Genomic DNA, 51,987 nt, shown 5'->3' with positions numbered 1-51,987 from the left:
TAATGTAGGTGGGTCTGATTCAATCAGTTGAAAGGCCTTAAAAGCAGAATGGGGGTTTCCCGGGAAAAGAAAGAGTTTCGTTTCAGCTGCTGCTGGAGTTTCCAGCCTGCCTCTCCCGCCTGCCTGCCCTACAGACTTCTGACCTGCTGTCTTACTCGGTGTGGACTGCTGCGACAAAATGCCACAGACTGGGTGGTTTATAAATACAAGAAATTCATTTCTCACAGTTTGGGGAGTTGGGAAGTCCAAGATCCAGGCACTGGCATGTCCTGTGTCTGGTGAGGGCCGGCATCCTGGTTCATAGACAGTGCTTTATGCTATGTCCTCACACGGTAGAAGAGGAAATGTCTGACCTCTTAGGCCTTTTTGTTGTTGTTGTTTTGTTTTTGAGGTAGGGTTTGGCTGTGTTGCCCAGGTTGGAGTGCAGTGGTGCAGCCTCCACCCCCCAGGCTCAAGTGATCCTCCCACCTCGTCCTCCGAGTAGCTGGGACCACAGGCGTGTGCCACTATGTCTGGCTAATTTTTGTAGTTTTAGTAGAGATGGGGTTTCACCATATTGCCCACGTTGGTCTCAAACTCCTGAGCTAAAGTGATCCTCCTGCCTCAGCCTCCCAAAGTGCTGGGATGACAGGCATGAGCCACCGTGCCCAGCCATCTTAGGCCTCTTATAAGGGCATGAATCCCATTCATGAAGGTTCCACCTACATAACCTAATCACATCCCAAAAAGGCCTTAAGAGCAGAATGGAGGTTTCCCAGAAGAAATAAGAAGTCTTAGACTTCCCAGCTCCCCAAACTGTGAGAATTGAATTTCTTGTGTTTATAAGCTATGGTGTTTTGTTGTGGTAGTCCACACCGAGGCCTCCAGATCCCATCACAGTGGGGGTGAAGTTTCAACATAAAAATGTTGGGAAGACACAGACATCCAGTCCATAGCACCTGCCTAACCAGCTCTCAGAATCACATAACCCGCTTCCATGCAATAAGCCTTTGTATAAGGATCGGCTACTCATTCTGTTTCCCTGATGGATACAAACAAGAGGACCCATGTAATGTGCTTAGAACATGGCCTGGCACAGACACAGGCTGCCATCACCGTGCCCTTAACCCCGAGCTGGTTACCAAATAAACATTAACTCATCTGTGCCTCACAGTGGTCCACGGTCTGTTATACCCCCATTTTGCAGAGGAAAGCTGGGGTTAGGGAACATGGGAGTGGCCCACACTCAGGGCCAGAGCTGGGATCTAAACACAGGTGGCTCAGCTCCATTGTCCAGGGGGCCACCACAGGAGTTCATGATCCCATGGCCCCCATCCTCTGCAGTGTCCCGCAGTTGGGGTGATCCCCACCTGGGAGAGGAAGGGATGGTGGCAGCCCTATCTACAGCCATTCTCCAAACCTAGCAGGGTACAGGGCACCCAGAGAGTTAACCATCTGTGCATGGAATTGAGAGAGAGGGAGAAACAGAGACAGAGAGACTAGACTTTGAGGGTCAATGGGAGGGAGAGCCTAGACCTGCTCCTTGAGCCAGCAAAGCCTGGAGTGGCTGCATGGCCCCAGACGGTTCCCTTCCACAGTCTGCACTCTGGAATGGGGAGAAGAGAGTCTGATGTGATCCCGATGGGCCTTGCTCCTAAGAGCAGGCAGGAGAGGGTAGGAGCACCTCAGATCTGGCTTTGTCCCCAGGTTGTGAGATTCTGGAAGGACCCTCCCCTTTCTGAACTTCAACTTCTTTGTGGGTAAGGGCAGGGGGTAGCATCTGCCTCAGAAGGTAGGAATGTAACCTTAGGGAGGCTTCTCAGCCTCTCTGGGCCTCAGTTTCCTCCTCTGTAAAATGGGCATGGTAATGGGACCAATTCCACAGGGTCTTTGGCTTAGGTGAATGAAGGCCTGTGAGGGCTTGGGCCACCCTCAGTCCTCAGTCCACCCTCAGGGGAAAGAGTTCAGCCCAATATCCACTTCTTGGGAGATGATTCCACTTTCCAATCTCACCTTTATCTGTGGAGCGGCTGGGTCCCTGCTGCGCTCACCCCTCAGCCCACCCAGAGGGATGCTGCAATTTTCCTGGTCAGCCTCCTAGTCCCCACGACCCTTCAATTGGTGGGGCATCAGGACTGAAGTCACACTCAGGGACATTGTCACCACTGTGCGTGTCCTTCAGAGAGGAGGGGAAGTTGACCCCCATCAGTATCAGCTCCTCCCTCACTTCTGAGGGTGAGCAGGGCAACGTTTGAGGCTTGTTTGCAAGGAGCTTCACCCAGGCCCAGCCTGTGGTCCCTTGCCTGGCTCCGTTCGCACTGTCGTCCGCCTCCTGCCCTAGAAATGCTGCTTGCTCTGCCCTTGCTGGAGTGCTCTGACCCCCAGCGCCATGCCTCCTGCCTTCAATCTTGCAGCTTTCTGTGCCTGGCGGTGCCATCACCTCTCCCTGCATGCCTGCTGGGCTCCGGAAGCAACACTCAGCTCCCCAAGCGGGGTCAAGCCCTCCCTCCCTCAATGCCAGCTCCTCCTCCTCTCCCCTCTCCCCATGCTTCTTGGGACACAGCCCTGGCCCTGCTCCAAGGGGTGTAGCAACCTGGAGGTCCTTATGGGTAGGACCTGGGTCTGACTCCTCTTTGTCCCCAGCCCAGGGCCTGGCACATGGGAGGATTTGTGGCCACATGAGTGAACACCTGGAATGTTTTTCTCTACCTAAAAACCCCTCCTTACTCTTCCACACCCAAGCTTCCTCCCAGAACCTCGGGATTCCGGTTGCCCCGGGCAAAGCGTCTGCGTTCTGAGCCCTGCCTGCTGTGGGCAGGAAGGGTGTTCAGGGAGCGGGAGTCCCCTCCACATCTCTGCCTCTGATCGGAGTTTGCAAATGGGAGGCCTCATCAGGGCTTTTCTTTGACCCACGCGGCGCTGCCTTTTAAAAACATGTTCTCAATTGCTCATGTGCTGGAATCAAGACATTTCACACTGAAATCAAGATCTCTGGATTCTCCTCAAAAAACAAACAAACAAAAATATGAAGAGCTAGCTGTAGTCACCCCGTGTTCCTGACCTGTGGGGAGCGGGTAGGGGAGTTGGAGAGAGTTCCGCCACGGCGAGCCGCCGCCTTCAGGAGGGGCAGTTGCTTTCAAGGCAGACGAGGCCCCCGTTAGGTCAACTGTGCCCCTCTTGTTCCCTGCCTGGTGGCTGTGAGCATTGGAGTTTGCAACCTCTGCACTAGAGTCTCATAAAGTCAGGAGAAAATGTCCAGGACAGGGTCAGCTGCTGCAGTGGGGGGGCAAGGGTCCCGGGTTCAGGAGTCCTGAGCGGCGCGCGGCATTGAGGTGTGGCCCGAGGCACGGAGAGCCTCAGTTTCTCTGTCTGCGTGCAGATGTGCAGAGGCTGGGGCCTCATGGTTCCCAGTGGCCCTGTGGATATGTTTTTGGGGGTTCCTCCGGGTTTCAAGCCACCTTCCCGTCGTGCTGAGCATGCTTCAGTTTCTCTCTCTGAAGAAGGCTGAGGCTGGGTTGGATCCACTCTGGGCTCACAGCGGCCCCTGTGGGCGGCAGCAACCTGTTTCCCGGTGCTGCCTGCCTGGCCTGTCCCTGTGTGCTTTGTTTCTGCTCCTGTCAGCCTGGCTGCTGGGGTGGCGTGTCCCTCCGGCAGGTGTCAGGTGTTAGGCGTGTTCCCTACATTGGCTAACATGAGGGCTGGCGCTGGGGAGGCCCCGGGGCATGTTCCCCGAGGAAATGGGAGGAAATGGGTGAGAGCCGGGCGACGGCCTCCGGGTCTGGAGTCTGGGACGGAGTCGCTGCTGGGCAGGTCTGCGCAGCTCTGCCTGGGCCAGGTTTCCACGTCCGGGGCCGAGTGCTGTGATCCGTCTTGGAGTCTACACTCGTCGGTCTCTCCAGATCCCTAGACTTAGGGAGAACCAGACTCGGCTGCTCCGCTGCCTCCGGCAAGCCCAGTCCCCTCTCTGAGTACCCAACACGGGGGAATCCAAGCAGCCTCTTTAAGCCTCTGTTGTGGGCGGAAATGTGAATCCACCCCAACCCCCATCATTCATATGTTGACATCCTAACCCCCAGGGACTCAGAATGTGACTGTATTGGAGACAGGGTCTTCACACAGGTGATTAAGGTTAAATGATGTCACATGGTGGGCCTGAGTTCAATGACTGGTGTCCTTACAAGGGAAGGAAATTAGGACCCAGGCACACGCGGAGGGACGACCCTGTGGGGACAGAGGGAGAAGAGGGCATCTGCGGGCCAAGGAGAGAGGCCTCAGAAGGAAGCTTGGCTGTTGGCACCTTGATCTGGGAGTTCCAGCCTCCAGAGGGGGAGAAAATCAGTATCTGCCGTTCAAGCCAGCCAGTCTGTGGCACTTTGTTTTGGCAAATGTAGCATCTGGTGTGTGGGGGCGAGGGGGCCTGGGACTCTCCGTGCTGAACAAGTGCCTCCCGGTGGCTCTGCCAGGTGATGGGTTTAGGGACCCTGGCCTGCGGCCCTGTTGTTTGACGACCTGCCTGTGACTGTCCCAGGGACTTACCTGCAGCCCGGTCCAATGGGATGTCAGCTTCAGGCATTTTGAGTACTTCTGGTTCCTCCAGCAGCTCTGGTTTCTTAAGGGTCAGGCCTTCTTGGGTCTTGGGACTCTGATGTTCCTCCCACCAGGTAAGCATCTTCATTCTAAGGCAGGAAGCCCCGTGGTGAGTGCTGTGCTCAGTCCCTGACCCGTCCAGTTCCCAGAAGGAGCCCAGAACACCAGCTTCCTCCGATTGCCGGTTCTGTGACCAGCGCAGCCCCACCCCACCCCATCAAGTGGGGATAAGAACCTCTATTCTCTTGGTGTGGACCCTCTCCCAAGCCTCTTTCTGGGCCTCCTGGAATTCACTCTGTCCCCCAGAGCTGCCCAGCTCCTCTCCTGCTCACAGACCTCCCATGGCTCCCCAGTTCCCCCAGGGCACAGCCCAGCCCTTCAGCCTGGTGGCCCTTCATGTCTGGTCCATTCCTGCTTCTCTTGCTGCCCTGTGATATCTCCATATACACTTTTTAGTTTTGGACAGGTCTTTTTTTGCACCTTTCTTCCTTCTTCTAATATTTCTGGCTCATGTCTGCATGTCCGTGCCCCGCACACCGCCTTGGTCTTTCTGACAGCTGTGTTCTGTTGTGTGGATGTCCCATGGATTATATAACTGGTCCCCTTCCTTTCTTGCTCTGGCAGCTTCAGGGGACGCCTGCTGGTCCCCGGCTGGCGGCTCTGTCCTTCTGCCCCACGTCCCCTGCAGAGCAGCCTGAGTGAACTTGAAAGACCAGATCTGTTCCTCCCCAGATGGAGATCCTTCCATTGTTTCTTTCTGCATTCAGACAATAAGATTCAAACGTCCATTTTCTGTCTGAAAACACTCGCTCTACAAAAACATCTGAAAATACCAATGGGGCTGAGGTTGTGAGGACGTCGGGGACTGAAGATCAGAGCCCACGCATCAACTGAGGGGGGCTGGCTGCACACCGCTGGGTCGCAGGGGAGGGGGGCTTGCTGTTCTAATAACCAAGGGACTTGGTTTAAATGGTCCGGTGACAGCAGACAACAAGGCCTTGGGTCCATACTAGGCAGGGACCTGGATATGACACCCCCACATCAAGGTGGCACTAGAAAAAAAAGTCTAGTCATTGGTCGAGGGAATGACAAGGAAGCATGTCTATTTCAGCCTGGGCTTTGGGTTGCAAAAAACCTTTTTTTATTTCTCTTAGAAGCTGAGGCCTCCATTTACAGAGATTTGCATCAGAGAGCAACAAAGTGAGCAATGAACACAAATAGCCCCCGGTTTGTTACGCTGTTGGGCAACTCACACAAAACTCATTTTGGAGGGACTCGCCCACCACATTGTCCACATACGATTTTCCAGGTAAAGTACCCACTGAAGAGCAGTTCACCTTCCAGGATGACCAAGCATGAGAGGAAACAGCCCTCCACAAGGGAAGATGAAACCCAAACCTCTCACCAGAGCCCCTGAGGCTCTGCCCGCAGGTTGGTCTCTCTCAAGCTCTCCCTAAGCTCTCAGCTCATCCGCCCTGCTGGACTCTTGGACTCCTAAACCTCTGCAATCTCAGCCTAGAACTGCGGCTCCCTCGGTCTGCGCAGCTGCCTGTACTCCTTTAGGTCTCAGAGCAAGTACCTAACGGCTGCTTCCCATCCCCTCCCCTTGCCAAACTCTCTCCCAGCTCCCCGTTTTCCTCCAGGCACTTCCCAACATTTATCCCTACACATCTGTATATGTCCTCCTTCGGTGTCCACCTCCCTGAGGCCTGGTTTGCTCTACGATATTGTCAGAGGTATGTGAACCAGAGCAACTCCATCTTGAATAGCAGCTGGGTAAAATAAGGCTGAGACCTACTCGGCTGCATTCCCAGACAGTGAAGGCATTCTAAGTCACAGGATGAGACAGGAGGTCGGCACAAAATAGAGGTCATAAAGCCCTTGCTAATAAAACAGGTTGCAGTAAAGAAGCCAGCCAAAACCTACCCAAACCAAGATGGTGACGAGAGTGACCTCTGGTCATCCTCACTGCTACACTCCCACCAGCGCCATGGCAGGTTACAGATGTCATGGCAATAATAGGAAGTTACCGTATATGGTCTAAAAGGGGGAGGCATGAATAATCCACCCCTTATTTAGCATGTCATCAAGAAATAACCATAAAAACGGGCAACGGGCAGGCCGTGGGATTGCTCTGTCTGTGAGTAGTAATCCTTTTTTTTTTTTTTTTTTTTTGAGATGGAGTCTCGCTGTGTCGCCCAGGCTGGAGTGCAGTGGCGTGATCTCAGCTGACTGCAAGCTCCGCCTCCCAGGTTCACGCCATTCTCCCGCCTCAGCCTCCGAGTAGCTGGGACTACAGGCGCCCACCACCACGCCCGGCTAATTTTTTGTATTTTTAGTAGAGATGGAGTTTCACCATGTTAGCCAGAATGGTCTTGATCTCCTGACCTCATGATCCGCCTGCCTCGGCCTCCCAAAGTGCTGGGATTACAGACTTGAGCCACCGCGCCCGGCCCGGAGTAGTCATTCTTTTATTCCTTTACTTTCCTAATAAACTTGCTTTCACTTTACAGACTTGCCCTGAATTCCTTCTTGTGCGAGATCCAAGAACTCTCTCCTGGGGTCTGGATCCGGACCCCTTTCCTATAATAGTATGACCTGGCATGTAGAATTTGCTCAGTAAATTTCTGTTGAGTTAATGTATGGAGAAAGGCTTTGCATCACACATCTCTGTTGCATTTGTGCGCAGCATGTGCACTGTTATAAAGGCCATTTGCATGTTTTGCATACTCTAAAAAATTATGAATGAGGCCAAAGCATACAAATCCAGACATGCAGGAAAATAGCAAAATATTGAAACAGCCTTGTGAGATGGTTTGAATTCAAGATTATTATTGCAACTTATTGTTTCTTTTCTTTTTTGAGAGACAAGGTCCTACTGTGTCATCCAGGCTGAAGTGCAGTGGTGTGATCACAGCTCTTTGCAGCCTCTACCTCCTGGGCTCAAGCCATCTTCCCACCTCAGCCGCCTGAGCAGCTGGGACTATATGCATGTACCACCGTGCTCAGCCAATTTTTGTATTTTTTTGTAGAGATGGGGTCTTATTATGTTTCCCAGGCTGGTCTCAAACTGCTGGGCTCAAGCGATCCTCGTGCCCTGGGCTCCCAAAGTGCTAGGAATACAGGCAGGAGTCAATGCATTCAGCCCCATTTTTTTTTTTTTTTTTTTTTTAGATAGAATCTTGCTCTGTTGCCCAGGCTGGAGTGCAGTGGCACAATCTTGGCTCACTTCAACCTCCACCTCCCGGGTTCAAGCAATTCTCCTGTCTCAGGCTACTAAGTAGCTGGGATTACAGGCACATGCCACCATGCCTGGCTAATTTTTGTATTTTTAGTAGAGACGGGGTTTCACCATGTTGGCCAATATGGTCTCGAACTCTTGACCTCACGATTTGCCCGCCTCGGCCTCCCAAAGTGTTGGGATTACAGGTGTGAGCCCCGTGTCCGGCCGCCATTTTGTTTTATTGTAGGTTCTCCTCCCATTCACAACCCGCTCCTATGCTTGTACTGGATTTGCTTGGACACACTGTGACTCTCCTCCTGCCCTCCAAGGCCCCCAATGTCTGCCTCCTGAGGGAACTTGGCACAGCTCAGCTCCAGAGCCACCAGCCCGCCTGCAGGGGATACCTCCACACCTGTGGCCCAATCTACTGCCCCCATGCCTTCTGCTCAGCCCTCTGGCTGGGGCGCCACCACCACACTCTCCTGTCCTGGACTCTCCAGCCATCTTCTGCTGTGCTTGGCCCTTCCTACCTCCTGCACCCCACTCTTCCCAGATCCCTTCCTTCTCCTTCCCCAGGACACCACCTCCGAAGCCTTCTCCCCATTGAGAGTGACCCTGCCTCTGGCCTGATTCTCCAGGAGGCCTGGAGCCCACATCTGTGTTCTTCTGTTTTAGAACCCTCATCCTCTGAAGAAAAAGTCTCCTTCTGCTACTTTGAGCCTCTGGCTATTGGGCCAGAACATTCCCTTCCTCTCCTCATTTCTGTCACTGGCAACCCCCTACGCCAGGCCTCTGTATTCCCAGAGGATTTTTATGCTTGACTCTTGTCTTTTTGGTCGTCATCAAATGCCTGCTTTGTGAATGAAAGCATTTTGGACTCTCCATGCTAGCCCAATTCAAGTGAACTCAAGTGACACCACAGGGAGCATCCAGCTGGGCTCTGCCCAAATTCCTAATCTAGGAAATCATGAAAAATACTAAAATGATTATTGTTTGAAGCCACCGTATTTTGGGGGATTGCTATGGTCTGAATGTTTACATCCTCCGCTCAAACTCACATGTTGAAATCCTAACCCTCAAGGTGACTGTATTTGGAGGTGGGGCCTTTGGGAGGTGACTAATTCATGAGGATGGAACCCTCCTGAATGAGACAAGAGCCTTTATAAAAGAGACCTCAGCGAGACCCCCTAGTCCCTTCCACCAAGTGGGGACACAATGAGAAGATGTCATCTATAAGGAAGAGAGCCCTCACCAGACACTGAACCTGCTGGCACCCAGGCCTTGGACTTTCTAGCTTCCAGAACTGTGAGAAATAAATCTCTGTTGTGCACAAAACACCCAATCTATGGCATTTTGTGGTAGCAGCCCAGACAGACTAAGACAGGGGTAGAGACATAGCAACAGATGATCAGAACTGTTACCTTTCTCTTTGAGCTGGTTGAGTTCTGCCCTTATAACTCACAACTGGAAGAGACCTGATGAATGCAACTGTTTCCTTTAACTACCAAGGGTTATCTCCCAAAAACTTTTCCACTTAAGAAAATGCAAATTCCAATACTTCATGATCTGCCTAGTTCTTCTACCCATCCAGTATTTTTGTGCTCCCCTTCCAACTGTTCCCATTATATAATATCACAGGTGGAAGCTCCAATCCCAAGACGCTATATTTTCTAGAGTCTACGGAGACTCTCTTCAGTTTCTCTTCCTTTCCTTCCCTCCCCACCCCACTAGGTACAATGGCTCCTCAGTTAAAGTGCTCTCTCCTTCCAGCCTGCTCGCTTCCCCGTCTCCCACCTCCCCGCTCCATCACCCTTCCTAGCATCTTGTCCATGAATACTCAAACCTAGCCCAATGCCATCATCTACTCCTTTTTTTCTGCTATGGTCTGAATGTTTGTGTTCCTCCAAAATTCTTCTGTTGAAACCAAATCTCCAGTGTTTTGGTACAACCAGAAGGTGCCATCTGTGAACCAGGAAGCAGGCCCCTCACCAGACACCGAATCTTCTGGTGCTTTGATCCTGAACTTCCCAGCCTTCAGGACTGTGAGAAGTAGGCCGGGCGCGGTGGCTCAAGCCTGTAATCCCAGCACTTTGGGAGGCCGAGGCGGGCGGATCACGAGGTCAGGAGATCGAGACCATCCTGGCTAATACGGTGAAACCCCATCTCTACTAAAAAAATACCAAAAACTAGCCGGGCGAGGTGGCGGGCACCTGTAGTCCCAGCTACCCGGAAGGCTGAGGCAGGAGAATGGCATGAACCCGGGAGGCGGAGCTTGCAGAGATCCGGCCACTGCACCCCAGCCCGGGCGGCAGAGCGAGACTCCATCTCAAAAAAAAAAAAAAGAACTGTGAGAAGTAAATTTCTTTTGTTTATAAGCCACCCAGTCTATGGATTCTGTTATAGCAGCCTCAATGGACTAAGATGTCTTCCAACGACCACTGCTGGGAGGAGATGTCACATAGCAATGATGCTTGGCACCATTAATGATGACTAATCTCCAGCAACCATTGGGCCTTTGCTACTGCTCAGTGGTTGCTCTCCTTGTCCTTATACAGATCCTGCTCATTCTCCCCAGTGGCTATTCCAACCACCCTAACACATCATGCCTCTTCTCCATCCCCCACGGATCCCCCATGCTCCCACCCATGTCATTTTCAGCAGATGGCCTTGCCATGCTTCCCTTGTTATGAAAATAAGCCACTGGGTGTGAGGGCCTCACCCTACCAACTCCAATCCTAAATGCTGCCTAAAGGTGAACAAGAGAAAGAACACTTTCTCTTGTTTTCTCAAAATGCCATTGGATTTTGAGAATAACGTTGAGAATAAGGATCACTGGTTGCTTTAGACAATGTCGTTTCAGTGGCCTGGTGCTGGGAAGCAAGCGGAAGAGTGTGATGAGAATCAGGAAGTGGTGTAAGGTATTTTTCCAAAATAATATTGGATAGTACATAGAGGAAGCCTGTGGGGCTGAGGCGGGAGAGATTTGTACCAGCAAAGAAAGAATGATTGGCCGGGCGCGGTGGCTCAAGCCTGTAATCCCAGCACTTTGGGAGGCCGAGACGGGCGGATCACGAGGTCAGGAGATCGAGACCATCCTGGCTAACATAGTGAAACCCCGTCTCTACTAAAAAAAATACAAAAAACTAGCCGGGCGTGGTGGCGGGCGCCTGTAGTCCCAGCTACTTGGGAGGCTGAGGCAGGAGAATGGCGTGAACCCGGGAGGCGGAGTTTGCAGTGAGCTGAGATCGGGCCACTGCACTCCAGCCTGGGCGACAGAGTGAGACTCTGCCTCAAAAAAAAAAAAAAAAAAAAAAAAGAAAGAATGATTGACAATTTAGGAGCCAGAAGGGATGATTGATGGAGTACAGCTCCTAAGGCAGTGGAGGAGAAGGATTCCCAAGCAGAGGTGACCTTGGACCTCCTTGGACAGGAGGAAGGAAGCCTCTTTACCTGAAAAAGGCAGGGAGTACATCACTCAATGTCAATGGTGATGATGTCGTATGTGTTTGGGGGGCTGATATTTTTCCTCAGAAGTAGGTAAACCCTATTGCTGAACGTGATGGGATGAGATAAGAGATTGGGGGAAAGAGGGAAACACCTGGCATACTGACAGAGTGTGAAGTGGGAGGGGGATGATTAGAGGCAAGCTAAAGGATTTCTGGGCAGTACTGACCTCGTACCTCTGCTCCAAGGATGGAGACAGTGAAAGAGTAGGGTTCTCTTAGCATCTCCCTCATGCAGACCTCTAACCTAGTACTTGTTTACTTGACTCCCTCTCTCTGGAAAATACAGGACACAGGGTAAGAGGGGAAACAGATAAAAAGTTTGACAAACATTGGATGAAAGCCCTATAATGAAAACAGAGAGCAGAGACAATATAAACAATGGTTAAGAATCTTCCCAGAACTGATGAAAGACGCCGAAGCATAGACTGAAGAGGCCAAATAAATATCAATAACGACAAATCTAAAAAGATGATATCCACACTCAGTCACATCAAAGTAGAAGTGTTAGTGCTAATACCCAAAAGTCCAGGAGACCTACAGGAGTCCTGAAAAGACACCTGGCCCTGGAGAGAGGCCTGGGGAAGTTTTCCAGAGAGTGTGATGGAAGGGCTGTAGGCTGAGTTGTAAATGATGAATACATGTCAGCCAGGTGTGAGAGGGGAGCAGGGGTAGAAGACGAAATGCAGAGGAGAGGGAGTATTGGGCAGAAGCCAAACTGTCAGCAAAGCTGCAGGACAAGAAACACATGTGTCAGAGACAAATAGGCAAGTTGGTGTTATGAAAGTGTGAAGTGTGAGGCCAAACCAGAAATGGCAGAGACAAAGAGGTCTTAAAGGCAGAGACAGATAAGGAGAGATCATTTTCAAAGGAGCAGCAGATGAGAGTCACAGCTGACTTTTCTTCTGTGACAATAGAAGCAAGATATAGTGGAACATGGAATAGTTTAAGATACTGAAAGAAAATGCCTGCCAATACAGTATTCCAAACTTGGCAAATACACCTCTTTGTTTTTTTTTTTTTTGAGACACAGTCTCACTCTGTGGCCCAGGCTGGAGTGCAGTGGCACAATCTCAGCTCACTGCAGCCTCCGCCTCCTGGGTTCAGGTGACTCTTCTGCCTCAGCCTCTTGAGTAGCTGGGATTACAGGTGGACACTACCAAATCTGGCTATTTTTGTTTTTTTTGTATTTTCAGTAGAGACAGGGTTTCACCGTGTTGGCCTGGCTGGTCTAAAACTTCTGGCCTCAAGTGATCCGCCCACCTTGGCCTCCCAAAGTGCTGGGATTACAGACGTGAGCCACCACATCTGGCCAAAATATTTTTCAACTATGAAGGGGGAGAGAGAGAGAGAGAGAGAGAGAGAGAAAGTGAGAGAGGAAACCAAGAATGTTTGCTACCAGAAAACCAATTCTAAAGGGGGTTCTAGAATATATTTCAGGAAAAAAGATTCTGGATGGAAGATCTAAGAATACTAACAGAGTGTAAGGAATAAAGAATAGAGACGATGGTAAATATCTATGTAAATCAAAACAAGCAGTGAATGTACAAAATAAAACCAAACATCACGATGATGTCTTTGGGGGCTCAAAAATATAGAATTGGTATTTCATTAATAATAAAATGCCACTAATAGTAAGATGCATAATTTATATATCACTAAGGGAAAAAAAATGTTGCCAGTTAAACTATTAAGAACTAATATCGTCCTGAACAGCACATGAATCATCCCATGTCATGTTAATTTAAATTTTAAAAATGTCTTCTAAAGGATTAAGCAATTTCTTCTGATTTCATTTGCATTGACAGTTTATGGTAAATTACCCTTTTGCTTTTTATCTTACAACAAAAAGTAACATGGCTTCATCCACATGTGGGTATCTTTCTTTCCTAGGTTCTATAAAGCACCAGATTGTTGCTTTACAAAAAAATATGGAATATGGTCATTTCCCAAACAAATGTTACAGGTGTCCCAAGAATGAAAGGTATGCTTACTCTTTCACTTCTGTGCCCTTCTGTATACACAATAACTTTGTTGCAGTACCAGCTAATAATGTAATACTTTCACAAATGTTTGAAAAGGCAATAAATTAAACATGTATCAATGAACAAATAATTCAATTAAAGCGATAATATGAACAGCAATGACAGAGTTCATGCACCTGCAGGCAATGACAGCTTTATCAGGATTGCCACCTGGGACTAACAGCAACTGTAAATCACCATCAATTGAAGACATATCTCTACTTCAGAGATGTTCCAATGTGAAATAACACATATATTGGGATTGATAAAATGCCACACAGAATGTTATGAAAATAGCATGTAAGTTGTGAGGAGGAAAGCTAGAGTTCAACTGTTCTAAGGTCTTTATATTATCTGGAGGAGGGTAAAGGTTTTATACTTTGAAATGATCAAATATATACTTTGATAACTGAAGTACAGATGTTGTGATTTCTGGGTAACCAGTAAAAGAATATTTAAAAAAACGTATAATCGCATACTTGTCAACTGGTAGAAAGAAAAGAATGGATTGATAAAAATACCCAGCCAATCCAAATGAAGACAAGTAAAGGGAAAAAAGAAACATATGGAACAAGCCGGGATGGTATATTGAAATGCCATCAGTGTTTAAATGCACCAGTAATTACATCAAGTAAAGTAATTTAAATCCGATTTAAAAATTACCAGAGTAAAAAAAGCCAAAATCATATGCTGATTACGAAACACATATCTAAACTTTAAGATCACAGACTGAGAGTAGATGGAAAAGAAGGAGCTGGTGGAGCTATACTAATATCTGACAGAATAGGCTTTAACACAAAGGTGAAGAAGAAAAATGGTCTCTGATATAAGGAAGATACTTGTATGAACTTTTTTTTTTTTTTTTTTTTTTTTTTTTTTTAAGACAGAGTCTGTCATTCTGTTGCCCAGGCTGGAGTGCAGGAGCATGATCTCGGCTCACTGCAGCCTCCGCTTCTTGGGTTCAAGCCATTCTCCTGCCTCAGTCTCCCAAATAGCTGGGATCACAGGCACACGCCACCATGCCCGGCTAATTTTTTATTTTTAGTACAGATGGGATTTCACCACGTTGGCCAGGCTGGTCTCAAACTCCTGACCTCAAGTGATCCGCCTGCCTTGGCCTCCCAAAGGGCTGGGATTACAGGTGTGAGCCACCACGCTCGGCCTTGTATGTACATTTTAAAATAGACTTGAAGCTAATGACATGGCCTCAAGATTTATAAAGCAAAAGCTGACAGAATTTCAAGAAGAAACAAACAAATCCACAATCATGGTGGGAGATTTAAAAACACCTACCTCTTATTATTAGAGCAGGCAGGCAATTAAGTCGGTACAAGTAGAGAAGAGTTAAGCAATGATTAATGAATTTGATTTAAAGGGTATATATGTATATGTGTGTGTTTGCATACACACGCAGACACACACATAGAGACATATATACTGCATTCAACAGGTACAGAATATACATTCTTTTCAAGTTCACATGGAATATTTATAAAAACTAAACAAAAAATATGTTACAAAAAGAATTGAAATCATGCATAGTATATTTTCTGACCTTATTGGGTTTAAGTTAAAAATTTAAAAAGAGAGTAATGTGCCTAAGAAACTCAAGGGTCAGGCTGGGGGCGGCAGCTCACGCCTGTAATCCCAGCACTTTGGGAGGCCAAGAAAGGTGGATCACCTGAGGTCGGGAGTTCGAGACCAGCCTGACCAACATGGAGAAACCCCATCTCTACTAAAAATACAAAAAAATTAGCCGGGCGTGCTGGCACATGCCTGTCATCCTAGCTACTAGGTTGACTGAGGCAGGAGAATCGCTTGAACCCAGGAGGTGGAGGTTGTGGTGAGCCGAGATTGCGCCATTGCACTCCAGCCTGGGCAACAAGAGCAAAACTCTTGTCTCAACACCAAAGCAAACCAAACAAAAAAACAACAACAAAAAATACTCATGCGTCAAAAAATCATAATGGAAATTAGAAATATTTTAACCAAATGATAATGAAATATTTATATTAAAATTTGTGAGACGCAGCTAAAGTCATGCTCAGAGGGAAACTTACGGCTCTAAATACAAATACTGAAAAAGAAGAATAACTGAAAGTTAATGACGTAAGAATCCATTTTTAAAAGGTAGACAAGGCCGGGGGCAGTGGGCCACACCTGTAATCCCAACAGCACTTTGGGAGGCTGAGGTGGGTCGATCACTTGAGCCCAGGAGTTGAAAACTTGCCTGGGCAACATAGTGAAATCCTGTTTCTGCAAAAAATACAAAAATTAGCCAGGCGTGGTGGCACACACCTGTAGTCCCAGCTACTGAGGAGGCTGAGGTGGGAGGATCATGAGCCCAGGGAAGTGGAGGCTACAGTGAGCTGTGATTGCTCCACTGCACTCCAGCCTGGGTGAGAGAGGGAGACCCTGTCTCAAAAAACAAACAGACAAACAAACAAACAAAGTAGACAAAGCAAAATAAACAGGAAGACAGTATGAGGAAGGAAATGGAGAACATAAATAAAGGTAGTAGGCTTTGGGAAAGGCTGCTGATGAATTTGAACTTTGATACTCACAACAAGAGGACGAGGCAGAAGAAGAGCAATGAGAATGCAATGGCTCCATACACGATGCCCTGGATTAATCCTTTCACGAACACACTGGAAACTGATTTCTTATCTGGAATTGGAGGGAAGTGAGATTGACTTTTCTCCAAAGGCTTTGAAGTCGGAGCTAAAACTCTCTACCCTTTCCAATGGCCCTGTGCCCATCCACATCTGGCCCTTAGGTGTTCTTTCCAGCTCAGTCACTAGGTCCCTGGATACTCACTTGGGATCAGGAAGATGCTGGAAGTGTGAATTCCATATTGGTTCTTCCCCTCACAGCGAAGTCTCATGACTATTTCTGGCTCCCCGATGAGGTTGATGGTGCTGTTGGCCCAGGGGACACGTGTGGAAGAAGTCACCCGGAGGATGTTATCCACGCTGTTCACATCCACAAGGACACCTCCCAGCCACCACTGCACGGAGGGCATGGGGATCCCATGGAAGGAACAGCTGCACAGAACTGTCTTCTCCAAAGAACAAGAGGAATTGAACAACCTGGCAGGTGCTGTGCGGAGGAAGAATCGGGGATCATCAAGACATCCTGATTTTGCTTCTCTGCTTCCCCTAAGACCCAGCCTTCTCTTTACTCGCTATTCACAGGGAGCTTCAGAAAGACTTTCTGGCAACCCAGAGTGGGGCTGGGACTCAAACAGTCCCCTTTCATCCTCTCTCCACATCTGCCTCCGACTTGGGTTCAGCTCCTACCTCTGACCTTTCGGCCCCAAAGGCCAGGGGGAACATATGACAGCTCCTAAGATTTCTTTCCCTCTGGGGCTCAGGTCTTTTCTTGAGCCCACTATTTCTCAGGATCCTGCCTGTGCCCACCAGCACTTACAGACCACTTGGAGCTTGACCAAGCTACTTCTGGTCACGTTGGCTAGGGAGAAGTTCAAGTGACATCCAAGGGTGTTGCCATGGTCCTCAGGCCTCAGGATGAAGTGCAGCACCGAGGAGGAGCTGCTGGAGATGGCTGGGTTCTTCCGGGAGTGAAAGAGGGCTTTGGTTTCTTTGCAGGTGCCTTTGAGGGTACAGTTCAAGGTCACAGGTTTCTCAGCCAAAAGAATCTCTGGGATGTGGAGCTCTGGCTTTTGGGTTAGGTCTGGAGAAGAGAGAAGCAGACCCAAACCTTGGGGGAAAAGGGACCCTCGCGGACACTTCACTGATGGATAGCGTTTCCAGGTTACAAAGTGCTCCCCGCCCATTAGCTCATTTGCAACCCTCTCACCTCCCCAGTAGCCTTGTTAAACCTGTGATTGTTGTGGTTGAATGGTTTTTCACAAATAGATTTCCTTTCTCTGTGTGGAAGGGGAATAGCCCAGCATCCAGGTGATCAAACTGAAGAGAACTACTCAAGGTGGTAGAGCTTGAACCTGAACTCTGGTCTTCAAAGACTGAGGGTGAGTAGTTTTCTGACGATCTACATTGTAGAATGGGGATTCTACATTCTGGCCCCTTATCTGAGCCCCAGACTAGATGTGCTAGTGGTAACTCCTCCTCTGCCTCCCTTTTCCAGCCCAATTCTCCCCCTAGACTCTGCCCCTTCCCAGCCCAGTCTGTGATCATTTCCTCTCTATTTTGTATTGGTTGGATGACACAGGGCGAGTCGCTTCTCTTTTTGCCATTTCTATTTGGAAAAGTAAAGTTACCTATTATACTGATCTCACTGCATCATTGGAACACTTAGATACCTGAGGTTTTGTAAAGCCCAGTGTCCATCAAGTAAAAACCACATAATCACCAGAACCACTGATGAATTTCCTTCTTTCCCAACCACTTACTGGATGATATTGAACATCACCTGACACAAAGAGTTTGATATTCTCCCCCAGGAAAGCACTTTTTTGTTCTCCTAGATCTGCATAGAATAAATACGTCATGTTGTTCCCTTTGAGAATATCGTGGATGAGTAGGGTACAGTCTTCTTCATTAAGATTCCCAGTCATGTAAAATCTGTCCTTGGTGTTATCACCAACAGTAGCATTGGGTTTATTTGCAGCTGCAAGGGAGCCGATGTTTTTGTTGAGCCAGTAGCCCATGATCATGGAATTGCTTGGGAGTTCTCTGGGAAATTCAAATGCACAAGGGATTGTCGTGCACAGCCCCTCTTCCACTGGTATCTTCTTGATTTCCATCAAAACCTGAGAAAGTAACCCTGTAAGGAGAGATCCAAGTTGAAAAACAGACCCATCTACCATACTCCTGTATTATATCTGTGCATTAAAAGAGTCACCTTACCTAAGAAAGGCTTGACACGTGTCCAGGTCCTATGAGGTGATCTCTAAACCCTTGGGATATCCTGCCTGATAGGAGTGTCTTTGTTTACCTGAGACCTTGGACTTCATCAGTTGATGCTAACACTCTGATTTATGGTGGGACCCCTGGATCCTGGGGCATCAGCTTGACCTCTGAAGGGGCTGAAGACTAAGCTAAGTCAGTGACCAGACCCACAATAAAAACCCTGGACACCAAGGCTTGGGTGCACTTCTCTTCTTGGCATGTCTGTGCATGTCACCACACATTGTTGCTGAAAGAAGTAAGCTCTGTTGGTGCAACACTACTGGGAGAGGCCAGCTGAAAGCTCATGCCTGCTCTCTCCTGAACCCTGCCCTATGCACCTCTTCCCTGTACTGATTTTCATCCGTATTTTTTTGCTATAATCAACTGCAATCATGAGTAAAACAGTTCTGCTGAGTTTTGAGTCCTTCTTGTGGATCACTGAATCAGAGGCGTCTTGGGGACTCCTAAACTGCATCACCCCAATCTAGTCTGCTGGATTTTTTTTATTGCTCTTCTTGTTGGTATTAATTGTATCTTGTGATCTTGGCCATGTTGCATCATTTCTGAATCTCAGTTTCTCAGTCAGGGAAATGGGTACAATAATATCAACGCTACAATATTGTGATAATTAAGGACAATACCTACAGAGGCACGTGGCTCCCTGCAATGATAACTGCAGATTGTGACTTCAGTCACATTCCACTACAGGGGACCATGAACAGTTAGTGAATAATTGTGCTCGCCACCCATTAGCTCATTTGGAACCCCCTCCCCTCCCCAACAGCCCTGTGAAACCTAGGACTGTTGTGGTTGAATGGTTTCCACAAATAAATTTCCTTTCACTGTATAGACGGGGAATACCCCATTGTCCAAGTGAGCAAACTGAAGAGAATTACTCAAGGTGGTAGAGCTTGAACCTGAACTCTGGTCTTCAAAGACTCAGGGTTTCTTGAGGATCTATATTGTAGAATAAAGATTCTACATTTTTTTTTTTTTTTTAAGACAGAGTCTTGCTGTCACCCAGGGTAAAGTGCAGTGGCACAATCTTGGCTCACTGCAACACCCGCTCCTGGGTTCAAGTGATTCTCCCAATTCAGCCTCCCCAGTAGCTGGGATTACAGGTGCCCACTACCACACCTAGCTAATTGTTCTACTTTTAGTAGAGACAGGGTTTCACCATGTTGGCCAGGCTGGTCTCTGACTCCTGACCTCAGGTGATCTGCCCAACTTGGCCTCCCGAATTGCTGGCATTAGAGGCATGAGCCACTGTGCTTGGCCAAGTACCTAATTTTTTATGTTCTCACCTCTTCATCTGACTTCAGCCCTGTCTGCCTTCCACCCCTACCCACCCTCACCTCCCCAAGATACCTCCACACTGCCCCTCCTTCTACTTACCCAACCATAGCAGCGGCAGTGCCATCAGCCCCAGCGAGACCTCACGGGCAAGAGAGGACCAGGATGTATCCTGCTGCTAACTCTGACCTCAGATTGGTCTGTCCTGGAGGGCAGGATTTGGAATGGATGAGGAGAGGGGCAGCAGCAAGAGGCATGGGGTGCGGCTAGAAAGAAGTCCACTGCTTGGTAGGGGCTCTAGTCTTTTCAATCCACCCCTAAGGTCTGTTAATCTTGTGAATTAGGGGCCTGATGGGACCTGATGCTGAGGAGCTTCAAGAACAGAGGTTGGTCTGGGCGCAGTGGCTCATGCCTGTAATCCCAGCATTTTGAGAGGCTGAGGTGGGAGGACTACTTGAGCCCAGGAGTTTGAGACCAGCCCGGGCAATGTAGGGAGACCCTCTCCCTATAAAAAATAAAATAAAATAAAATAAAAATGAGTCGGGTGTAATGGTACATGCCTGTAGTTCCAGCTACTCAGGAAGCTGAGGTGGGAGGATCTCTTCTGCCTGGGAGGTTGACGCTGTAGTGAGCTGTGGTCACAACACTGTACTCCAGCCTGGGCAACACAGTGAGACCCTGCCACAAAAACAAAAGAACAGAGGCTGTCCCCAAACTCTTTGTGAAGCCTCAACACGTCTGCTTTCCTCTCTCCAGTCTGCATTCCCACTCCACTTCCCCTTCAAAGAGTCTCAACTGCCAGGCTGAGGAGCTTGGACTCCCTCCCGCGTCAATGGGGGAGCTCAGGGAAATTATGGAACGGTTTTGAACTATGGGAGAACGGGTTTGGGTGTTCTAAAGATCCCTCTGGGTCTGCACTGAGGAGGAAACAACAGTCCAGGAGAAAGAGGATGAAATCTGAGCTGGAACGGTAGCTATGGGGGACAAAGAGAAGGTGATATATTTAAGAGAGATATTCGAGAAATAAACAACATTTCAGTGGCGGACAGAGTACATTCCAAACTCCCTTGCCTTTCATTCAAGCCCTCCCTGATTTTGCCCTGCTTTTCCCTTACCTCGATATTCCTCATGCCTGCACCCTGTCATTCTTTCCATACCAAAAAAAAAAAAAAGATTTGTTTTTCTTTCCTTTTTTGAGACAGTCTTGCTCTGTCACCCAGGCTGGAGTGCAATGGCGCGATCTCAGCTCACTGCAATCTCTGCCTCCCGGGTTCAAGCGATTCTCCCGCCTCAGCCTCCCAAGTAGCTGGGACTAAAGGTGCCTGCCAGCACGCACAGCTAATTTTTGTATTTTTGGTAGAGACGGGGTTTCGCCATGGTGGCCAGGCTGGTCTCGAACTCCTGACCTCGGGTGATCTGCCCGTCTTGGCCTCCCAAAGTGCCAGGATTACAGGGAGGAGCCACTGCACTGGCCGAAATAGGGATCCTTTCCACGGATGCTCCACACATCCTTCCTCTGCCTGTTTCCTCAGGCCACTCCCCGTGTCATGGCATCCTTCTGCAGCTCTGTCCTCTGCCCACATTCAAACCCTCTCTCTCTCTCCAAGTCCAGGTCAAATGTAACCTCCTCCTGGAAGTTTCCTCCTGGATCTCACAACCAGAAAGAAGCCTCCTCTCTCAGACTCTCTTCAACAGCCCTAGCTATCCATCTCCTCTAGGGCAATGTCTCAGGTAAACCCTGAGAGTTGCCTACCGGATATCCAACCTCTGTTTCCTCTTTATTATTTCAAATTTGTTCAGGTGACCAAGCCACCAATTTGAAAAATAATATCTCTGTTTTCTTGCCTCATCTGGGGTGGCCATATGGCAGAGTTCTGGCCAGTGAGCCAAGGAGAAGAAAAATGTTATCAAATTATTATCAGTGAATAAAAGCCTACTCAGCTCCCCCCCCCCCACGCCCACCCTTTTTTTTTTTTTCATGTAATACTAGCAAAGAAAATTCCAGGGCTTGGTTTTAAAAACATAAGTTTTCATAATAAAGTACATGACTCTCAGAAAGAGTTGAAGGACATGTTTCCTGCCCCTGCAGCACTAAATCAAAAGATACTGTTCTGCGTTATAAAATGGTTCAAAGAATTTGATTTGATGTTGTGCAAAACTGAGACTGTTTATAAGAATGTCATTTATGTTCTCCTCTGCAATATACAGTTTTGTATGAATATTCATGACGGTCGCTGACTTGTTCTAGTCTTTGCTAATATGAATCTGCCCTTGGAAGAACAATTTAAACAAAATGGTCTTATGAGACTCCAAAGATGTTAGAAATTATTCCATGTCTCATGAAAATGATCCCCAAATAAAATGGAATTCTGACGGGTTGTCTTACCTGATGATTTCTTGCTCTGGTAATAATAACATTGTAATGGACATCTCTGTTTTCCTAAACTGTATACCAATTTGTAGGACTGTACTCTTCTCTCTCATGAACAATGCAGGAAAAAAAAAAAAAAAAAACCTGACCAGGCACGGTGGCTCATGCCTGTAATCCCAGCACTTTCGGAGGCCAAGGCAGAAGGATCACGTGAGGTCAGGAGTTTGAGATCAGCCTGGCCAACATGGTAAAACCCTGTCTCTACTAAAAACACACACACACAAATATATATATACACACATATATATACATAGCTGGGCATGGTGGCAGGCGCCTGTAATCCCAGCTACTGGGGAGGCTGAGGCAGGAGAATCGCTTGAACCCGGGAGGCGGAGGTTGCAGTGAGCCGAGATTGCACCATTGCACTCCAGCCTGGGCAACAAAAGCGAAACCCCGTCTCAAAAATGAATAAATAAATAAATAATAAAAACCTTTAACTCTGCTAGATTTATTACTGAGCACGCATTTTGAGAGACTTGTCTTCTTAAAATACCAAACTTAAGAGGCTATCTGCTGGGGAGTTTTGGGAGTTCTTCTTTTCTGACACCGGCACCACCATTTCCTCCTCCTCACCTTCCCCTTCTTCCTTCCAGGAAGATGAATGTGATGCTGGAGATGGTGCAGCCACCTGGCAACTATGAGACAACTGTGAGGATGAAAGCCAGAGATCTGGGGATGTCGCTGACAACAACATGGGGAGCCTGGTTTTCGGATGACCCTGTGGAGCTGTTGCAACAACCCCACCCAGCCCGCCGCCGTATCTCTTCTCCATTTGATTGTCGTGCTAGTCGGAAAACTGACAAAATGCCTTACCAGGGAATCTAGCCAAAGTGAACTTCTAGGCCAGGCGCGGTGGCATATGCCTAGAATCCAAGCATTTTGGGAGGCCGAGGAGGGCAGATTGCTGGAGCCTAGGAGTTTAAGGCCAGCCTGGGCAGCATGGAGAAACCCCATCTCTACTAAAAATACAAAACTTAGCCAGGTGTGATGGCACGTGCCTGTAGTCCCAGCTACTGGGGAGGCTAAGGTGGAAGAACTGCTTGAACCAGGGAGGCAGAGGTTGCAGTGAGCCGAGATCGTGCCACTGCACTCCAGCCTGGGTGACAGAGCAAGACTCCATCCCCGCCACAAAAAAAGTAAAGCTCTCATGCTTGCAGGAACCAGATGAAGGGGGCCTGTTTGTGAAGACATAGGAGACTCCTTGGGGACTCTTAGAAAACTTTTAGAGGAAGATGACAAGGAGACTATGCAGGGGACTCCGCAGCTGAGGAAGGACAGTAGAATTTCCATTACTCCATTGTTCCAGTGATATTTCCACCATTGCCCCTTCACATTTCCATATCCACATGACATCCTTTTAAATTATAAATCAATCACGTCAGTTCCCTGTTCGTTACCATCTGTTGGCTTCACTTTACTGTCAAAATAAACTCTAAAATTTGACAGATTATCAGCAGACTGCTAGAAATACTACCTAACCCTATCTCCCCTCTGTTCCTCTTTCTCTCCTTGGTCAGCTTCTGCCACTTCACAGTACGCAGAGAAGTAACTCTGTATCTATTCTGACCAGAATGTGAGTTCCTTGAGAAAATTAGCCATATCCAAATATCTTTTGCATGTCATGTTGGAATCACCTTTGTGTACCACTCCTGGGTGGCCTTTGTGTGTCATGCCTACGGTACCTTTGTGTGACATAATGGAGTCTACCTTTCAAAGTCAAGTCTGAGTCACTTTTGTGTCTCTAGTACCCAACACACAATCTGGAACACAGCTGGTGCATAATAAATCTTTATCAGGGCCGGGCGCGGTGGCTCAAGCCTGTAATCCCAGCACTTTGGGAGGCCGAGACCGGCGGATCACGAGGTCAGGAGATCAAGACCATCCTGGCTAACACAGTGAAACCCCGTCTCTACTAAAAAATACAAAAAAACTAGCCGGGCGAGGTGGCGGGCGCCTGTAGTCCCAGCTACTCAGGAGGCTGAGGCAGGAGAATGGCCTGAACCCGGGAGGCGGAGCTTGCAGTGAGCTGAGATCCAGCCATTGCACTCCAGCCTGGGCGACAGAGCAAGACTCCATCTCAAAAATAAATAAATAAATAAATAAATAAATAAATCTTTATCAAATGAAAGATTTGGAACCAAGAAATTTGGGGTTTTGGCCAGGTGTGGAGGCTCACACCTGTAATCCCAGCACTTTGGGAGGCCAAGGCAGGCAGATCACTTGAGGCCAGGAGTTCGAGACCAGCCTAGCCAACATGGCAAAACCCCTTCTCTACTTAAAATGCAAAAACTAGCCAGGTGTGGTGGCATGTGCCTGTAGTCCCAACTACTCGGGAGGCTGAGGTATGAGAATCACTTGAACCCAGGAGGCAGAGGCTGCAGTGAGCAGAGATCGTGCCACTGCACTCCAGCCTGGGGGGAGGGGGAAGGGGAGGGAGAGAGACAGAGACAGAAAGAGAGAGAAAGAGAGAGAGATATAAATAAATAAATCTGAGTTCTAACTGTGGCTCTGCAGATACCTTAATATAAATAAATAAATACATACATACATACATACTGAACAGTCATGGTGGCCCATGTACTGTGCACTGGAGATTCACAAACTTCACATACTTTATTATTCTTAATCTCACAACAGCACTGTGATGTAGTTCTCAATGCATCACTTCACAGATAAAGAAACTGAGGCCCAGGACAGGACAGGAACTGGTCAGGTTCACAGGGCCAAGAAATTGACATCCTGAAGTCATCACGTAGGTCCCTGGACTCCAAACCCAGTGTCCTTTCCGGTATGCCAGGCTGCCTTCAGACCTGCTGTGTCATCATGGTTCAAGCCTCTTCTCCTGAGTCCCATGCTTCATGTATAAAATATGATAAATCAACCTGTCCTGTCCACCTCACAAGGTTCGAGAGAGACAGTAGGAAAAGCATGTAGTTATGTACAATGTGAGTTGCAAATGTCTTCCCCCTGGACTTGTGTGGTAGGCAAAATTCTAAAGATGTCTCCCATTCCAAGATTCCTGTGCCCTGGTTATTCAATTAAACATTAATCTACGTGCTTCAGTGAAGGGACTTTGCTGATGGAGTGAAGACACTTTGCTGATGGAGTGAAGGTGACTAATCTGCTGATCTTAAATTGAGGAGATCATCCTGGACTATCTGAGTGAATGTAATGTAATCACATGAAACTTTCAACGCAGAAAAGTCAGAGAGATTCAGGAGGAAGAAAGGGAACAGATGAGCCAGAAGCAGAGGTCAGAGAGATGTGAAGCATAAGAAGGATTTGACTCACCATTGTTTACTTTGAAGATGAAGGAACGAACCCACGAGCCCATGAGGGCAGCTCCTAGAAGCTGACAATGACCCCAGCAGACAGCTAGCAAGGGAATGCAGACCTCACTACTACAAAGCGTGGAACTGATTCTGAATGTGATTGGAAATGGGTTCATCCAAAGGGACTCGAGAAAGCAACATACCCCTGCTGACACTGTGATTCAGGCCTTGTAAAAGCTGGAGCAGAAAACCAGGGGAACCACACTATGCCAGAACTTTTGACCTTCTGTGAGATCACACGTGAGTGTTACTTCAAAAGCTGCTAAAGTTGGGCTGGGCCCGGTGGCTCATGCCTGTAATCCCAGCACTTTGGGAGGCCAAGGCAGGTGGATCACATGAGGCAGGAGTTCCAGGCTAGTCTGGGCAACATGACAAAACCCTGTCTCTACTAAAAATATTTTTTAAAAATTAGCCAGGCGTGGTGGCACTCGGGAGGCTGAGGAATGAGAACAGCTTGAACCCAGGAGACAGAGGTTGCAGTGAGCTGAGATTGCACCATTGCACTCCAGTCTGGGTGACAGAGCGAGACTTGGTCTCAAAACAAACAACAAAAAAGCTACTAAAGTTGTGGTAATTCTTATGAAAGCAACAGCAAACCCATACAACTTGAATGTGAAGCCAGTTCAAAGGAAGGGTTCTAGATTCTTCAGTGAGTGGACGGCCAGCAGTCCAAAGGCTTGGTCTTTGCCTCCCGTTTTCTAGGTATTTCTGGGCCAGGCCCTTCCCTCACTAGGGAATTCTTCCTCGTTTCAAAGATAGTCTAGAGTTTGCAAATTAGTGGCTTTGTGAGGCAGTTAAAATGCAAGGGGTTTTATTTAGCCTGCATTAAGAAACCTGCCTACAGACTTTCTTTAATTAGCTGCAATGTTTAAAAATCAGGATCCTCACATAAAAGTCTGAACTCCCAGCTACTTTTTAATAAATTAGATCTGACAACACATGGCAGATATTAACTTTCCCCTTTAACACTGGACAATTGTTCTCCAGTCCATTCCTGCCCCTGCTCTCCCTGCTGCACTCACCTGGGAGGTGCATATAACACAGTGGTTAAGACCGTGTGCTGAGTCAGCCTTCCTGAGTTTAAGTCTGGCTCCACCACTTGCCAGCTGTGTGACTGTGGGCAAATTACTTCCCCTCTCCAGGTTTCCCTAGTTTCCTCACTTATGTAGATTTTAACAGGATTCATTTGGCAGAATTGTTGGATTAAATGATTAAATGAATTAATGCATGTAAAACCCTCAGAACACAGCCCAGCACAAAATAAGTGCTAAGCAAGTGTTTATCATTCACTTCACCTGCCTGGTTCCCTTAGCATTTAAATTGTGACCGCTCTTGACTCATCTCTCTGCTCAGTGATGTTTTGATTCAAGAACCAGCCCTCTGCTTTTCCATTCTGATTTCTGCCTCTCTTAAAAAACGACTCCCTCCTTACATCAAGATGCTACTCAGGCTTCCAGATAACAAATCCTATCTGTCCATCATAACCCACTTTTCCTTTTTTTTTCACTGTCAAAATCCTTCCTCCTCCTGCTTTAATTTTCAACCTCAAATCAAAGGTTGGGAAGAGCTCTGGACTGGTTCCAGTTGGGGCTTTGCCAGTAACTCGTTGGATAGCTCTGGGCAAGTTCTGTCCCCTTTCTGCTTCCCCTTTTTTTCCTCCTCGGTAAAATGGGAGGGTTACTGCAAACTAGGTAAGGGTCCTTCAGACTCAAAAACTGTGATCTCTTACATCTGTAATCCCAGCACTTTGGGAGGCTGAGGTGGGAAGATCGCTTGAGCTCAGAAGTTTGAGACCAGTCTGGGCAATATAGCGACACCCTGTCTCTACAAAACAATTAAAAAAAATCAGCCCGGCATTGTGGGTGCAGCTACTCCAGAGGCTGAGGTGGGAGGATTGCTTGAGCCTGGGAGGTCGAGGCTGCAGTGAGCTGAGATTGTGCCACTGCACTCCAGCCTGAGTGACAGAGCAATACACTGTCTCAAAATAAATAGACGAATAAAATAATGAAATAAAAATAAAATTCTGATCTCTTTCCAGTCTCATTTCCTTCTCCAGGCCCTGGTGTATGCATGAGTTGTCTTCACAGGCAATCTCTTTTCCCTCCCCCTAAATTATTGTTTCTTCTTCCATAGTTACCTCCTAGTCTCAGGTTCCAAAGAGCTCCAGCCTGGTCTTACCTCAGCACTGTTTCCTTAAAAACCGAATGTCCTCCAGAATTTTTGCATCAAGCGGGTTTGTTTGGCTTCCTATTACTGTTTTCAATGACTCCAGATGCTCCCGATGAACTGACTGATATGTGGAATAACCGTGTACACAAACACGGAGTGCCTCACGAGGAAGTGACTAAGATGGAGGAAGGCTAACCGATTCGCTGAACTGGGAGTCCCCCGAGGCCTCGCCAACCTCCTTGCACGGGGATACCAACCCCGTGAAGTCCCGCCCCGCAAGCACACGCGAGTTTGTCCAGAGCCAATCAGGGCCTGACGCTTCTCGCGGGGGCTGCTGGGACGCGCAGCCGCATAGGAGAGCGCGCGGGTCTCCAGAGCCTGAGCTAGTCAGAAGCAACAGTCGCTACTGGGTACCCCAGCCATTGGGAGAATCGGTTTCGTTGGGCAGCTGGTTCCAGACCCCCACCAGTCCTCTAGACTCCAGGCCAATCAGTTGCTAAGGAACATTCCTCTCTCAACCTAGTACTTGCGGGAAGTCAAGGCACTGGCTAAGGAACAAAATGCCCAGTGCTGGACCCCCGGGGCTGGTCAGAAGTCACTGTATACTCCTTGTTTCCTGTCCTGCACCCGAGGCCCCTATCACCAAGAAAACAAGACACACGATGAAGCGTAGCCTCTCTATTCCCATCCCCAAACCCATCTCTGACCTATCTCCAACCCGATCCCCATCCTCTCTCCCATTCCTCTTCTACATTTTATTCTCTTCTTTCCCAGCAATGGCACTCTCCCGCTCCCCAGCCTTGTCTGCCTCTCCCTCCCAAGGAGAGGATGTATCTTTAGTAGAAGCAAACACCAAACCTGTTATATAGAGGCTTCTATCCTCAACTCAAAACCTCTGCTGCACAGGATTCTCATATACTTCCACTGAATGTGATTCTCATACAATCTGCACTTTCCAGAATTACAAAGCATAAGAGGAAATAACCCTCCACAAGTGAGGACAAAACCTAGACTTCTTACTAGAGCCCTTGAAGCCCTGCAAGTTCTGGCCCTTCAGGAGCTCATCCCTCAGTCAATTCCAGTCACAGCAGCCTGCTCTGGGCTCCTGAAATCACCAAACTGCTCTCATGTCAGGGCCTAGGCTCTACTGCTCCCTCTGTCTAGCCAGCTCCTGAGAATCCTATAAGTCTCAAGACAAGTGTCACTTTTCTCTGAGAGGCCTTTTCTGACTCTGTAATCCAACCTAGCTTCCTTTCCTGTGCTTTCTCATCGTATTCTACCCTTTTTTCTTTCTAGCACTTATCAACATTTTAAGCTATACACTTGTCTGCTTTTCTTTCATTGTCTATCTGTGTAGACCATGACTCCATGGAGGCAGGGTCAGTGTCTTACTTCTTCCTCTCATTATCTGGCACATCTGATATTTCTGTGAAATGTGAACTGTCTGTGAGAGGTGCTTATACACATGGGGGCTAACAGAAATGTCCACCCTGAGTATAAGATGACCATCTAGTTGGTGCTACAGGGTCACTGTATTTACTCACAAATATTGCCCCAGGGAAGAGATGACCATCTTTCGACCCACTGAACACTACCAGCATCTGGCCAGGCACGGTGGCTCATGCCTGTAATCCCAGCACTTTGGGCAGCCGGGGTGGGTGGATCACCTGAGGTCAGAAGTTCGAGACCAGCCTGGCCTACATGGTGAAACCCCGTCTCTACTAAAACTATAACAAATTAGCTGGGCATGGTGGTGCGTGCCTGTAATCCCAGCTACTCGGGAGGCTGAGGCAGGAGAATCACTTGAACCCTGGAAGCGGAGGTTGGAGTGAGCCGAGATTGCACCATTGCACTCCAGCTTGGGAAACAAGAGCGAAACTCCATCTCAAAAAAAGAAAGAAAAAAAATCTACTAGAAGGAAGGTTATCATCCATTCTGAGAGGAACAATACACAGCTGTGGTTCATCCTAATGCCAGAATCCCTTTCTCATTCCTTGCATGCCTGCCTTTCAATCTGGCCAAGGACTATTGCAATAACCTCCTAACTAGCATCTTTACCTCCAGCCTTACCCATTCTAAATCTATCATATATGGGGTCAGGGTAGGGGAATGATGTTTTTGTATATATCTGGTCACTCTACTTGCTTGCTACGAACCTTACAACAGCTTATAATTACTTAATTAAATCATTTGACAAACATTCTTGAGAACTTACTGTATTTTAGGCATCATTCTGAGTGCTGGTGATGAAAGTAGAAAACAAGGCAGAAAAAGTCCCTGTTCTCTTGGAACTTATATTCTAAGGGAGTCAGGATAAGGTCCTACAAGATAAAGCTCCAATGAATCTTGGCCTTCAGGGCCCATCGGCATGTTTTTTCTCACCTGCATCTCTGAACAGTACTTTTCACCCACTCTCCACCCAGGTATGAGTCATGTGATGTTTAAAGGTTGGGGAATGAAAGATTTTGTCCAAAGATACACAGCCACCAAGCACTGAAGTTGGGATTCCATCCAGATGTGAAGGCTTGAAAGCCTGGTGCTCTTGTAGGTATATCTCAGGTACTGGCACACAGTAGGCGCTCAGAAGCAACTTGCTGATGGACTTGATTCATATTGTCACATATATTTTTCCTTCTTTTGACACCTTCCCAGGGTGGCACAGATTTCTTCTGGTTTAGTCAAACAACAAATTGCAAAGTTTGCCTTCAGAGGCTCTAAGACTAGGTCTGAGAGTAAACCCCTATTCAATGGAGAATGAGTGTAAGGGATGTGTGGGAACTGAGAGGGTTTTGTGAGCTAAGGAGAGTCCAGGGGCTCCAGGTTTATTACAGCCTCCAGGGTTTCTGTGGGCTCTATAAATTTTGCAGACTTTTCTAATTCCAGGGATAATGGTGACTCCAGGTATGATGCACGTTCCACAGGCTTAGCTGGCTCGTTTATCTTGCTTTTCCTGAAAGCGAGGTGCAAAATAGCACAAAGAAAGAAGAATGTTGGAACAGGTCTAGAGTTGAGGCATCCAAATCTTAAAATGACACCCCTTTGTGCACAGAATTAAAGCAACATGGAGTGAGCACTGGCTTAGCCCTTCCTCACAACCCCATGGTTAGAGCCTGCAACTCGGTCTTCTCCCTCTGGCCCCTCTCTGTACATCCTCAGTACCAATAACACTGACTGTTCCTCAGACTCTTCGGGGAATCTCGCCTGACTTCCTTAGGTGGGTTTGGTCCCTCCCTCTTCTGCACCACCACAACTCCCTAGCTTAGCATCCCCGACTGTGAAGGTGCCTTCTCCACCAGTCTAGCTGCTCTTGGAGAACAAGGCCTAGGTTTGGCCCATTTCTGAGACCCCAGTATTGCCCAGCACAAAGATTGGGGGATATTGCAGGAAATATTGGTGGAATTAACAGATGGTTTATCCACTAAAGGACACTAACTATTCATGCAGGGTGTCAGGAGGGCAGCAGGGCAATTCTGATTCTGGAGAATCATAAACGGTAAATAACAGTGAGGCCTAGCAACTTCAGACACTGTATCTTCCAAGCCCTGCTGAGGATGTGGGGTACAGGGTGAATGAAGGAGTAACCTGGGCTTGACCTAATCTCTAACCACTTCAGGCTGACTTGGCCTGTGGCATCTACACCAAGCTGACTGCTGCCAGCCATACACTCAGAGACCAAATCCTTTGGTTTCCACTCTGATGCTACAACTGCTATTAGGATTTTCCCCAACTGCCTTTTCAGTGGGGATTCAGTGTACTGGTGTGTGTGTGTAAATTGATTTTAATTGTTCGTTAAATTGTTTCTCTTAACTTTCATCCTTCTCCTCTCTGGGCCTTAGCTTCCTATTTATAAAATGACCTGAAAGCACACTCTAGCGGTAGGTATCCTGCAAGATTGAAGATGATAACACCTTCAAAACACTGTGTGCTCCCTTCCCTATGGGTCTTATTATCAGTATTCTGATAGACCAGATTCCAGACACGATAGGTACATACCAATATCTGGCTCTCAGAAAATGTGGCGACTATGGGTTTTCCTGGTTCCTCAGGCTTGAGAGACATCTCGAGTTCTTGGCTTGCTCTGACTTTCGAGCTCTTTTTTGCTCGGATTGCTGCAGCTTTCTTCGCCTGCTTCTTTCTGATATGTTTCACTCTAAGGAAATAAGCTTTGGATTGGTTCTGGCTCTCCATCTCCCTGAATCCCGACATGGGCTCTACCTTGACCAGAACTTCTGATTTAAAGCCTCAACAACAGTACCAGCTTGCTGTATGACCTAGGGCAAGACACACATCCTCTCTGGGAATTAGTTTCACACCCTGAATAATGGGGATACCCTGCTTATTAGGCTGTGGGGCTCAGATGAGGTCAGCTATGAAAGAGCCTTGCAACTGGCAGAGAGATTGTTACTGGTCTTCAAGTCCAGTTGATTATACTTTGAAAATAGCTCCTCAGTTTGCCCTGCCACCTCACTCTTCATCTTTGTCTCCCCATAACCAGCCATGCCCAAGTCCCACCTCTCTGGCTGCCCCTCATCATGTGCCCCAGGTCAGGCCTTCTATTTCCTGCTTAGTCCGCTGTACCAGCTTCCTGCCTGGCCTCTGACCTTCTGTCTCTCACTCTCTAATCTGTGTCCCACCCCAAGCTCGAGCTTTCCTTCACAGCTTAGCAGTCTTCCTAACAGTGCTCCGAACTGAGGATTCAGTCCAAGCTGTCTGGACAGGCTCCCCTGCCTGACCCTCTGACCTGACTTCCTGCAACTCAGCCCTTCCCACTCCATGCTTCTAGCTAATACATGCAGCTAAGTTTTAACACCCTGTGAACCAACACCAAGGACGTCTTTCAACCTCATTTTTAGCCATTACCTGGCACTCTCAATGCACCTGACATTACACAAAGACACTGGAAATGCCTCAAACATGCCTCTGGGCATCTGCATACAAAGGTTAGGTATCCCTTATCTGAAATGCTTGGGACCAGAAGTGTTTCAGATTTCAGTTTTTTTTTTTTTTTTTCAGATTTTGGAATATTTGTTTATACATAATGACATATCTTGGGGATAGGAGCCAAGTATAAAAACAAAAGTCAGTTATGTTTCATATACACCTTATACACATGGCCTAAAGGTAATTTTATATAATACTTAAAATTATTTTGTGCATGAAATAAAGTTTGTGTACACTGAACTATCCCATGAGGCGAGGTGCGGAATTTTCTACTTGTGGCATTATGCTGGTGCCACGAGAACTTTTGGATTTTGGAGCATTTCGGATTTTGGATTTTTGGATTAGATATTCAACCTGGGCCGGGCGCGGTGGCTCAAGCCTGTAATCCCAGCACTTTGGGAGGCCGAGACGGGCAGATCACAAGGTCAGGAGATCGAGACCATCCTGGCTAATACGGTGAAACCCCGTCTCTACTAAAAAAATACAAAAAACTAGCCGGGTGCGGTGGCGGGCGCCTGTAGTCCCAGCTACTCCGGAGGCTGAGGCAGGAGAATGGCGGGAACCCGGGAGGCGGAGCTTGCAGTGAGCTGAGATCCGGCCACTGCACTCCAGCCTGGGCGACAGAGCGAGACTCCGTTCTCAAAAAAAAAAAAAAAAAAGATATTCAACCTGTACTATTAATACTTTCTACCAAGCTAATGAGTACTTAGCTCTGCAGGCCCACCATAGCCAGCACCCTGGGACTCGATACTGCCTTCTCCAGGGCTGCCAAGCCCCTTCTTGGCTTTCTCCGTTATAAAGTGTGTTGAAAGTGTCTGTTTTCTGATGCCGTTTTATGGCTCTGTATAGTCCTCATGGCCCTGGATTGTGGTGACCATGTTTGGTACCTCTTTCCCTCTTTAGACCCTAAGCTCCTTGAGGGGAGGGGTCCTGTCTTTGCCCTCTCTGTGCCACGGCTGCAGCCAGGACCTGCCGGGTAGTAGGCTTGCGGGTGAATTTTAACCCTGGTACTCACATGAGAGGGAGGAGGCAGAGGAAGAGCAGCGCAATTACAATTCCCGCATAGATAGCACCCTGGATCAGCCCTTTCACGAAGGCCTGGGAAGCCAAAGAACTCTGTCCTGGAAGCAGAGAGCATGTGAGAAGTTTGGCATTGGAGCCAAAACAATGCCCCATTCCCTAGCCCCAGTGACTGTCACCCTCCCACTTATTGCCTCACCCAGTCACCCAGCCCCCTCCACCCTCACTTGACATCAGTAGGATGCTCAAAGCGTGGGTTCCGTTTTGGTTCTTCCCCTCACAGAGAAGCCTCATGCCCATTTCTGGCTCTTCAGTTAGGCTGATGGTGCTGTTAGCCCAGGGGCCAAGCATGGTGGAGGTCACTTGGAGGCTGCCATCCATACCATCCACACCCACGGGGACTCCTCCCATCCACCACTGCACAGAGGGTGTGGGAATCCCATGGAAGGAACAGCTGCACTGCAGTGTCTTCTCCCAGGAGCAAGAGGAGTTGAGCAGCTTAGCAGGTACTGTGGGGAGGAAGGGTCAGGAGTCAGCAAGGCATCCTGACTTCCCTCTTCCAGTTTCTCCAGGATGCAGCCTTCTCTTTACTTGCTATTCACAAGAAGTTTCAGAAGGACTTTCTGGAAGCCCACAGGATTCAGGCCTCACAGACTAGTTCCCCTGTATCTTCTCTCCCCGTCTGGCCTGAACCTGATCGCTAGACCTTCTTGAGGGGTGGCAAGTAAATTTTCTGAGGCTCTACATTGTCTGTGATCCCTCACCTACCCCACAAGGCTAGATGTCCAAGCCAGAGCTCCTACTCTGCTTCTCTTCTTCCCACCCCCAACGTTCCTCTTAGGCTCTGTCATCCATTCTCCCTCCATCACTTACTGTCTAGATGCTGCTGGACAAGTCACTCCCCTTAGCATTGCTGTTTCCTAGCCTGGAAAATTGGGATATTTGCTGAACCTATCTCATATTATCATTGTTCTAAGAATGAATGCCCCAAGATTTGTAGTGCACCCAGCTCGGTGCGTGGTGAAGTGTTTCCCATTCAATAAATAGAACACCTTTCTCAATTTCCTTCTTCCAGGTCCCAAGTGGCCTTTGGCGGAATAGTCACTGGAAGCCAAGAGTACTATGGTATCTTCTTTTTTTTTTTTTTTTTTTTGAGACGGAGTCTCGCTCTGTCGCCCAGGCTGGAGTGCAGTGGCCGGATCTCAGCTCACTGCAAGCTCCGCCTCCCAGGTTCACGCCATTCTCCTGCCTCAGCCTCCCGAGGAGCTGGGACTACAGGCGCCCGCCACCTTGCCCGGCTAGTTTTTTTGTATTTTTTAGTAGAGACAGGGTTTCACCATGTTAGCCAGGATGGTCTCGATCTCCTGACCTCGTGATCCGCCCGTCTCGGCCTCCCAAAGTGCTGGGATTACAGGCTTGAGCCACCGCGCCCGGCCATGGTATCTTCTGTGTAAGAATGTTGGAAACTGCCTTGCTTTACTTAGAATAGGTAGGACATGATGGCCATTTGATGAATATCATGGATTAGGAAGAAACGGTCACATCCATCAAGGTCTCCAATAATGAGGAATCTGTCTTCAGTGTGGACACACACTTTTTCATTGAAGTTTTTTCAGGTTACTGGAAGAAAGGGGTAATTTTCCCCTAACCAGTAGCTCCTGATCTTGGTCTCTTCACCTGAGTCACTTGCGGGGTGCTGTTGAGGAATTTGTGGGGGACTCTCATGTACGGCCCCCTCTTTGGCTGTCCTCTGAATTGTCTTTTCCATCTGGCAAAGTGTGCCCATGGAAATGCTGAAAAACTTAACTTCAGGGCTTCCAGTAATGTCTGAAACAGCTCTTAGTGCTCTCATGCCTTCATAGCACCCATACCCTCAATCCCTCTCCCTTGCCCAGTTTGCTATGTGCTTCAGACACCCCAGTCCTGTCAAAATCTGACACACAGAAGATGTCTAATTCACGTTGACTATTTGGTACTTATGCCCGTATGTCCTCTTTCTCTGTGCCTCCATAGTCCATCCTCTGCCCCCGCCAACACCCAGACCCTGGAGTCTTGGCTTCCAAACACCCCTCCAGTGCTGCTTCTCACCTTACTTACCCAGCTGTAGCAGTGGAAGCATCACTTGCAGCAGCAACAGTTCTCAGGAATAGCAGAAGCTCTTTACTACGCTGGCTCTGACATCAGAACCATATGGTTCAGAAGGAGTGAGATGATGGGTAACTGAAAGAGGATGTGGGGATAGGGAGAGCAGAAAGTATCTTTAGCCAAGTCAGGGGCTTCTGTCTCTGGCCATCATGAAGGCCTGTTCACCTGGAGAAGCAGGAATTATATGGGATGAGATGCTCATGAGCATGTAGGGACAGGGAGGCAACTAAGATAGTCTGTGAAGCCTCAGTGTCATGTCTCCTTAATTCTTTATTTATTTATTTATGTATTTACTTTTATTTATTTATTTATTTATTTTTGAGACAGAGTCCCACTGTGTCGCCCAGGCTGGAGTGCAGTGGTGTGATCTCAGCTCACTGCAAGCTCTGCCTCCTGGGTTCACGCCATTCTACTGCCTCAGCCTCCCGAGTAGCTGGGACTACAGGCGCCCCCCACCACGTCTGGCTAATTTTTTGTATTTTTAGTAGAGATGGGGTTTCACCATGTTACCTAGGATGGTCTCGGTCTCCTGACCTCGTGGTCCACCCGCCTTGGCCTCCCAAAGTGCTGGGATTACAGGCGTGAGCCACCGCGCCCAGTCTATTCTTTGTTTTATTTTTGTTTTTTGAGACAGAATCTTACTCTGTCGCCCAGGCTGGAGTGCTGTGGCTCAATCTCGGCTCACTGCAACCTCTGTCTCCCACATTCAAGCGACTCTTCTGCCTTAGCCTCCCGAGTAGCTGGAATTACAGGTATTCACCACTATGGCCAGTTAATTACTGTATTTTTAGTAGAGATGAGATTTCGCCACGTTGGCCAGGCTGGTCTCAAACACCTGACCCACCTTGGCCTCCCAAAGTCCTGAGATTACAGGCATAAGCCACCATGCCTGGCTTGTTTTTGTTTTTGAGACAGGGTCTTTCTCTCTCTCTGTCACCCAGTCTGGAGTGCAGTGGTGTGATCACTTAAAATAGAAAAGTGTTGACATTCTCTCAGGAAAAATATGATAATGTTTAGTTTGGTGAGAAGTGTAAAACAACATCTCCCCACCACAGTATAATTGTTTTCCCATAAAATTTGAAATGAATGGTGTAAGTAATGTTGTATAGCAGGGCACAATGTTCCTGTTTATAGCCCATGTAGATATTTATGTAATAAATTTGTTCTCAGTAAATTTCTATTAAAAAAAGAGACCATATGGGACCCTGTCTCCAAAAAAAAAGGGCCAATTCCAATTCCTACTGGATATCATGACTTAAAAATCCATAGTAATTCCAGCCTGGGCAACATGGTAAAACTCTGTTTCTACAAAAAATACAAAAATTATCTGGGTGTGGTGGTACACACCTGTAGTCCAAGCTACTTGAGAGGTTAAGGTGGGAGGATCACCAGAGGTGGGGAGGTCAAGGCTGCAGTCAGCCGTGATCACGCCACTGCACTGTAGCTTGGGCAACAGAGTAAGACTATCTCAAAATAAGTAAGTAAGTAAATAAAATACATACATACATAGTAATTCAGAGAGTATGGTATTGACACAAGGATAAATAAAAATATCAGTGGGACAAGCTATATGGTTGAGAAAAATACCTATACATACATGATCACTTGGTTTAGGATAAATACGGCACTGCACAGAAGTTGTTAAAGGACTCTCTTCTGAATAAATTGTGTCAGAATAACTGGATAGCCATACAGCGAAAGGAAATAAGACCTCTACCTCATGTCATACATAAAAATAACTTCTAGGGACATTGGGACACTGTTCTAGAACTGTGCTGTGCGAAGAAATATAATGTGAGCTATAAATGTGGACTACATGTATAATTTTAAATTTTCTAGTAGCCACATTAAAAAAGAAGAAATGGTTAAAAATAATTTTAAGATGTTTCATTTAACCTAGTGAAAGAAACCTAGGTTATTCACTAGGTTATTCATATTGAACCTAACCCAGTATTTCAACATGCAATCAACACAAAATTGTAAGATTTGGTACATTCTTTATACACTCTTCAAAGCCTTGTATATATTTTACACTTACAGCACACTTCCATTCAGACTAGCCACAATATAAGGGCTCAATAGTCATATGTAGCTAGTAGCTACCATATTGGTCAGCGGAATTCTTGAATACAACATAGGAGAGTATCTTGTTAAGTTTTAGGTAAGCAAAGATTTCTTTAAAAGGGTCACAAAGCACTAGCTATGAGGAAATATGGATAAAATAGACTATCAGAATTAATTTCTGCATCAAAAGGTACCATTAAGAGAGGACAACTGCAAGTTACAGGGCTGGAGAAGATACTTGCAACACATACAACATGCTTGCATCCAGAACATAGCAAGGATAAAGAGGGTAATGAATGGTGTAGTACATGAGTGGAGTGTTTGGGGTGTTGTTAATGTTCTATTTCCTGACCTCAATGGTGGTTACACTGGTCTGCTCCCTTTGTGATCATTTGATTGTATGCTTACTATCTGTAGTAATACTTCTCTGTATAAAAGTGTACTTTGATTTAAAAGCTTGTTTGAAAATAAAGACAGAGAAACAAACAGAAAGGATACAAAAGGGAATATAGAACGGTTGGGACAAGTAGAGATCATGTACCTAGATGTTAGATTTAAATCCCAATACATCAATGATTTAACTAAATATAAATGGCTTAAAATTATCCAGTTATGAATCTAAGATCACCATATTGGAAAAAAGAACCAAAGCCAAACTCTATGCTGTTTACAAAAGACACAACCAAAGCATAAATGTAAAGGACAGTTAAAAAACCAAAGAATGAAAACATATACCAAGCAAATACCAACTAGAAAACCAGGTAATGTAGACATACCTACATTAACATCCCATAAAGCAGACTTGAAGCAAGAGGCATTACCAAAGATAGAATGGCATATCTCCTAATGATAAGATGACATTAACAGGAATAAAGTATATATTTAAAATTTGTGTTTGCCTATTAACATAGTCCAAAAATATATAAAGCAAAAAAATCTACAAAAATAAAAAGAGAAACAGACATCCACAATAGTAGTGTGGCATTTTAATCACTTTTCTCTCAGAAACTGATAGAACAAACAGACTATTGGAATATATAAAGATTTCAACAACTTGATCAGCAAATTGGACCAAAAATATAGAGAGAATACTGCATTCAATAACTGCAGAATACAATTTCTTTGTAAGCACACAGAGAACATTTACAGAAATTGACCATAGCTGGATCATAAGACAGATCTTAACAAAATTTCCATGAAAATATTTAAAATCTCATTAATAACCAGCAAAATGTCTGTTAAAACCATGAGATACCAGTACATATCTAGCTGGATATTTTAAAAGACTGACAGTATATCAAGTCTTGGTGAGAATGTGGTCCTCAACTTTCACACACTATTGGTGGAAATATAAATCAGGGCAACAAAGTTATCAAAGTAGAAGATACACGTACTCTATGACCCCCAATTCCACTCCCAGATATATACTTTATAGAAATGTTTGTGCATATGTATGCCAAAAAATCATGCAAAAATGTTTACAGTGGTATTATTTAAAATAGCTAAAACGTTAAACAATCCAAATGCCAGTAAACACAGAGTTTTTTAAAATGAGATACTACACAGCAACAAAAACCTATGAGCTAATGCTAGATGCAACAACATGGCCCATCCTTACAAATAAAATATTGAATTAACAAAGCCAGACACAAATGAGTAATAATGTATGGCAGCATTTCTTTAAAATTTGAAAAAAAATGGGCAAAATCAAGTGTTTAAGAACGCAGGCACAAGTCGTAAAAATCCTTTAAAAGTTGCCAAGAAATGTCCAGCATAAAAGGTAGGATATTAATTGCCTTTGTGGGAGGAAGGAGGTCTGTTTCTCTTTTTACTTTATTATTTGTAGGGGGTATGAACAGGTCTTTTGGATACTGGCTATAGTGAATTCCATAAGGCTGTACCCTATATAGGCGTCCTTTTAATAGTACAGCTTTCCATTGCCCATCTGCCTGATCATATGGCCAGGCCATTGGCCACTGCCCATGAATTGGTAAAAACCCAAACACAGAGGCAATTCAGCCCACTGAAGTGACTTGTTTTTACCTTCCTCAATACGAGTGTCAGTCTTCCAAACAGGATGTTGTTAATTCACTTTGGAATTGTCATCCATAAATCAAACAGCTCTTAGTTGGTCAACCGGGAGCTATTAATAGACATCATCCAAGTAATAATAGGATCTAGCAGCTCTTCAGAAGGGAAAAAGAGGCCACCTGTTCATAAATATAACGAGTGCCTCCTTGCACTTCCCTGGTAGCATGTTCCTGTATAAACAATTTCCATTTTATTATGAGACTCTTTTGGGCATGGCCTTCTTATTACAGTGTTGTCCCAACATTACAAACACATCATGAGTATTTCAGGTGTCAGGATTATTATGTCCTTCAATGACGGGGCAGACTCAAAGCCCAAAAGGCTCGTTGTCTGTCAAATGGAAATTTTCTGGCCCCAAATCCCAGCATTCACCACTGGGTGGTGCTCACTGGCCTTAGCTCCAGTCTGCCTAAATAAACCAAACATTAAGCTTCTAACATGTTTTGTCCACCAGATACCCTGTACTGTTTCAAATGAACAATTAGTGTGGGCGTAGGCAATCTTATTGGTTCCTATTTAGCATATTCAATCAATATTGGTTGAAGGGAAGATTTACATGCCTTCTGTTTTACAATAGTATGCAGGGGAACTCTTCCCCAGTTGGATACAATATCCTTTCTCATAATACATTGAGGTCAATACATTCACATAATACATTCACACAGTCTGTCCGAACATTCCAATTTTCATCCAAAGTTTCACCTGAGGCCGGGCGCGGTGGCTCAAGCCTGTAATCTCAGCACTTTGGGAGGCCGAGACGGGCGGATCACGAGGTCAGGAGATCGAGACCATCCTGGCTAACACGGTGAAACCCCATCTCTACTAAAAATACAAAAACGAGCCGGGCGAGGTGGCGGGCGCCTGTAGTCCCAGCTACTCAGGAGGCTGAGGCAGGAGAATGGCGTAAACCCGGGAGGCGGAGCTTGCAGTGAGCTGAGATCCGGCCACTGCACTCCAGTCCGGGCGACAGAGCGAGACTCCGTCTCAAAAAAAAAAAAAAAAAAAGTTTCACCTGAATCTCGTCCACTTTTGCAATCCTATGCCTTCGCAATCTAACCATAGATGCTATTAGAATTTCACCAACCTTTTTGGAATCGCAGAGTATAAGGCTCCCACATGAGTCCCAGAACTATCTCTTATCCACCCCGACTACTATACCGCTAATGTGCCTATGACTTTGGGTCCTCAGGGGTCAGGCCCAGCAACCCAGGCCCTTTTGTCATTTGTCTTGATTAGATCACAAGTTCGTCCCCTCAGGAGATCTGAGGTCAGATTTCTCATTGTCATGTTTGCCTTCTGGCTTTAAAAATTCCTCCAAACTAAGGCCGGGCGCGGTGGCTCAAGCCTGTCATCCCAGCACTTTGGGAGGCCGAGACGGGCGGATCACGAGGTCAGGAGATCAAGACCATCCTGGCTAACACGGTGAAACCCCGTCTCTACTAAAAATACAAAAAACTAGCCGGGCGAGGTGGCGGGCGCCTGTACTCCCAGCTACTCGGGAGGCTGAGGCAGGAGAATGGCGTCAACCCGGAGGCGGAGCTTGCAGTGAGCTGAGATCCGGCCACTGCACTCCAGTCCGGGCGACAGAGCGAGACTCCGTCTCAAAAAAAAAAAAAAAAAAAAGTTTCACCTGATCTCGTCCACTTTTGCAATCCTATGCCTTCGCAATCTAACCATAGATGCTATTAGAATTTCACCAACCTTTTTGGAATCGCAGAGTATAAGGCTCCCACATGAGTCCCAGAACTATCTCTTATCCACCCCGACTACTATACCGCTAATGTGCCTATGACTTTGGTCCTCAGGGGTCAGGCCCAGCAACCCAGGCCCTTTTGTCATTTGTCTTGATTAGATCACAAGTTCGTCCCCTCAGGAGATCTGAGGTCAGATTTCTCATTGTCATGTTTGCCTTCTGGCTTTAAAAATTCCTCCAAACTAAGGCCGGGCGCGGTGGCTCAAGCCTGTCATCCCAGCACTTTGGGAGGCCGAGACGGGCGGATCACGAGGTCAGGAGATCAAGACCATCCTGGCTAACACGGTGAAACCCCGTCTCTACTAAAAATACAAAAAACTAGCCGGGCGAGGTGGCGGGCGCCTGTACTCCCAGCTACTCGGGAGGCTGAGGCAGGAGAATGGCGTCAACCCGGGAGGCGGAGCTTGCAGTGAGCTGAGATCCGGCCACTGTACTCCAGCCTGGGCGGCACAGCGAGACTCCGTCTCAAAAACAAAAACAAAAACAAAAATTCCTCCAAACTAGGGTAAATATAGCAGACTTGATGGGGGCCCTTCAACACTGGAGGGCCAGTCTGGGTTCTCACTGTTCCACCTAATTTCTAAGAGTGCTCCATTGAGACCTTTGTTTTGACTCCCTCAATGTCTGCTTAACTCATCTCATTTCCTAATAACTGTTTCAAGATTTCCACCCTCTTGGAAATGTTCGTCTTTTCTCACTCTCTGGTGAATCACTCTAATTTTCTTTGCCATCTGTCATTTCAGCCTAACTTTCCCTTTAGCAGTGGCCCCGAGGCTAGCAGCTGTAGCTCAATTGGGCCAGCATCAGGATCCGCCTCAGCCACTTTCATTTTAACCATTACAGATAAAAATAGCCAAGGGATTGTCTATTTGGTTTGTTTCCTTATGCATCCAGTGAGTCAGTTTCTTAGGGGTTGGATCCATTGTATTGAAAAAGCAGTGGTAACTTTTATCTCCTGTAACTGTTTGCAGAACAGCTGCATTTCTATACCTAAGGTAACCACAGGACAGTCCAGGTATCAAAGGCTCATCATCCTGACTTCACATGCTTCCTCTTCTCAAACCATATGTTTCAGTGAGTCAGGGCTGTTCTGGTGAATCCCATTTCTGATACAACTGAAAAGTTAGGGAATGGTCCACAAGATCCCCTCATTTCTGACACCAACTGAAGATATCAAGGATCCCTGATTACCCTCATTTCTCAAATCATTTGCAGGTTTTTGGAGCCCCAAGACTACCCTTAGGTTTGGTAATTCACTGGAAGTACTCACAGAATTCACTGAAAGTTGTTATACTCGTGATTACTGTTTACTACAACTAAAGGATAGAGATTAAAATCAGCCAAGGGAAGACACACAGGGCAGAGTCCAGAAGTTCCCCACACAAAGCTTCTAGTTATCCTCTCCCTGTGGAGTCATGGACAGCGTAACTTAATTTGCCTATTCTGGCAAAATTATCTTTTCGTTTTTATCATTGAATAATATTCCATTGTATGGTATATCACATTTTGTTTATCCATTCATCAGTTGATGGCATTTGGGTTGTTTCTACTATTTGGTTACTGTGAATCAATCCTTTTTTTTTTTTTTAAAGGGATGGAGCCTCACCCTGTCACTCTGGCTGGTGTGCAGTGGTACAATCACAGCTCCCTACAGCCTCGAACTCCTGGGCTCAAGTAGTCCTCCCACATCAGTCTCTTGAGTAGCTGGGACTTTAAGGGCTCACCACTAGACCCAGTTAATTTAAAAAATTATTTTCTGTAGAGAGAGAGTCGAGTCTTGCTATATTGCCCAGGCTGGTTCTGAAATCCTGGGCTCAAGCAATTCTCCCACCTTAGCCTCCCAAAGTGCTAGGATTATAGACATGAGCCACTATGCCCTGCTGTGAATCAATTCTGATTGACTGAATCATGCTATGACTACTAACTACTTTTTTGGTTAACATCTAATGAGAAACTATGGTTGCCATTTACAACACTAGAGACAGAAATTTTATCTAACTTTTATATTAGTCTCAAGAATGCTGTGAGGTACATCTCATTATTAACACATCAAAAAGGAAGGCAGAGCTCCACAAAAGCACTATGACTGGCCCTAAGATATGCAGCCATTAGGCTGATAGATTTCAGACTCAACCTTTGACTATAAATGTGGTGTCTTTTTCATGATTCTATTTTGCCTTAAAAACTGCTGTATAAGCATGGTGAAGTTCATTCTCCTCTCCAAGTCCATTTCCTCATGAATAAAATATAAGAATAAATCAGCTAACCCTGATGTGACACACAGTATACTTAGATTTTTCCTGGAAGTGGACCAAAAGTCAGAAGACCTAATTTTTGTAGCTACTTTCTGGGTGATTCTGGGTAAGTCACTTCCCTCACTGTCAGCCTGCTTCAGAGACTAAAAACACTTACAGATGAGTTTTGTTTGGCCCACAAATGTTTACTTTTTAAAATTAACTTTTAAAATGGGATAACATTTAATAATCAGGGCACTTCACAAAAAATTCAAACAACTGGCTTCTCTCTCTTTTTTTAAATTCAAGTCAAATTGCCTAGATACGAAGGTTAGCTGTTTTATAGTGTGCAAGTGGCTTCACTTCTCTCTAGGCCTATTTGCTCATTTTAAAAACATGGATAATAATAGCACTCATGTTAGAGTTGTTGTTAAGATTAAATGAGTCAGTAGAACAGAACCTCACATTTGGTAAGCACTCAAAAAATGTTATTTACTATGTATTAGGTTCCCTGCTTGGCTCCTATCAGCATTTGACTTGGAACCACTTTTTCATTTTTTTTAAATACAGGGTCTGGGGTGCAGTGGCACTAACACGGCTCCCTGCAGCCTCAACTTTCCAGGCTCAAGTGATCCTCCCACTTCAGCCTCCAGAGCAGCTGGGACTATAGGCACAAACCACCACGTTCAGCTAATTAAAAGTTTTTTTTGTAGAGACAGAGTCTCACTATGTTACCCAGGCTGGTCTTACAAACTCCTGGGCTCAAGCAATCTTCTCACCTCAGCCTCCCAAAGTGCTGGGAGTACAGCCATGAGCCAACACACTCAGCCTGGGACCACTCTTGGCCACCCCTAATCCCTTCCCAGAGTTCTGGAACCAGCCCTCTCCTTTCCTGTTCCATATTTCTACATGTTTTACAGGACCTCTCTGAGTGGTCTGTGCTCCCAACCCTTAGCTTCCAGACTGACTGCCCTTTTTCCTTCTCACATAAAAAAGATGTCACCCAGGTTTCCAGGTCATTAAATGCCTCTCTCCTTCACGCCACATATCCACTTTCTGCATTGTCAATTTTTTTTTTCCTTCTCCTTTCTCCCATTTAAAAGTCCATGTTAGATGGCTGGAATGAGCCTTGCCTAGGTCCTGGCCCAGGATTTGCCAGTAAAGCACTGAATAACTGTGGTCAAGTATTTTACCCTCCTCTTTCTCCTCATGTGTAACATGAGTGGGTTTTACTGCTGGAGATGTAATGATCCATTTAACTACAAAATTCTGATTTCTTCTTTCTTCTCTCCATCGGCTTTAGAGCATACATGTGATGACTCCTCATGCACCCATTATATTCTCCTTTCCTTTTTCTTTTTTTTTTGAGACAGAGTCTCGCTGTGTTGCCCAGGCTGGAGTGCAGTGGCATGATCTTGGCTCACTGCAACCTCTGCCTCCGGGGTTCAAGCGATTCTCTTGCTTCAACCTCCCAAGTAGCTGGGACTACAGGCACGGGCCACCACACCCGTCTAATTTTTGTATTTTTAGAAGAAACGGGGTTTCACCATGTTGGCCAGGCTGATCTCCAACTCCTGACCTCAAGTGATCCCCCGGCCTCGGCCTCCCGTAGTGCTAGGATTACAGACGTGAGCCACTGCACCCAGCCTCTCAATTTTCCTTCTGTCTCTTGTTCCAAAGGGCTCCAGGATATTCTCTGTTCTCAGCACACTTCCATCTGTGTATTTCCTTAGCAGGGTGTGAATGATGCAAAGGTGTTCGGCTTCCTAAGGGAAGGGCTGACTTACTAATGACTGACCTATTTATGGTGAGGAAAACGATTTTCTAGGGAAAGCCAGGATGATTACCAACGAAAGCGATAGACACAACACGGGATAACTGTGTGATCAATGACTGGGTGCCTTGCAGGGGTGTAACTTACCAAGAGACCGACTTAACAGGAGCCTAATTAAACAATGAACAGGGCAGGCTCTGAAGGGAGTGGATTTTCTCATGAACTGATTTTCTTTTTTTTTTTTTTTTTTTTTTTGAGACGGAGTCTTGCTCTGTCGCCCAGGCTGGAGTGCAGTGGCCGGATCTCAGCTCACTGCAAGCTCCGCCTCCTGGGTTCACGCCATTCTCCTGCCTCAGCCTCCCGAGTAGCTGGGACTACAGGCGCCCGCCACATCGCCCGGCTAGTTTTTATTTTTTTTTAGTAGAGAGGGGGTTTCACCGTGTTAGCCAGGATGGTCTCGATCTCCTGACCTCGTGATCCGCCCGTCTCGGCCTCCCAAAGTGCTGGGATTACAGGCTTGAGCCACCGCGCCCGGCCCATGAACTGATTTTCAAAGGGACTAACCGTTGACTCATAAGGGCACTGACCTGATTGTGAACCCACGGGCCGCTTGCTTATCTTCTTGGTAGACGGATGTCGCCCCAGCTGCCCTCGGGCTGACCAGGTGACTGACGTGGTGGAGGCTGAGGAACGCGGTCACTGGCTCCTGGCGAACTCCCTGACTATGCTTAATCTCACCGCCTGACTGATCCAGATTTAGCCTCTGTCTGTTCAAAGGGCTCACAGGGGCCTCACTGGCACGAGAGCCGCCCTGGTGGCCTAACCGACCTGCGGCTGCCCCACGGCCCAAGGATCCACTGACCGATGCTGACTGGAAGCCCAGTTAGTGCAGGTTCAGTGAAGGAACCCAACAACCGCCAACAACTGCCAGGGACCCAACAACCGCCAGGGACGCCAACAGGCCAGGCACGGCCTTGTGCGACTAGGGATCCTCAGAGATAGCGGCGTGAGGGGCGTGATAGTCGGCTGCACAGAGAGAGAGGCCTGAGAGGCTGCATAGCAGCCGCAGGACCTGCTAGCTCGCATCGTTAGGTGAGTGCGTCCACCCGCAGCCAACCAGCGGCTGCATGGGCTCACTTTACAGCCAATCAGAGGCTACATGAGCTTATTTTACAGCCAATCAACAAGGCAGAAGAAGCATTGCCTCCACAGGCTTGTGCCCCTGGGAGCTGATGCACAGCTGCCAGAGTCAATCAGGAACTGCAACTGCAACTCCATCCTCCAACCTTTGTGCCCAATTGGATCTTGAGGGCTTGAGCCAATCCGCAGCCAGGGGCGGTGCCAGGATAGTTGTGGGTGCCAATTTTCTTCTCAGCAAGGCCTTTCCAGCCCATGCTGATGAAACCACGCTCCTCTCCAACCCTGAGGACTCCGTTCCTGTTGTTTAACCCTGTTTATTTTTTCTCACACTTTATCCGTCACGCACTTTCTTACCCATTACGCTTTCAAAATGACAGAGGCATTTGAGGTAGAGCAACACCGTCTTGAATAGGAGCTGGGTAAAATGAGGCTGAGACCTACTGGGCTGCATTCCCAGAGGTCTAAGGCATTCTAAGTTACAGGATGATACAGGCGATCAGCACAAGATACAGGTCATAAAGACCTTGCTGATGAAACAGGTTGCAGTAAAGAAGCCAGCCAAGGCTGGGTGCGATGACTCACGCCTGTAATCCCAACACTTTGGGAGGCCGACACGGGCAAATCACCTGAGGTCAAGGGTTTGAGAACAGCCTGCCAACATGGCGAAACCCTGTCTACTAAAAATACAAAAATTAGCTGGGCGTGGTGACAGGCACCTGTAACCCCAGCTACTTGGGAGGCTGAGGCAGGAAAATCACTTGACCCCCTGAGGTGGAGGTTGCAGTGAGCCGAGATCGCACCACTGCACTCCAGTCTGGGCAACAGAGTGTGACTCTGTTTCAAAAGGAAAAAAAAAAAAAAAAAAGAAGCCAGCCAAACACCACCAAAACCAAAATGATGAGAGTGACCTCTGGTCATCCTCACTGCTACACTCCTACCAACACCCGGAGGGTTCACAAATGCCATGGCAACGTCAGGAAGTTACTCTATATGGTCTAAAAAAGGGGAGGCATGAATAATTCACCCCTCGTTTAGCATGTCATCAAGAAATAACCATAAAAATGGGCAACTGGCAGCCCTCTGGGCTGCTCTGTCTATGGAGTAATCATTCTTTTATTCTTTTACTTTCTTAATAAACTTGCTTTCACGTTACTCTATGAAATAGCCCTGAATTCTTTCTCGCGTGAGATCCAAGAACCCTCTCTTGGGGTCTGGATCAGAACCCCTTTCCTGTAACAAAAACAGTCTTTGCTAAATATCATTTGCTAATGATACTTTGGTTTATGGTTTTGTAGTAGGACGAGCCACAGACAAAACTCCTCAGACACCGAGTTAAAGAAGGAAGGGGTTTATTTGGCCGGGGGCATCGGCAAGACTTCTGTCTCAAGAGCTGAGCCCCCCGAGTGAGCAATTCCTGTCCCTTTTAAGGGCTCACAACTCTAAGGGGGTGCATGTGAGAGGGTCGTGATTGATTGAGCAAGCATGGGGTACGTGACTGGCGGCTGCATGCACGGGTAATTAGATCGGAACAAAACAGGATAGGGATTTTCACAGTGCATTTCCATACAATGTCTGTAATCTACAGATAACAGAATGGATTAGGTCAGGGGTCGATCTTTAACTACCAGGCCCAGGATGTGGCACCGGGCTGTCTGCTTGTGAATTTCATTTCTGCCTTTTCGTTTTTACTTCTTCTTTCTTTGGAGGCAGAAATTGGGCATAAGATGATATGAGGGGTGGTCTCCTCCCTTAGCTTGTGCCACTAGAATAGAAGCTCACTTTTTGGTTTTGTTTTGTGGTACATAGGAGACCTCCACTGCCTATTACAACAGTCACCACCTCCGTGTTGCAGTAGTTCCCCTTCCACTCCTGCAAAGGTTCTTCTCCCTTTATTGGAAAAATTGTTTTAGATAAAATCTTGCTTTATTTATGTGCCTTTTTTTTTTTTAATGTGACAGACTGAAGGATGATGTTCACCCTCCAGGGCCTTACTGCATGGCTCTTGCAGAGCAGGCCCCAGATAGACTTCCCGAGAGGGGACCTGACTTTGTTCCCTTTACCCTAGCTGTGGCAGACTGACTGCTATCACCCAAACATCTGCCAGGCCCTCTTCTACCTCCTTGCTTTGTAACTGATATTATCAATACTTAAACTGCTTTCTTCTCTTCTCTGCTTGGCTGGCTCTTGCTTTCCCTTCAAGGTGCAGTTAGAAAGGAGCTTCCTCTGAGAAGCCTTTTCTAACTTCTTTTTTTTTTTTTTGAGACGGAGTCTGGCTCTGTCGCCCGGGCTGGAGTACAGTGGCCGGATCTCAGCTCACTGCAAGCTCTGCCTCCCGGGTTCACGCCATTCTCCTGCCTCAGCCTCCCGAGTAGCTGGGATTACAGGCGCCCGCCACCTCGCCTGGCTAGTTTTTTGTATTTTTAGTAGAGACGAGGTTTCACTGTGTTAGCCAGGATGGTCTCGATCTCCTGACCTCGTGATCCGCCCGTCTCGGCCTCCCAAAGTGCTGGGATTACAGGCTTGAGCCACCGCGCCCGGCCGCCTTTTCTAACTTCTTTCCCACCCCAGAAATCTCTTGCCCTTGGGTCCCCAGACTCTAGGCCATAATTATCCTCATAATTTATATCCCTTGCCATCTTTATAGGAATCTTATCATACTGTGTTTTAGTAAGTTACCTATTTCTGTCCCTTTCCCAAACCTTACCGCATGAACTTGAGCTCTCCCAATTATCAAAATAACTAACTGGGAAGCCATTAGGCTGAGATGGCTCCAAGACCTTTGTTTCCAAGTAAGCAAATTGAAACCTAACTCAAAGTGAATGGTTGTATCCTAGAAAAATGAAACTTAGGCTTAACCGATTGAAACTGCCTACTAACCTCTGAGTAGATACTTTACCAATCAGAAACCGCCAGTTGACCTCTAATTACAAACTTTAAGGCTACTGTTCTCCTTCAACCAAGTGAAACTATTTTCTTTGTTTTGATTTCAGGAATACCTTATAAAAGTTTTCCTTTTAACTTGGGAGGCCAAGGCGGGTGGATCACCTGAGGTCAGAAGTTCAAGACCAGCCTGATCAACAAGGTGAAACTGCGTCTCTACTAAAAATACAAAAATTAGCCGGGCGTGGTGGCAGGCGCCTGTAGTCCCAGCTACTTGGGAGACTGAGACAGCAGAATTGCTTGAAGCCCCTGGCAACCACCAATCTACTTTCTGCCTCCAGAAATATACTTCCTATTCTAGACATTTCATATCAATGGAATCATATGATACGTGATCTTTAATGTCTGACTTCTTTCACTTGGGTGATGTTTTCGAAGTTCATACACGTTGTAGCATGTATCCATACTTCGGTCCTTTTTTTAATGACTGAATGATATTGCATTGCGGGAATGTACCAGATTTTGTTTATTCCTTCATTAGTTGATGGACATTTGGGTTGCTTCTAATTTTTGGCCACTGTGAAGGAAGTGAAAATTTTAATCGCTTGACCCTGGGAGGCAGAGATTGCAGTGAGCCAAGATCACGCCAATGCACTCCAGCCTGGGCTATGGAGCCAGATTCCATCTCAAAAAAAAAAAAAAAAGAAGAAGAAGAAATTGGCAGTTTCTTTTTTTGAAAAGACCTTGAAAAGAAGAACTAGAGAAAGTTCATTTTGTTCAATTGTCTACGTGAATACAGAGGAGGAAGGCTGTAGTTCAGTGTGTCTCAATTGGGTGCTTTTTTGTGCCCTGATAGACACCTGACAATGTCTGGAGTCCTTTTTGGTTGTCAAAACTGGGCTACGGGAGCTACTGACATCTTGTGTGTACAACCTACAACCTAGAGATGCTGCTCAACATCTCACAATGCACTCTTGTTCCCCGACCAAACCAAGGGTCAGGCTGCTTATTCTCTTAGCCCAATGACAAGATCCAGGTGAAATGGGAGAGAAGGGAGTTTATTTCTGTAACTGGGTACAGGGAGAAGACCTGGAAAATATTGCCAGACCAACTCAAAATTACAAAGTGTTCCAGAGCTTGTATACCTTGTGAGCTATTTGTCTACATGTAAGTGTGAATTCATCTAAAGACGTAAGCGATTAACTTATTCCAATCCATAACTAAGATCTCAGTCCTGAAGAGCTTCCTCTGGAGCCTCAGTAAATTTACTTAATCTAAATGCAGCAGGACGAGCCACAGACAAAACCTCTTAGACACCGCGTTGTAGAAGGAAGGGCTTTACTCAGCTGGGAGCTTCGGCAAGCTACTGCCTTAAAATCCGAGCTCTCTGAGTGCACAATTTCTGTCCCTTTTAAGGGCTCACAACACTAAAGATTTTACATGAAAGGGTCATGATTGATTTGAACAAACAGGGGGTACGTGACAGGGGCTGCATGCACTGGTGGTCAGAGAGAAACAGAACAGAGCAGGAAGTTTCACAATGTTCTTCCATACAATGTCAGGAACAACGGTTTCTAAGTCATGAGTTGATTTTTAACTACTGGGTTTAGGCCAGGCAGACCTGGGCCTGGTTCCGGGCCTGGCGCTGGGCTGCCTGTCTTTGGTTTTACTTCATTGTTTTTTCTTAAAACAGGTACTGAGTATAAAACAATATACAACAATATGAGAGGGTCTCTGTCTTTCCTCATAAATGGGTCCAGGTGCTGGGGTGATTACCCTTATCTTGTCTCCTGCTAAACCATGGAGGTTTGGGGAGTTCCTTCAGACCCCCAGTAAACTCGTTTGTGGAGGCTTGAGGAGTTTCTCCAGACCTCCAATAAAACTTGTTTAATCCTAAACAGGTCCTGTTAAGAATTCCTTCATTATCTTGTCATGCTCAAGGCCCAGAAAAGGCCTGGGCAAAACTCTTGGTGGGCTTTTGTTACATTCCAGCCTTTGTATGAGGGCACTGGCTCTGTCAGCTTTTAAGATTTAACTTAACCACTCAATCAGTGCTGAGACAGTTGTTATGGAGGCCTGCCTGTTCAGCCAGCCATTAGGGAGACGTGGCCTGCCACACCCTCCCCTAACCACCATCACCAAAGAATTATTCAGCCTCAAATGCCAGAATATGAATAGTGTTGAGGTTGGGAGGCAGGGTAAGTAAGGTGAGGAGGCCATACTGACTTGTCTCCTTATGCGAAGCCCCATGGATCCCTTTCCAAGCAGGCTCCTTTGGCTTGCACCCTAGTGAGTCGGCACCTAACTCTTTTGCAAGATAAACAGTCCTACAGGCTACCAGCAGACCACCAGATGGTTGCAAGTTCCTGTTACTCAATATGGCCTGGGAAAGAGAACAAACGCTACTTATTCATGATGTAATTTCCCCAATCTCCAGCCAATCAACACCAAAGCCCAAGAAGCTGGGAGCTGCAAATTCCTGCCGTGGGTGAACTGGGAACTTCTCCAGGGTCCTGCATGTGCAGCTAGGCTC

At 46.9% G+C, this 51,987-nt stretch overlaps 2 protein-coding genes across 5 annotated transcripts; both read right to left on the bottom strand.

Annotated features, from left to right (window-relative positions):
- Positions 1–2,929: 2,929 nt before the first annotated feature.
- Positions 2,930–27,655, bottom strand: LOC117093785 (sialic acid-binding Ig-like lectin 10). Of its 2 annotated transcripts, none has more exons than XM_033229282.1 (8): positions 27,422–27,655; positions 19,583–19,685; positions 17,709–18,062; positions 16,746–17,009; positions 16,134–16,415; positions 15,881–15,983; positions 4,516–4,655; positions 2,930–3,887 (listed from the first exon to the last, which is right to left on the bottom strand). In XM_033229282.1, the coding sequence occupies exons 2-8, from the start codon at positions 19,605–19,607 to the stop codon at positions 3,883–3,885; spliced, it is 1,173 nt and encodes a 390-aa protein (XP_033085173.1). In that variant the 5' UTR covers positions 19,608–19,685; positions 27,422–27,655; the 3' UTR covers positions 2,930–3,882. The 2 variants fall into 2 exon arrangements, with proteins under 2 accessions (XP_033085173.1, XP_033085172.1); XM_033229281.1 differs by having other exon boundaries at positions 2,930–3,882.
- A 1,963-nt stretch (positions 27,656–29,618) lies between these two features.
- Positions 29,619–46,515, bottom strand: SIGLECL1 (SIGLEC family like 1). Of its 3 annotated transcripts, none has more exons than XM_033224283.1 (6): positions 46,022–46,515; positions 35,471–35,683; positions 33,601–33,882; positions 33,369–33,474; positions 31,406–31,562; positions 29,619–30,362 (listed from the first exon to the last, which is right to left on the bottom strand). In XM_033224283.1, exons 2-6 carry the CDS (start codon positions 35,490–35,492, stop codon positions 30,336–30,338), a joined length of 594 nt encoding a protein of 197 aa, XP_033080174.1. In that variant the 5' UTR covers positions 35,493–35,683; positions 46,022–46,515; the 3' UTR covers positions 29,619–30,335. The 3 variants fall into 3 exon arrangements, with proteins under 3 accessions (XP_033080174.1, XP_033080175.1, XP_033080176.1); XM_033224284.1 differs by having other exon boundaries at positions 35,471–35,593; XM_033224285.1 differs by lacking the exon at positions 33,601–33,882 and having other exon boundaries at positions 46,022–46,507.
- Positions 46,516–51,987: the final 5,472 nt, after the last annotated feature.

This window comes from Trachypithecus francoisi, unplaced genomic scaffold (genome assembly GCF_009764315.1).
Source record: "Trachypithecus francoisi isolate TF-2019V2 unplaced genomic scaffold, Tfra_2.0 Lachesis_group12, whole genome shotgun sequence".
In the NCBI taxonomy this organism is placed as follows: Eukaryota; Metazoa; Chordata; class Mammalia; order Primates; family Cercopithecidae; genus Trachypithecus; species Trachypithecus francoisi.
This window is presented reverse-complemented; position numbering and strand designations above follow the sequence as displayed.

Coding starts and splice junctions, on each gene's coding strand:
- LOC117093785 (XM_033229281.1), bottom strand. CDS start 19,607: ATGGCACTGCCGCTGCTATGGTTGG. Junction 17,010..17,708: donor TATCAAACTCTTTGTGTCAG/GTGATGTTCAAT, acceptor TCTCTTCTCCAG/ACCTAACCCAAAAGCCAGAG. Junction 15,984..16,133: donor CAGCATCTTCCTGATCCCAA/GTGAGTATCCAG, acceptor CTCCAATTCCAG/ATAAGAAATCAGTTTCCAGT.
- SIGLECL1 (XM_033224283.1), bottom strand. CDS start 35,492: ATGCTTCCACTGCTACAGCTGG. Junction 33,475..33,600: donor GAGCATCCTACTGATGTCAA/GTGAGGGTGGAG, acceptor CTCTGCTTCCAG/GACAGAGTTCTTTGGCTTCC. Junction 31,563..33,368: donor CTCTGCCTCCTCCCTCTCAT/GTGAGTACCAGG, acceptor TTATTTCCTTAG/AGTGAAACATATCAGAAAGA.